The sequence below is a fragment of the Watersipora subatra genome, chromosome 9 (assembly GCF_963576615.1).
Source record: "Watersipora subatra chromosome 9, tzWatSuba1.1, whole genome shotgun sequence".
Taxonomy (NCBI): Eukaryota; Metazoa; Bryozoa; class Gymnolaemata; order Cheilostomatida; family Watersiporidae; genus Watersipora; species Watersipora subatra.
This window is the reverse complement of record NC_088716.1, coordinates 57,140,848-57,212,936: the sequence shown is the minus strand read 5'-3', so window position 1 is coordinate 57,212,936 and position 72,089 is coordinate 57,140,848. Positions and strand designations below refer to the sequence as shown.

The 72,089-nt window shown below is 36.7% G+C and overlaps 2 protein-coding genes across 2 annotated transcripts; one reads left to right on the top strand and one right to left on the bottom strand.

The window, feature by feature from the left end:
• Window positions 1-11,845: 11,845 nt before the first annotated feature.
• On the bottom strand, window positions 11,846-18,040 carry LOC137405267 (uncharacterized). The gene has a single exon (XM_068091494.1). The coding sequence runs from the start codon at window positions 18,038-18,040 to the stop codon at window positions 11,846-11,848; it is 6,195 nt and encodes a 2,064-aa protein (XP_067947595.1).
• Window positions 18,041-23,832: 5,792 nt separating this feature from the next.
• LOC137403625 (GRB10-interacting GYF protein 2-like) lies at window positions 23,833-66,909 on the top strand. Its single transcript, XM_068089602.1, has 24 exons — window positions 23,833-23,878; window positions 35,133-35,313; window positions 36,362-36,492; window positions 37,441-37,623; window positions 37,779-37,933; window positions 41,223-41,333; window positions 42,894-43,013; window positions 43,436-43,584; window positions 45,913-46,126; window positions 46,423-46,590; window positions 48,443-48,624; window positions 49,267-49,469; window positions 51,976-52,099; window positions 52,192-52,377; window positions 54,732-54,911; window positions 55,466-55,649; window positions 55,801-55,964; window positions 58,141-58,330; window positions 58,797-58,962; window positions 59,259-59,489; window positions 62,498-62,612; window positions 63,842-63,941; window positions 64,583-64,755; window positions 65,913-66,909. The coding sequence occupies exons 2-24, from the start codon at window positions 35,149-35,151 to the stop codon at window positions 66,117-66,119; spliced, it is 3,801 nt and encodes a 1,266-aa protein (XP_067945703.1). The 5' UTR covers window positions 23,833-23,878; window positions 35,133-35,148; the 3' UTR covers window positions 66,120-66,909.
• The last annotated feature ends 5,180 nt before the right edge of the window (window positions 66,910-72,089 follow it).

Below are 72,089 nucleotides of genomic sequence, written 5' to 3'. Positions count from 1 at the left end.
TCTGTTGATATTTTTTTAATATTCTCTAAGATCTTCAGCACGTAATAACACCAACACCGTGTTTATACTAAACTAGTAAAGACAAGCTTATTCTATACAGAATTTCCATAAACAATAATGTCGACTTTTTAACCATATTTATGCGAATAGCTCACACAAGAACAAACAAAGCTCTCCTCGTCACATCTAATAGTTTTCACATGAATTGTTGTGGTCCATAACATAAATAGCAGTCTGAAAGGCGGCTTGTGTTGTCGCAGAACGGCAAATACATTTCATAGAAAGACTAGAGAGAAGGAAGTAAACGCCGTGACCAGACCAGACCCGACCTACTAAATGATATTGGGTGCTGCTAAGTTCCCATGGTTTGTTATTATGGAAACGTATGGCAAATAGATCAGCGATGATGACGATAAAATCAAAGGCACAATAGACTATTACTCCAGCTAGGCTACTGGAACTTGTCAGCAGGTCTGCACACTTCCTGAAGCTCACTCTTTTGTTCTGCAAGATAATGTTATAGAAAAACGAATTTAAACTTGACATGAACTAACAAATCTTTAAAAGGGAATGTCAGAACCGTTAGTAAAAAACCTAGTCAGACGGCAAAATGATTGTGTCCACTTGCATCAGCTTCTTCGCTGGGCCAATCAGCATAAATAAGTAGAATTATGGGTAACAACTATTGGTGACCGAAGCGACTTAACACCAAGATGGCTGACTCATAATTGTATTAATGTCTGTGAGTCGAGATCGATATGCAGACACTGAGACTAGAGGGTAATTATTGGAAAGCAAATAAGTATACGATAAATATGTAAATATTACTGTTGTAGTATATTATATGAAAGTTTTTTCTTATTTTGTTGTAAAATGCGAGTCTTCAATTAGAATGTTGCGATACCCAAGAATAATACTTTATTAATATAATAAACAGTAATATCAACATTATTTGTGCTGATCAGTAAGTGGTGCATGAGCAATCATATGAGCTTACACTTACTGCAAGTAAAGAGTGCAGCAGCTTTTTAAGAGCATTGTTGCACAAAGCCCCATGAGCTTTCCTGGACATGTCTGAGTCCAGTGAAACCAGAGACCTGCTCCAGTCGCTGAGAAAGATTAAAGGTTGGATGTCATTCCTGTTGCCTGTTATGGAAATTGAACCCAACCTATTGTTTGCATGTCAGGTGTTCTAGACCACTAGACCACTAGGCCACCACGGCTGCTCTAAAAGCAGTAAGTAAATCCTGGCTAGTAGTAGAGGCTGACTAGCGACATGAACACTATGGTAGTAATTTTATTCACTATGTTTCCATGGTGCGCAGTACTGCGAAGCAGCCCCCTCCGAAGTCGAGGGGATTGTACGTTTCCATGCTGCGCAGTGGTTTTCAGCAAATACCGCAAATTAGCCAGAGAAGAGAAATTGTATAAATTGAATCGCCTGATGGAGAAATAGAATCGATCACGGATACCGAACGTTATAAACAGTCTTTTTTTATTATTCTGTCGTCATTATACTTTTATTTACAATACACATTCACAAGGTTTTACAAACCTTAACACACTTTTTACATAGTAATACATTTTTAATAAGTATTTTTAAGTAATATATTATTTAAACGTTAATTTAGGACTTGCCACCTATTTTTCGAAGTGTTGGCATCGATAACAAAGTCCAGGAAAGTAATCACCTTATCATCCTCGTGAATGCAGACTATAATTAAATTTATGTGAAAGAAGATCGGAAGAATAGTGAAAAACAAGATTAGCAGAACAACCTTTGTACTAGTTTATTGCCATCGAAAAATCTGTCTCCACGGCATGAGAGCTATGCGCAGCCACTGCGCAGTCGCTGTTTCCTTGCTGCGAATTTGCACTGGCTTCGCACTGATCAGTGCGCAGTGATTTCAGTGCGAAGACGCCGTTTCCATGATTCGGAGATAGCGCAACTCCGAAGCACTGCGCATCATGGAAACATAGTGATTATTAGGTGGTGGCTATGATATTGGTAACAACTATTATGCAACTAAAGCAATAGGTACTCAGCGCAGCCATGATGGCTAGAATGATCCATTCTATTGTGCTAATATAGAACTATTTCTTTTGTTCACAACATGCCAGAGACAGTTTGAACGATACAGTAACACCACTTTTTACTTTTTACGAAGCAATTATGCTTTGGGCTGCTTTCTTTCAATATTAATATGAAGAGGTCATCAAATATGGCCTTGATAACATACATGTATGTGAATATTAAATAATACCAAGATTATCCTCTCTCTCTCGATGGATATCAACTATGTCATTCGCGGTCTTTTTTTATGCAAAACTCATTTATTTTGACTTGGGCTTATGAAGTAAGTTTAATTAATAAGCTTGAACCCAGAGTGTCACGCTGGGTTCAGGGTTCACTGAATCCCTTGGCACCGCCAGTTTTATGACCAAGTTTACACCTCATTAACTTGACTAGAAAACCAGCTGGCTCATTCAGTCAGCAGCCCTGATTGTCAACCACTACAGTGTAACATATACTATGTTTCCATGACGCCGCATGATGCACAAGTTTGAGCCAATCCGCAAGAGATCCGCATCATGGAAATGGCAAAAATGCGCAAGTTAAGCGAGTTTTGCTCTTCGCAAATCTTTATCGAATGTTTCATGCTTGCGAATGATGGAAACGACACTAGAGGAATGATACGCATTAAAATATCGCGCAGGCTATTCCATTATAAACATTTTCACACTTCAGTCGTTCTTATTTTGATTTTAGTTCCGAATGAGCTAATGTTCGGAATACTGTTAAGCTGCTAAGCCGACAAGACTGCGTGGCTATTTATTGACTTATGGGGTCAATAATTAGTGGTGCAGTCTTGTCTTTTTAGTTTTTACCGAAGGGCTGGAGTTAAATACTCCATTGAATGTCCATTTCAATATCAATTTAAATTATCCATCTCAATATCCATTGAAACACTTGCACAGTAACTCAACTTGCCCACAACTCCCGCGCATCATACCTGTCATGGAAACATAGTGACAAATAGTGGCAGTCTTCCTCATTCTACCTCTGTCCTTCTTGCATCGCTGCCTGTGGTTACGAGTTCACGCTGTTTGAGGAAGTTGCAAAAACCCTATTAACATGCAAATGTGAAACCTGTGCCAACTGTGCTGCTCTGAATATTTGTCTACCAAGGACATATAGACATATATCAGCAATTCTCCTCTCATCACATGGCCTATGTAGTAGACAGGGATTGACATAGTTGAGAGTTGCTCAGCCCACAAAGGATAGTCAGGATTTGTCTCACCCTCATTTCCGAGGAGCATTAGGCTTCATCTCCCTGTTTTTCTGCTTCAGCAGTAAAAAGGATTTTAGGTCGAAAGACACTGAGGAAGGTATTGAACAACCAGAGGTGGTTGAAATAAGTCCAAATAAAAGCAACAATCACATCGCAATGGGTAGCAGAAGCCAAAAAGCAATGCTTTCTTTCTGTTTCTCTATTTCCTGTCTTCTCTCCTTCTGATGCGTCTGAGAGCCACCCAATTATACAAAGTGGACATAGAGCTAATCTAATTTGGCAGCTATAAAAAATATTTGATTACCGTAGTAAATTATAGTGCATAAAAATAGGATAATGGTAGAATTCAGTTTCCTGTCATTATCATTAAAATATCTTCCCATTATATCTCACTCTACAATGGCTATAAATTCTTCATCTGAAATGGTCTTTGCATTAGTAGCTACTATAACATAGAGGAACAGTTTGTAAAATTATTATCAATAGAGAGTCATTATGCACACCTGTGCGATAGAATCTATAAAAATCAGTTTTCATTTCAAGATAATGGGGGTGTAGCAAAACTTTGAAGATCTCATTATGAACAACTTCGTCGCTGGCGAGTCAGTTGGAAAATGAGTTGACGTTGAGTTGGAACTGAAGGCTTCAATACTCTGGGTTTTAGTTGTGAGCCAGTATTAGACGTACATGTAGCATTAGGATTCATGAACCCAGAGCAAATCTCAGACAAAATTTTATCCTGCGATTCACATTAACTAGTGTTCGTTATCTTAGACCAACCTAGATAATATGACCTCTATGCTATTTGTTTATCTGATAATATGTAATTTGATGGGCAGTCCAAGACGGCTAGAGACAATAGCTGACCCTTTGAGACCGTCTGCCAGTCTCTGCAAGGTTTAGATGAATCAGGTTCTTTGGATCTGTCCACATTGTAATTCATATTAATATTTATCTGGGCCAGAGAACATATTTGACAACATATTAACGTATTGAGAACATATTTGGCTACTTGAAGTGGCCCAGACCTTAAGGCTGGTTCACTCTATATTCCGTTTAAAAATGAACTCATACAGAATCTTAGTAGATTTTATCAGAAAATATCAGTATTTTTCAACCATTTGGGATTGTTTTTGATGTTTGAGGTGGTCTGACAGCCAGGATGTTTCAAGATTGAAATCCACAAAACTAAAGCATGGGTAAAAGGCTCAGATCCAACGAAAGTGTGATTATGATGCCTATAGTTGCAAAGATATCGACAGAATAGAGACGCGTAAAGCTGTAATTTGAACGCAATTGTCGATATCAATTATAGCTACTAATTGATCACAACTAGTGCTGTCATTTCACACATTCTTTTTTTTCTGAGTATTTCAAACTCGATCAGGTTTTGTCGATTTTAATTTTGACACATTTTGGCAGTCAGATCACCTCAAGCATCAAATGTGATCATAAATGATAAAAGAATACCTTTTATTAATATATTATATATTATAATAATGATAATATATTATCAAAAAATAAAGACATTTTTTGATAATTTGTGTAAGTTCATCTTTAATCACAGATTTTAAATTTAGTCATTAATCGATCATTCAATCTTTGGTGATCATCTCTGATAGCGATGTTCACACTATCACAGACTCATCCGTATTTGCATCAGCAAATAGTATGTGGCATACCGTTCTAATTATACAGCTTATACAACGCGGTCATGCAAACTGCAAAATACAAGTCCTGCAGCAACTGTAAAGAAAGAAGGTATAGGTAAAGCAGTTTGCCACAGCCAATCACTATCGCTGAAGTGGTGCACATTGAGCAGGCTGTCACCGATGCTCAGCGAACTATCAGGAAAGTTTGACAGCTGCAATGTTTATAGGCTTTTATAGGCAAACTAGGTGAATGCCTGGGTGTTGCCCAGGTAACAAAAGCTTTTGCATTGGAAATTTAATTTTCAATTGACTAAGTTTCTTTTCCCATTTAATTTGAGTAACTTAAGCTAGTCTAAAATTTTACTATAATAAGAGCCATTATTAAAACTTAAGCCAAAGCTAGGAAAAAAGATTGCGTCATGATCTCTTTCACAATCATGATCTTTAAACGTGTTAGCTGAAGTGCCACTTTAACGAATTGGCATTAAAGATTGGCAGGCATATGATGTGCACAATTATTCCATAGTAGGACCAGTTGAATGTCTAGTGTAATAGATAGTATGCCTTTCTGCAGAACTGGAGGCTCCGAGTTCATTTTTAGTGCAAAGTAGATTTTTCATTCCTTCATCGCTATAACTGGACACACGAATGACAGACAAACATTGAGATATATATATTTAGTTATGCGCAGCCATGAGCACTTTCAAAGTGATAAAAACGTTGGCTCTTCGTGTTAAGTATGGTAGTGATAACTCTGTCCCACTGTCCTTTAAGTGTTGTCCAACAATAAAATACCAGAAAAGGTTTTTTAGCCATATGAGCAGGTTTCAACTAGGTGATTTAATTTTCTGTTTTCTTCCATGGGACGTTGTATTTGTTGGGCAGTTGTTTAGGGTTTTGTGAGCACCTCCGCAAAGAAGTTTTTTATATAAGATGCGTCTCTTCCCCTACTCTACATTCCATGAAACAAGGATATATAATTACATGTATATTCCTAACTGCTTTCATCTGTTAACAAGACTATTGTTACAAAACTATTTCCACCAGACTGCAAAAGCAACTGAAAATTCTCCAGCATTTGCTGTATTTGCATAGTGAAAGCTTCACTTGCCAGCCTAGGAACACAGGCTCTATCTTAATGACAGCAGCTGATGTATTCAAAATGATATCGTCAAAGCTGATACAGTTATTCCTCGTAAAGCAAGAGATAGAAGAGCAAACATTGAGATTCATGGAAGGGGTTGTACCACCAGACCACCTTTTCATGAAAGGAGACAACTAACAGTTCCATCAAAAGGGCCCTTCTGGTTTACATAATTCATGACTGGTTTAGTTTTTCCATTTACTTAGTAAACACGTACTGTTGCTACAGGAAACTCTCAAGCAAGTGATATTAATTTCATAAAAATTACCAGCTCACTGTTGCCTGGCTTGTCAATCATGCTCTGGGCAAAAAGTGGCAACTGACTCAGTCTCGAGCTGTAGCTACACATCAGGGAAAGATTAAAATTTTTGTTTTTGGTTTTCAAATTTTTGTGTAAGTTCTCATAGTTCTCGTTGATGGTCAGTGATGAAAGTGAGTGATTATGGTCATCAGAAAAGTGTTTAATCGTAAAAAAGACGGTGGAACTATTTCAGGTGAAAATATCTAGTCTTCGAACCCACAATTCACAACCCGCAACCAGCAACCCTCAAAATTCAACCCTCAACCCGCATCCAGCAACCCTCAAAATTCAACCCTCAACCCGCATCCAGCAACCCGCAATGTATATGGTATAAGTGGCCTACAGAAGATTTCCCTAATCATTGATCAGCTGGTAGGCCAGAGCAACCGATTATACAATTGTAAGCTTTAGAAAGAAGACGGCTCTAAATGTTTCACACATAGACTCAGCTCCACATTATCCGTAGCACCCAAACATCAACAGACACAAAGGGTCAACTAAGCTACCATCAAGGAAGGCACACTTTAACAAAACATCTGGGAAGTGCACAAACCCGTCCCTCAGTCTCTTTTGTAACAACATCATGCTCTTCATGTCGGGCCGTGATATACGAGGATTACATCATCATAACTGGTACAACAAGTCGAAATAAAATTTGCCTGCCAGATGGTAGTACTTACTGATATGCTCATGCTATTAAAACTGAGCTCAGTGCGTGCCCCCTGCGTCATCGTCATCGAGGAAAGATGAAATGTGTTGCAGTCCAACGTAGTTTGTGTGGGTAGGCAATATTTACTTGAGTTATTTAAACTAAGTTTTGGGTATAGATGCTCTTAGAGCCACATATTAGGGAAGTAACGAGTGAAGCCATGAACAATCATAGTGTGGCAGTGTGAGAGTGTGCAATGAGTGACAGTAAAACCATGCTTGGCGTCGGCTGAACCGAGCTGAAGTCATCACCAGCAGCTCAGTTGAAAATTGTCCGCAAACCGGTTGAATAAAATTGACTGATTTAAAACTAACACAGTTTTTTAACTACAATTTAGATAAAAAATTTGGAAACTAAAATATTCCAGTTTTGTTTAAGCTTCAAGGCAGAATTGGATGCCAAGGTAAAATAGTTTTGCATTCTACTCTTTACTTGTGCTTTGTAGTGCTCCTCATTTTTCCTCTGCTACACTCTGGCCAGATGGTACAAAATACTGTTAAAAGTACTTCTTAAAAATCAGATTTTTTATGAATTGAAACTTCGGTTGAAGTTTCCTAATATTCTCACCAAAATTATTTTACCAATTTAGTAGGGCCACCAATTACCAGTTCAGAGTTTTCAACTCAAATTAAACATTCAAAATAAAGCAGGTTCATTCCATACTCCTCACTCATAGTGAACATTGCATGGGGGAGGGGGGGGAGAGGGGTTCTGCAATAACCAGTTTTGTTTTAGTATCATCAATTTGTACTACTGTACAAGGGGGTAAACTGGATCAATGTGGGCCTATCACTGTGGATCAATGTGGGCCTATCACTGTGGATCAATGTGGGCCTATCACTGTGGATCAATGTGGGCCTATCACTGTGGATCAATGTGGGCCTATCACTATGGATCAATGTGGGCCTATCACTGTGGATCAATGTGGGCCTATCACTGTGGATCAATGTGGGTCTATCACTGTGGATCAATGTGGGCCTATCACTATGGATCAATGTAGGCCTATCACTGTGGATCAATGTGGGCCTATCACTGTGGATCAATGTGGGCCTATCACTGTGGATTAATGTGGGCCTATCACTGTGGATCAATGTGGGCCTATCACTGTGGATCAATGTGGGCCTATCACTGTAGATCAATGTGGGCCTATCACAGTGGATCAATGTGGGTCTATCACTGTCTCTATGTCAGGGTCAATCCACAAGCTTACATCTTCTGCAAGATGGAAGCGACAAAAATCCGCAAGTCAGGTGAGTTTTGTAAATTCTTATCGAATGTTTCATGTTTGCGAAAGATGGGAATGACACTTGCGGATGATGCACAAGAAAATGCCCTGTAAACTATTCCACTTTAACCATTTTCCACACTTCAGTCGTTCATATTTTAAATGTCTACCGCTAAATGAGACAGAAGTGTGTCACTATGACCACTGGCATAGAATTCCTCATCTTTTTACACAAAGCTCCCGTGTTAATCCGGAGCATTCGAATGTCCATTGAAACACTTGTCACACTTGTCGCACTTGTCACACTTGTCACACTTGTCAAACCCCAAGTATGCACAGCTCCAAATAGGCATCATCCGCACTATAAAAACATAGTGATTGTAGACTACTTTGGTATCTTGTTACGGGCATTTATATAACTGTACTAGTTGCATGGCAGCAAATTTGGGAGGAAGGTAAAAAGAATAAAAAGAAAAGGTGTCCAATAGAGTTGGCTAAAAACACTGCTGATACACCGCTGCAGGGACAGAATAATAAAGCTAATTTATTTATAACTATTTGTTATTTCACTTTTATGTTTTATTATTATAATCAATTAAATGAAGTAGAATATTTAGCTGCTATTAAATGTCTGACGTCTGATTTGTTCAATCATTGCTGTATTCAGTGATTCTTGAGTGACTACTGTTTAATTTACGTTCAATTTAAAAATTGAAATTTTCTGAAAAGCTCAAGAGAGTAATTGCATTTTATTCATTCGGCATCTTTCTTACACGCATGCATATCATTGGTATGACATCAATTGTTTTTAAAAGCAATTTTAACCAATGGTGTTGAAATTCTCTCTCCTGCTATCTCAACAACCACAGCCCTAGTGGTCTAATCTCGATTAGCTATTCTTCGACACTCCTGCTCTCCATTGCGAACACTATAGAGAACCACCCGTTCATCTCTTGAGATATATCTATTAGGTTCAGAGGCTACATAGTAAGGTTTGTTTACACTATATCTGACTATGATGGCACTCATGGGAACCTGCCGTCTCATGTCTAATTAACTACCTTGCACTGGGTGATTCTAAACAACATTATCGAAAAATAATAATATGACTTCAGCCATGTCAAAACATGGTGTAGGAAATGCACTGAAAGATGAAAAAAAGTGACTCATCATCTCATACCTGAAATTAGGGTGAGAAATGCATATATAATTTATATGCATTTCTATATGCATTATATATAATGTATATATATAATGTATTATATATAATACATTATATATAATGTATTATATATAATACATTACATATAATATATTATATATAATACATTATATATAATATATTATATATAATACATTATAATACAATAATAATACAATAATACAATATGATAATACAATAATAATAATACAATATAATACAATTGAATTATTGAATCAGTGAATTATTGTATTTTAGAAAAAAGCCCCATTGGTCTGTGAAGTTTGGATCAGTTTGACAACTTTATTTCGGTTATTCACAAGTATTTCATTTTTCACTTTTTGCTATCATTTGTTATTCTAGATTTCTTTTCAAATTTGAAGGCATTTTCTGCTATTCCGCAATCGTGTCCATATCTTGGAGCATGTAACTTGTAACACTATCACTATTTATTTCCTCTTCCTTTACAACATCCGACAGCAGCTCTAAACACATTTTTCTAAGCTTTCCGGTGGTTATTACGAAACGCCAAGTCATTCTGTTAGCTCACAAAAGTTGTCTCTTGTCTAAAACTCATGCTTCTGGGATTTTGTTTTCAATGTAATAAGTTTCATTCAATACATGTTTACTTCAAATTTAATTGGGCGAAAGACTTACTATTTTTAAAGGTATATGAAATATATTTCGGGGAAAACTTTCTAGACCTACCAAGGAGAAGAAAAAAGCGACAGTGGCCGTTTACGGCAAAGGAAAAGACTGCTTAAAAGTATGTGTTATTCAGGTTATTGCTGTGATATTACAATCCGCTAGAAACTCTCATAAAGGAGACAGCACACATGAGTTCAATTAACAATGTTCAGGAGTATCAGAGCATCCAATGTGGATGCTGGCTGTGTAGTCATGACCATGACCAGTGTGATTAGAGTGAAGAATTACGTCATAAAATATTTAAGCGAAATGTTTGCTAATCTGCTTGAGCAAATTCCAGTTTGGATATTTAGGCATTATGCTTATTATCTCAGCATCAGCTGGCTTCTGAATAGAAATCCACAGTTTGGAATTTGACTTTTAGACGTTCCAGTCAAGTGATTTGAGTTGCTGTGACTGAATGTTCTTAATAAGCTTTCCAGCCAGAGGCACTGGCCAGTTAATGAGTAGGCTATCACTATGTTTCCATTGCGCGGGATGACGCAGATATGGAGTTGCACACATGTTTAGTTACTGCGCTATAAGCGGTTTAATGGAGATTCGCATGCTGCGGATTAACGCAGAGACTGCGTTAAAAAAGATAATGATATTTACGTCAGCGGTCATAACAGCGTACTCGTATCTTATTAAATCGAAATAAAAATGACTGAAGTGAGTAAAATGCTAAATAATGTTTAAAATAGCTTGCATGGCAATTTTTTGCGCATCATTCGAAGTGTCTTTTCCATCTTACTGTTTCCGGACCATATTTACTGGATTGTGTTGGCAACAAAGCAATTGATTGTATTTCATTGCGTATATTATTGTACCCTGTAAAATTATAAAAGCAAGATGTACTAAAAGAAATGATAGCAAAACACATAAGTGCTTGTAAATAAAATACACAAAACAATAAAACAGAGTACATTGACATGTGGTTATATGATTGATTATATAATAGGCATAAGGCTAAAAGCTACACTTCCTTCCTTGCATAATGAATGTAGTACATTGTGATACAATACAAGCATTTAATAGCAAAATATGCATTAAAACTTTAAAACAAACTCAAAAGATAATAAAATGTATGCGATAGATAGTAGATATTAACTTACAATTCCTGGTCTCTTCCAGTTTCAGTTGTCCAGAAATATAAGATATAAAGAAATAAAAGATAATATTTGTTTGCTAAATAACTGTTTCTTTAGCTTGAAGTTTATACCAACTTCTTTGCCCTAGAGGCAGCAGCTAAGTGACCTGCAGAGTGACCTGACTTTTTGGTCATGTTACCATGAATGGACAACAAAATTGTTGTTTGCCTGGTGAGGGCAATTGAGGACAAGAATGCAAAAACTATTAAAGTCTGTTGAAGCTATAACATCAATTGGCCTGATTCATCCCAATACATCGGAGGGAGGCGCTGTTGATGTGATAGCTTTTACAAAAGATTATCAAATGTTTCACTATGCAAGGAAGGAGAGAAAAAAAAATACAAAGTTAGACATGTACTCGGTCGTCGTAATGGTATGATAAACCGTATCTCTAGCGAAGCAGTTGAGTAACCACGTGATTATATATGACTAAAATATATTAATACTAAATATAACGAGAACTACTCTTCTACATAGCACTAAGCGCTGCCGCCCTGCTCCGACGCACCTGCATGGTACCCGCCGACTGGAACCAGTAAGGCCAGCCTTTGAACACTTCTAATGACTTTGGTGTCATTTGTCCCTTTGTAAATGTTGACCTTTTCATTTTGTTTGAAGTTTTTGTATGTCACTGACACACGACGGACTTTACCGTCTTTACTGGGAAAAACTTCTGAGACCCTAGCTATATGGTACTTTCCCCGAAGATGGTTTTGGTCAGCTACAGCTACGATATCTCCAGGACATAGGTCCCGGTGAGACTTGCACCACTTTAGTTGATGTACCATGGTTGGTGCGTACAACTCACACCAATACTTCCAAAATTTGTCGCTTATACCACTAATTACTGCAAGACGAGACAAGAAACTGTGGTCAGTAGACCAACCCCCTGGGTTAGGAGCTCTGGCTCGACCTAGAAGAAGACAATTGGGTGTTAAGACAGTTATCTCAGAGTCATCTGAGGGTACAACACCAATCGGTCTTTCATTAAGCATATTGGCTGTTTCTGAGCACAGTGTTAAAAATTCTGCAGAAGTCATTCTTTGTTCGCCTATTGCTAATTTGAAGCATCGTTTAGCTGACTTGATCAGTGATTCTACTGCTCCTTGGTGCCAGGGACTATCCGCTGGCCCAAAGAACCATTGTGTTCCATTATCAAGAGCTCTTTTATACAGAGAGTCATCTCTCAATCTTTTCCACACTTCCTTCAGCTCTTTTTCTGCCCCGACTAGTTGTGATCCAGGGTCAGAATATAGCTTTTCTGGCCATCCACGTACTGCTGTAAATCGTGCTAGAGCCAGAATAAAGGATTGTGTATCATAGCCAAAAGCGGCTTCTATGTGTACAGCTCTGCTGTAGAGATCTGTAAACATAATACCATAAGCTTTTCCGGTAGTTCGTTTCTGGACCTCACCTCTTATTGCAAAAGGTCCAAACAAGTCTACCATTACATGGTTGAATGGAGGGCTGGGCTTCAGCCGCTCAGCCGGTAGCGGTCCCATTACTTGTTCCAAAAGTTTGGGATCTCTAACCCTGCATTGCTGACAATCATTCTTGGCCTTCCTGGCAAGCTTAGAACCATGAGGGGTCCAATGTCTTTCCCTGAACTGGGCTAGCGTAGCATCTCTGCCCCGATGACCTGCCTCATGAGCTTCTTTCATGACTAGCATAGTGTACCAATGGTCACTAGGCAATAGGTGCTGCTGGTGTGGTAAACCAAACGGGTTATGGACTGTCCACCTCCTGCCTACCACCCATGTGCCATGGGAGTTTAGCTTAGGTTGAAGTCGTTTATACTTCCCATTAGCAGACAGTTTCAAATCATTCATTGTACTTTGAACGTTCTTGGTGATTACATCTTCAGCCTGGTGTAATATATCAGTGGTGATGTGTTGTGTCTGACCACCTTTGAAAGACTTGCTTCTCAGTGCACCAAGCACGCGAGCTAGTGTCCACACCACTTTCCTTGCTTTGCTGAATCTAGTGTATTCAATCAGCGATCTACTTTCTTTTGCTGCCTCTTTCACAGTAGCCGTTAGTACCACTCTATCACTTTGTGTACTATTAATATTTGCATATGATTGACTGGACCTTATATTCCAAGTATCTTCATCTGTGTAAAGAAAGTATGGTCCCTTCCACCATTCTGAGTTGGTGGTTAACTCTGCTAAAGACTTTGGTCTCGTGAGTATGTCAGCAGCATTTTCTTTGCCACTAACCCAGAACCAACTAGACATATTACCTTGAGTTGCTGCCTGAATTTCTCCAAGGCGAACTCCTTCGTACATTTTGAATCTTGTAGAGATTCCATTGAGCATGTGCAAGACAGTCTCAGAATCTATCAGGTGAACAACTTTCTCAAACGAGAATCGCAATTCTCTTTCCAGCAATTGTCTGGCCCTCTTTGACATCACAGCACCATTCAACTCCATTTGAGGCACAGAGAGCTTTTTCATAGGAGCTATTCTACTCTTGGAACATATAAGTCTAACAAAATATGAACCATCAGCCAATTTCCAGCGAATATAAGCTGCAAATCCATATGCGATTTCACTGCCATCTGAGAAGATTACTAAGAGAGGTTGGCCTATAGCATTACTTGGCTTGAGATATCTTTCGAATGTCATATCTGGTAGGTGAATGAGTTGTTCAAAGTAGCTTACCCAGTTTTTCCTCAGCTCATCTGGTATAGGTTCGTCCCATTTGAGACCTAGAGTCCAGGTATCTCTCAACATGCACTTTGCTTGCAGAGTGAACGGACTTACTAATCCTAGAGGATCGTATACTTTCATGACTTGCTCCAGCACTATTCTGCGCGTCAGTTTTAAGGGTATTGCTGCTGGAATTTTCTCTGCAGTGAGGTTTTCTTCTGTGTGCTTGCCCCTTTTCTTGCTAGAAAAGTTGAGATTTGAGCTGATGCTTATTTCATCTTCTTTTGGATGCCAGACCACACCTAGAACTCTGGTAGTGTGTCTTTCTCTCTCATCAGCGGGTGGTGTGTCAGCAGTAGTACGGGGAGCAGCCTCACCTGAAACCTGCCACCCTTTTACACGAAACCCCACCTTTGATAACACTTCTTCTGTATCTTTCGCCAGCCCTATCGCAGACTCCTTGCTGCTGGTTGAGTCTACAATGTCATCTACATATGTAGCATGTCTCAGGAGCTCAGCTACTTGTGGGTAATCGTTCTCAAATAGTGTAGCTGTTTTGTAGATAGCTTCACTACTAATGGCTCCAGCAGGTTTGTCTCCCATGTTTACTCTTTGAATTATGTACACATCAGGATCGCGATTGGAATCAAGGTTTCTCCAAAGGAAACGGTGGCAGTGTTGTTCTAACTCTTCTATATATATGGAGTTGAACATTTTGCGAATATCTCCTACAAAGGCTGTGTTATCCTCTCTCCACCTTAGCAAGATTCCAAGCAAACTGTTTAAGTATGCATCAGGACCTTTACCCAAGGCGGAATTGAGGGAGATTCCCTTGTAGGATTGGCTAGAATTGAACACAATTCTAACAGGAGTCGTTTCAGACTTGGGATTGTTGACAGCTAGATGGCTTATGTAGAACTTTGGGCCTGTCCAGCTATTTGCTTCCTCTTCGGTGAGTTTTCGAGCCACATTTCGTTCCACCATATCTTGTATTTGATCATTATATACCTTGGCCCACTGGCTGTCCTTGCTGAGAGTGTTCTCGCAACTTTTTAATGTTGCCAGGGCTGAAAAGTAGTTGTCTGGAAGTGTGTCAGGGTCCTTTATCCATGGATACTTTGTTATCCATCTTTTATTTTCTTCGTCATAGCAAAGGTTGGTTCGAATCAAGTCCAGCTCTTGCTGTTCTTGAAACGAATAGGTGTGCCCTATTATTGGGCACTTAGCACACTTGCATCCTCCACATTTGGGGTTTATTGCTGTGCCAAGTTGTTCTCCTTGGATGAAGGATTCTACTTCTGACATGCTTGTCTTGGTGACAGCTATGTTGCTTGTCATGTCAAAGTGACGAAGTTTTGTATTCGCAAAGTTTGTTGTAACTTTACTCACAGCACTGACATTGTAGGCATCACTACAGTTAGTTGCAACAGTTGTAGCCTCTGCTAGATGAGGGTGACTGCCCTGCAGGCAGATACCAAGCTCACCTTCCATTATGCTCAAGTGCTTTCCACTTTTGTAGAGTTCACGTTTAGGGTGCAGACCATAATAGTCATTGCCCAGTAGTATATCTACTGTCTCTGAAGCTCTAGAGAGCAGGCTAGTGTCAAGGTAAGGAAACAGGTTCCTTATGACCTCACCATTTAGCCTTGACACTGAACCTGTGATTCGGTCCATGCCGTAAGCTATGACTTTGACGGAAGACCCGTCAGGTGTGACTAGAGGTATCTCATATTGATGAGTTTCATACTTTGTAGTACATCCCCCCATAGTCACTACATCGAGAGTTACCGGACCTAAGCGCTTAGCTTTGATCAGTTTAGCAGACTGTTCTCTTATGTATGAACAGTCTGAACCACCATCGAAAAGAATAGTGGCTCTTGTTTGGGTACCAGATACTTTTGCCTGCATGATGGGCAGAAGACTGGTAGAACTACCAGCTGCGGCTTTATTAGCCGAGGCTGTCACTTGTGGTTTTTGTGATTCATTTCGCTCATTGGGTTTGTGTGATCCTGATTTTTGATCATGTTTGTAGTTGTTGGTATTTTGAGCAGTGGATCTACACATGAGGTAATGATGGTTAGTCTTGTGACATGTTCTGCATGAATCTTGTGCCTTACAATGCTCTCGTTTATGTTTACCAAAGCAACGGAAGCATAACTTTGCTTTTTTTAGAGAGTCAAGTTTATCAGACAAGGTCATTTTACAAAATTCCCTGCATTCATGGGTAGCATGTGTGACATGTGGTTGTGAGTGAATTGCACACTTAGAGTTGCTGTTGTTCTTATCTATTGTGGAAGTGGTTTCTACTTGAGCTTGTGCATGTAATGACTGTGTGTTTTTCCTACTTTGTTTGGGATTATCTTGCATTGCTTTCGGCGCACCCTTTTCAGAGGTCCTCAAGCAGTCATCTCTTTCATCTTCTAGAAATTCCATAAATGGTTGGAAAGGATGAATTTTGTTTTCTTGGGGTAGCTGTCTGTAAATCCTTCGCCAGAGCTTTCTTGCTCCAGCAGGAAGTAAGTCAGACAGGCTATCGATTTGATGTAATGTTACGGCATCTAGATGACCTATTTCTCCTAAGCTGCTATAGCACATTTCTATTTCATTAGCAAAGTTGACCACGCCATTGGAATCATTTTCAGCTATAGGTTTTAGTTTACTAAACTTTGTGAAGGTATCTTGAACAGTGTGACTTACATCACTGTATATAGAGTCTAACCTAGACCATATACGTGCATATGCATCAGGTTGAGTGGCAAATATAGCCTTGACATGTTCAGCAGCTCGGCCGTTTAGTGAGCGCTTCAAGGCCCAAGCTCGCTCTTCATCATTAGGATACTCACGCTCTCCATGTTTTCTCCATATAGCCCTAAACTCTGGCCACTCATTTCGATTACCGTTAAATGTTGGAGGCGGAGTTTTTTTGAACTTTGTGTATTTGCTGTTGCAAAATTGTTCATGTGGTGCCTGTGCATGTACTTGTTCATGTATTGACACTTGATTTTGCATTGGGGGTGCGCGTGTGGAATTATCTAGTGCATTTACTTGAGCATTGCCTGAAATGCCAAATGTTAAGGTTTGCCTACTTGCTATTGGGTGCAATGTACTAGATCTGATTGGTGAGCTATAAGCAGAAGTTACTGATGCAGCTCTATTGTAAGGTGAACTCAATGCTGGAGTTGTATGATCGGTCAAACTGTATGAACTTATAGGCCCATTGCCTATTACCTGTGCTCTGACACTACTTATGTTCTCGGGCTGGCTTGTTATGTCCGCGGATACCACAGGTGGCCGATCCACAGCGCGGTCAGACTCAGAACCACTGGTCAGAGAGGCATTACTTGAAGTTGGGCGGTGTACCGCAAGAGAAGAGTTCTCAAACGTACTTGTTCGCGTTGTTTCGCGCCCCCGCTTATGTAACAGTTGTCTAACTTTGTATGACCTAACATCTAATTCACAAACATATGAATTCATTTCATCTACTAACTCGGAAAGTGATAACACAGGTGTAATTCGAATAGAAAAACCTCTAATGCTCTCAGTAACAACACTAGTTTCATCTAAAATGCCTCTAATGCTTGCTACATTATCATCAGTAATGGCTTCAGATTTACTCAACAATTCATCTAAATCCCTCAACACAGTTTTGAATTTAGATACAATAGGTTTGCTTTCATTTGTCAAAACAGTATTGGCTAGCTTGCTTTGTAGGCTATTATACGACTGTAAAGCACTGTTATATACTTCTTCTACTGCCGTCTGGTAAGCTGCCAGGTCTAAACCACCAACTACTTTGTATGAATCATACCTTCCGTCCTCAGTTGACACAAATTCTTCATAGATTAGCTGACATACCGTGAAGTCATCATATGCATTGTGTAAGGCCTGGTGGTCAGCTTCTAACTCACTTAGGTTGCTGGTCGACTTTAGCTTTCTATTCAGACTGTTAGCAGCTGTTGTCACTTTGCTTCTGAGTTTAGATCTCTGTTCTTTCAAAGCTTTGGGGTCATTCTCTTCAGCCATTATGATAACTTGAAACCGCTAGGCCAAAGTCCTAGAATTGGTACTGTTTCCGGACCATATTTACTGGATTGTGTTGGCAACAAAGCAATTGATTGTATTTCATTGCGTATATTATTGTACCCTGTAAAATTATAAAAGCAAGATGTACTAAAAGAAATGATAGCAAAACACATAAGTGCTTGTAAATAAAATACACAAAACAATAAAACAGAGTACATTGACATGTGGTTATATGATTGATTATATAATAGGCATAAGGCTAAAAGCTACACTTCCTTCCTTGCATAATGAATGTAGTACATTGTGATACAATACAAGCATTTAATAGCAAAATATGCATTAAAACTTTAAAACAAACTCAAAAGATAATAAAATGTATGCGATAGATAGTAGATATTAACTTACAATTCCTGGTCTCTTCCAGTTTCAGTTGTCCAGAAATATAAGATATAAAGAAATAAAAGATAATATTTGTTTGCTAAATAACTGTTTCTTTAGCTTGAAGTTTATACCAACTTCTTTGCACTAGAGGCAGCAGCTAAGTGACCTGCAGAGTGACCTGACTTTTTGGTCATGTTACCATGAATGGACAACAAAATTGTTGTTTGCCTGGTGAGGGCAATTGAGGACAAGAATGCAAAAACTATTAAAGTCTGTTGAAGCTATAACATCAATTGGCCTGATTCATCCCAATACACTTACAATCGATAATCAATCAATCAATAAACAATCAATATACAATCGATAAAAATTTGCAAGTAGAAAACTCGCTTGACTTGTAGGTTTTCGTTACTTCTATCTTGCAGATGATGCAAACTTGCGGATTAACCGCGTCATAGAAACATCCCTGATAACCGAAATGCATAAATAAATGATATAAATAATAAATTACAAATGATAAAGTAAATAATAGTGTTAATAATAATAATATCTCGTTAGGAATTTTTATCATACAATATTCCTTAAAGGAATGTATCATGTTCTTTATTAGTGAGCTCAGTGGCTCGTGTTCTTTTGTTTCATGTTTTCCTAGAAATATATTAGTTTTTGTTAAGATAAACTTATATTCATAAAAGCTGAAGTTGTCTACTTTTTTTTATTTAAAACTGGCAGCTTAAAACAATTGAAGTAAATTCTACCGCTGTTAAAAGTTAAAAGTAAATGACATAAATATATGTTGTTACGCAAACTATTCTATTGTAATAATATCGCAAATTGTAAATGACACAAATAAACATCAGTAAGTTAACATAACTTATAAATATAATGTAAGTAACCTATTACAGGCTTTACAAGTTCTATGGCAAACATTACAGAGCTAAACACCCAACTAGAGTTGATGTGCGCAAATTATGTAATTATGTGCTCAAGGTCAAACCAACTCCACAACATCTTTTAAGCTATCATATCCCTACTCGTCAGTCCTCCAGGTGTCACTGTAAAAGATTGAGTGACACATTTGATACACGCTGCCACACAGCTCTGATAAGCAACTCACTATTTTATTCTTTCTTTTATGGACAGCAACCACCTTTATTATTTTACCACAATTTCTATTATCTCATTGGCTTCATGCATTGCTCGTAAATAAAGTTCATATTCATTCATATAAAACACATGACTATGTAAGTAGATGACAATAAGAACAACACAACAGCATTAAAGGTTTCACTGCAGAGATTTATTGTTAGAAATAATGATTTTTATTAACATTTAGTAAATAATAATTGTCAAGAGATATATTATTGAATATATTATAACATATAAAGTTGAAAGTACACAACAAGGCTAAAGACTATTTACAAATGTCAGAACTGACATGTACATGTAAATAGCTATTTGCTTGTTTGTCTGAGGTGAGGTGTCCACAAAGTTCTGTATTTAGTGGTAGAGTAGATGCTAACTGTGATTTATCAGTATTTGATCACAAACTCTGCCTTCACTGCTTTCATTAAAAATACCTGTGCTCATATAATATATAATATAATGATATATATACTAATATATCATAATATCATATATCATTGTTATAATAATGTAAATATTATAACAATATGTAATATTACTGAACATAGAAAGTTCATCTTAACCCTACTTTTGAGTGAGTTTTCAAATCTTCAAAGTATTGCAAACAACTATAATATGTATTCAAGCACCTTTGGAACAATATTGTTGGATATATTTCTTTCGAGAATATGCTATAAGAGAGAAGTTTTGAATCCCACTGCATAAAGTCAAGAGCAAACAATCGAGAACAGAGAGGAGGATGACAAGTTATCAACTTTCAAGAAGTTGTGTCGACACAATCTACCGCAGCCAGCCAATCAGCTTGCCTCAACCTGATAACATTATATCGTCTCCCATTGTCTCGTGGGAAAATGATCTTACGACAAAAAGCTTGCCTATAACTTTAAACATGCGGTCGACCTTGAAGCTGTTTTTTATCAAAGAAACCTTCATACAGTCTCAAAGTGTGACATTGTAACAATTTGTAAGAATTTGCGCTCATTAAGCCCTTGGCACAATTCTATTGCTTATCAGCATGTTTCAGATATAAAACACATGTTTGCAATCTGTCCCAAGTCAAAGTGCACTGTTTAGGGTATGAGAAATCAATTTTTCCCACACTTACTGCGTCTACGAGCACGCGACTTAGGGGTTCTATGTAAACACGGCTTCTCAGCTGAGGCTGGGGATTACTTGTAAGCTTCTACTGTAAATTTCTATGAATAGCTTTACTTAGCAGTCTACATGTAACTCTTTCCAAATTGAGAACAGATTACCATTTCACTGCCATTCATGTACATATTTGGCTTTCGGCCTACTGCCAGCCATTTTACAGAAAACTGCCGATTTGGCTGCATGATATGTACACAATTTCTTTCAATTTCAAACTCTATCTAGAACATTTTTGTTATATATTTTATGTTGCCAACAGGCTAACAAACAGAGCTATACAAAAATTCAATGTATCTATACTATGTGCATTGCTAAAGCTATGTAAAGCTTCAATTGCTGGAAAGCTATTGCGATACTCTACAATGTTCCTTAGTTTTACAAAACTATTACTTTCAACACCGTCAGATTCGGTGCGGTCACTTTCATTGTCTGAATATTTGTTTCATTCTTAATATAAATCGGCTATAATTTCATCAGCAAAATTAATTTTGTTTCTAACATGGGAGGTACTTGCAGAAATCATGTTACAATTAAAAAGTTTGATTATCGGAAAAAAATGTTCGTTTTGACTTGGAATTTCCAAATAAAAGAATAGAATTTGCTTCACGAATATAAATTAATTTTTCAAAACATTGTTCAGGCAACACTCTTAACGTCTTAAAGATATTAATGATCGTTAGTTGCGTATCATTAGTATTTAGTTACTATGCAACCACAGCAAATTTGACAAAAAAGCATCTACGGCAGTTGACCATAGAATTCGCATAAACTCGCATATGGCTGTGAACGAGTTAAATTGGTCAAAAAGGTTTAAAAGCACAACAAATAACACACAGCATAGCTCTATGGGCATAGTTCTATGTGCATTACTTTATGTGATAAAGTGCTGACACCCTTTACCATGTCGGGGCTATAAAATGTCCTCATTATTGCTGCTGATCCTTAATTAAGTGAATGTAAAAGTTGTCCCTCTTGCGTTTTTAACTTTATTTGCCATTGATTTCATCTCTAAGAGGAAAGACCTTTTAGAATGATCTGTTAAGAACATAGTTCATACAGAAGAAGAAAATGTGACAACAAGTTTATTTTTATAATTAATTGCTTTAATTATTATTATTCATTTTATAAAAGCAGATTATATATTTGCTCATATAAACAGAGCTAGATACCGTTTGAGATAAGCTGATATGTTGTAATTAAAATGTCTTCTAGAGCGCTTGTTGAGATCTCTTTGACGTTACTAGCTACAACTTTCCTTAAAGTTGAGTCAAATTAGACTTGGGAAAGTTAGAATGATTTGCCACATGGTGCACGACGGTGCCTCATTTGAACCAATCTAACCCAATCTAACTTTGGCTAGTTCTCGACCAATAATTAAATTCTAGTCACTCAATTTCACGTCAATGTACCCAGAGAACATTTTAACCCATAAACAAAGCAAGCTAAATGTGAACATGCACGTCAAGCTTTTCGTAGACAATTTACAGTAGTTAGAGGAGCTCGTGATCGTGAGTATTGCTAGTCAGGTGACTGAATAGCATTAGGCTTCAAACTAACAGATTTGTCATGTATGGCCTATAGAACCTGACTGGGATAGCCACAAGCTGCAAACAACTCGTGATTCTGAGTGACAACGCGGCATTATGATTGTTTGTCCAAGGAGTGTGCATTGCACCTAATCGGCTATCGCGAACAATAAGTTTATGATCAACTAACTGCACATTTGAAGTGTTAGCTGGTATTACTTCAACCTCTCCTTGCTAGCACACACGTGTAAGATGCTGGGAAAAGACTGGAGATGTTTAACTTGGAAATCTTTAATGCAATCTCTCACTTTTCTTGGTTAATCATTGCTTCCCCCAGTGAGCGAAAGAATATAATAATAAAATATTAATAAAAATAAAATAAAAATTAATAAAGTTATCTTTTATAAAGTCACTGTAAGCATTTATCTTTTTATGTAGGATCAAAGGGCATGAGTGTTTAAGAACCATGATGAAGGGTGTCACAGGTGGCACTTTGACTCTTCACAAAATGTAAGAGGAAAAAAGCGAACTGTGACAGTTTCTAGTCCAATGACTCTCGTTGATGGATCTCACTGGGTCAGAGTATGAGAAAGATTTATGAATTCTCTATATTTTGTTCATTTTTATACATTTTTGTTAATTGAAAACTTTTTTATTGAATATTTCTGCTGCACGAAGTACTGAAGTCAAAAAATATAAACCACAAATAGCAAGATATTATTGTATTCAGAATTTACAAAGTTTTTACTTATTAACTCATAATACAGCTGTGATAATAAACCAATCAGGTCGTCTACCGCATTAAAACATTTGCTTCATCAAAGTAAGCACTACTCTTTGGCAAAGACAATAAAGTTAATTCATAAATAATGCTACTGAGTAATAGCATGTTATCACCAACTCTTTAGTTTAGCAATCATGAAAATTCTCCCTACTTGTATTTTAGATCCAGTACACTGATAATCTATTAAAACAATAGTTTTCCTACCATTAGCACTAATGTTGAAGTCTATCGATCAATCGTTTAATTGCTCTCAGTATTAGTAACTGGAATGCTACGATGTCATAATTGGCAGTTGTAAAATCAGTATAACACATACCTAGCTAAAACTAAAAGAGTGTTTAGTCACATGTGAATTGGTTTTGAATATAAGTTATTTTATTCAGAATAAGAATGGATCTTTCTCACAGCTATAATTGCTATAAATAGGTTTGTTGTTCGCTTGTTATGGCTGTTAATTGGCTATTATTAGGTAAGTCTGTTTGCAAGCATCTCTCTACAGTCGTAAAAAGCTCCTTCATTTGTCCATGGGCTTTTTCTGTAAACCGACTGAAAAAGCTAAGGCTTCCATCTTGAACAAAAGACGTGTGCTAAGCATTGTATAATATTTCAGATGAGAACTTTTGCAGTTGATTTCAATTGAGACGATTTGAAATATACTAAGGAGTTACTTACTGCAGAGCAGATAACTCTTAAAACGTTAATAACATTTTTAGACTGAGTTCTTTTCTGACTGTATAGAGAACTCCCACAGTCTGAAACGCTAAATTATGATCACGTGGCATCGAAGTGGCCATATTGGGATTCACACAGCTAAGATAAAAGCGCTTTCACCTTCACGTTGTAATATTGGTATGTATTTCAGTTAACGAAATGTTTTTGCTGACGATGAAGGCCTCTCATATGTCATATTTTCAAATGGGCAGCAAAAATATTTGAAAGTGGCGTTGTTTCTTACTGTCTACAGTACATAAAAAAGAAAATATAATCGGCATCTGATCAGCTGGCGTAATTTACCTCATACATTGCTAGCGCTAGGAATTTGTTCGTGCATTGTTACTCTCACATTGTCCTTTTTAAACCACTCATGGTATTTTCTGAAAAGTAGTTTATTCATTACAATTTTACTAGCTGTTGCATTTTAACTTGCTACTACTAATCATCCTGTGAATTAAAAATATCAACGGTTCTGCAAAAACTCGAGATCTTTTGAATGATGTAAATATTGGGTCCAATATTGTAGCTTATCAATAGAAATTACACAGTAATAAATTTGCGTTTTCAATTAGCTTGAAACTCAATTGACAATTTTTCAATGAGTAATTATCTAAAAGTTATGTATTACAACAATCATGCATTATGGGTGTATATATAGACAAAATGTATTGGAAGTTGGTGTTGGTAGTAAAAGCCATAGGTCGCAATATTACATGTTAGCAATGTGTGATGATAGCAAACTTACATATTCTGCTGAACTTATCAGGTGCACAAAAGTAAGTGCATGCATGATAATGTAATTATATAAAGCAATTCAATAAAACATACCTAAAACCTCTAATTGAATGCCACCTTTATTTGAATGCCACTTTTATTTAACAGCTACTATAGGAGAAGGGTTGAAAAATAGAGCGCCGCCCTTTAATTGAGTGCCACCTCCATTTTACTGCCACTTTGACATTATATGATCTTTACAAACCCATAATAGCAAGTGATCAGTAGAAAAGTGTCCCCAAAGTCGTATTAATAATGACTTGGTTACATCAGTAACGATTAATTATTTTGTTTTTTCTGTTCATATCGAAGTCCGTTTTCCAACTCCAAAGCTTTTTGGTGATTTTCGTTAAAACTTTGAAAGCAACACCAAAGAAATAATTAACTGGATCAAGCTAATAGTAGTTCCTTGTGTGACGCGGTCCTTGATACTTCAATGTATATGCAAAGAGGTACATTTACGATGGTATATAAACGACTAGTTTTAGGCTAAAATTTGTGCTTGGCGATATGGCTAAAAGTTTATTATTTGTGCGAAATGCAATGCGTAAAGGTTTTGCTCTATTTGAGTCTATTCAAACAATTTTGGATGGTAATATCTACTAGTTCATTAGTGCAGAAGTTGAGTTGAGGTCAGAAAACATTGTGGAACGTATTGAACAACCAGAAGATGTTCGTTCCATCGAAAGCAACAATCAGAACGCAGTTGGTCGGGCAAACGGTGGAAATATTTTCGTTTCTAAAATGTTAATTTTTGTTTTTGGCTTTCTGCGTATATTTGAAGTCTGGTTTGTTTATGTCACTTATTATTGAATATATATACACATCCTTGCGGTTATCTTGACATGACTTACAATGGATCGACGCTAATAAATCCTCTATCGCATATGCATGTAAAAAGCCAGTTTTAGCTGCAAACTGTAGCAAACATATCATTGAGTGCAATGGGCTTTTATGCAACATTGGGAAATATAGTTATAGAATAAAAATATGCTTTTAAATTTAGATTAAAATGCAAAATTGAAAGCTCCCAACAAATTGCAAAGCAGGACACAGGCTATAATATCATAGCAAGCTAATTGCAAGCAATAAATATCAGCTGAGAGAGATATTTCTTGGCTTTCTGATGTATATTCATTTGTAGATCTCTGAAAAGTTAGCAGATTTATTGCATCCAAAAATGTTAATGTCACTCTGCTCGAAGGAGAGTACAAAATATAGGCGACATTCAATTCACCTGTAAAAAGGTTAAATTTATCTTCCCATAATTCTAACAAATTATTTAGAAATACAGCGCCAGCCTCTGTTTGAATGCCATCTCCATTTGACCGCCACTATAGGTAAAAGGTTAAAAAATAAAGTGCCATGGTGTTCAAATATAGGTTTTCCGGTAACTTGAGTAAGCGCAGATATCTTATACATTATTGGAAAGTACACACAGGGTGATGTGTCACTTTTACAGATCACCTCAGGACTTCGCTTTCATCATGCATTTGACTATACCTCTTACAGTTTTTTGTGCCTATACTCTTTTAAATACAGCACAAGTTACTTTTTAAAAATTACATATTGTTGGTTGTAGCATAATCAAGGGCCAGTCTAGTTTTTATACATTACAGCTTTTGTTTTCTGTAGGCTATGTTCAATTTTAATACATTATTTCCAGAAGAAATTGAAATTAAATAGAATTAAAAGCTTATACAGCGGAACCTCAACTTGCAAAGTTAATCAATTCCAATATCTGTTTTGTACATTGAAACTGTTGTATATGGAATCAAATACTGTATTTTTATAAAATATGTTGTATTTTATTCCGTTCATTGAAGAGCCTAAAGACAATCATTATTTCAATTCGTATATGAAACTCAAACAAGTGCACTACAGTGGTGTGCAAAATTATGGCAACCCCTTTGCAAATTGTTGGCCGAGAGCATCTCTTGTCTCATATCTCGTCTTAAACTAGCCTAATTCTATACATCTAAATATTATTTTGAAGCTAATTTTATGATCTTTCCATTTAATCTGGTTAAGTTATTTGTTTCATTGTTTACAAAAAAGTTAAAGAGCTTAATTTGCTTCTAGTCTCTAAACACTATACTTTTCACTCGCTTAATTACCCCAAACCGAGTCTGAAGTATTCTAATCTGCTCCATATTGTACAGAATGTTGGAGACATGTAAGAAATTTATCAACAATGCAAAACTATCTCAAAATGATCTCAAATCCATCTCAACAATGACCAGTTGGCTTTAAAATTCTGCTGGCTATGACCAGCGAATACATTTTAAAATTCTATCACAACATGAGGTTGGCCAATGAGAGGAGAGCTTTAATCATTCACCTTCCCCAGCAAGAGGAATCAAACAAGCAGATTGCTAAGGAGGTTCAATGTTCCATGAAAAGTGTTGCTGGACCTGTCAACAGATGAAAGTCGACAGGCACGACAGATGATCATAAAGGCAGAGGGAGGAAACGCAAAAGCACTACCAGAGACAACTGCAGTTTGGTACGACTTTCACTTTCTGACAGAAAGAAAACCAGCACTGACCTGCGAGGAGAATGAAGGGAGTCTACTGGAGTAAAAGCCTCATCTTCATTAGTGAGGAGAAGACTAATTAAAAATGGATTGAGAGGATGTAAAGCAAGACAAAAGCCCCTGCTTTCAGAAAAGCAGAGGAAGACACGTTTGGCATGGGCAAAGATTCATTGCTCCTGGACCGAAAAACAGTGGCATAGAGTACTTTTCAGTGTTCTATTAACCTTAATTTTACAGAATCATGCTGGAAATAATTATCTGAGGAGGAGACCAAGTGAAGAATTCAAGCTTCGGTGTATTTAGCCTACTGTGAAGCATCCCAAATCCGCAGCAGCGTGCCAAGGCAGTGTCACGCAGCCATCAGAAATAAAGGCTGGCCAACAAAGTACTAGACCTCAATTTAAAACCCAATGGCCCTTTTCAGGGCCACCATCACTTGTACCAAGAGTTTAGTTTATAAGTTTTCCTCAATTGAGCAATGTTCAATGCTAAACCAGTTCGAGCGATTTCACTATAGCGACAAGTGTTCCACCATTAGAAATATATTTTTTAGTTATGAAAAAGCAGTTGAAATGTGCTAGAATTAAAATGCATCTTTGAATTGCCCACAAATTTCTGCGCAAAATGATGTATAACATTGCCTAGTTTTATTGATTTTAAGCACAAAAAATACCAATGGAACGTGACGCTTGTCAAATTGTGCAGGGGGTTGCCATAATTTTGCACACCACTGTATATAAAACTGAAAAAAAAACACATATCCAAGTACTTAAATTGTATGTAAAAATAAAATTAATGTAGTAGTCATAAAAAGGTTTTATTGTTACTTTATCTTTCAAACATGGACATAAAGGTTTAGGCTCCGCAATGCATAGGTTCGATAATAAAGAGAGTAGTGGAAGTATATGACATAAATTACTTTAGTTTACACTAAATATAGTTTACTTCAACGTAATTTATATACGTTCTATTGTTAATTTTCACCAGTTGTGCCAATCATACGGAGTTGTGTGCCAACACAAATATTTGTGATGATTTTATGCCGCTTGTTAAAACGTTTGTGGTGGTCATAAGCTGAGGTTCATGAGCCATATATGCAGCTACTAGTAAAATGTTAGTGAAATGTGCAAACAGCTACACTTGGTTGCTAAAATGAGTCAAAATTAAAGTGCTATATCAAAGAGGTATTTTTATGATTGATAGGAAATTAGCCATCCATTTATAAAAATATTTTTCAGTCATAGTTACTAGCTAGATTCATCCCTAACAACCAAATGTTTTGTTTTTTAGCTAAGCATAGCTATACCACTACTAGTCATTCTTAGTGAATCAAAAGTAAAGTTATATCACTTTTTAGATACTACCACACAGAAATATGGTGTAACTATACTTCCTTGTTTTGGTGACGCAACTGGTAACACCAGTTTCACATTTGTTGCACAGTAACTATAGCAAATACATTCCATGAATATTGTAATGTTGTATACATTTATTGCAACAAAATTGTGTCGAGCAAAACTTTTTGGAAGATTTTCAAATTTTTTAAACAGCTCAATTTTTTAGCCAAAAACTTTCTTTGCATTAATTTTTCGCTGGTAGGTTACAGTGATATTTCAAAAATCCCTGCTTTCATTCATTTCCATATTTCATGCACGTAGTTCAACTACTATCACTTCATAATTCACCTAACACAAATTGACAACTATGACAACAAATCTTTGACATATTCCTTCATCTAATCTATTGTCACTCTGACAGTCTGACCATTTTCATTCATAATGCTGCTCAATATTGATGGCAAAACAAATTATGCTTGTTGACAAAATCGGCAGCAAGTATACATTTTTACCCTCATATGAGATAATCGAGTTCTTATAGATGTATTTTGCATCCACGTGCAAAAAAAATGTAAGTTCTTGAATGCCATGACTGTAAAATGGTACTATACAGCACTTTAAACCAGAAAAAATACCAGTGAGTTAGGAGGAGACTATGGCAGCATGTCCTGAGCAATGAGTAGTTTCATCAAGTCCACAGCAGTAATGATGCCAACAGTAACAATATAACTGACTTATATTTTGGTGCTGCACATGCAATTGGTGATGCATCCATAAACATAAATCATTCATTAGAATTATATGTTCGCTGTTACTTGTTTATTAATCTCATTTTATTAGTTTAGTTGATGGTTTTTCATCAAAAATGTAGGCATTAAAACAACCTGCTGCAACTACAAATATGTGTGCATTGGCAACTTTTTTTGTGTTAAAATCACTCCAGTACCTCTTTGATCATTGCATGTGGTTGTTTAAACTATTTATAATAGCTCTAGAATTGATTACTGGATTTTTGTGAAGCCGTCCACAGTTCTACAATAGTTTAAACAATGTTTAACCTCACCTTAAAATAGTGTGTTAGCGTACCTTTTTTGTTAAGGTGGATTTGATTCTAACATCCATAATTTACTACAATCATACAGATACTGAACTGGTCCATGATTCAAAATGGTCAACAAGTCAAAACTACAGCTGCATAATTAATCAAACATAATATTCTAAGCTGTTCTGCATATATACAGTCATACCTCGACATGTGAGCTGATTGCGTTTTGAGACTGAACTCGTATGTCAACTTTCCCGTATCGCAAAGCATTACTTCCTGCACAAAATAACTAAAGACAAATTAATGCGTTCCCATCCTTTGAAAAATCTGTTCTTATTATTCATGCAACATCAGCCATTCATATAGTAGATATATACAAATGTATATACCGTAAAACCTTTATTTGAATGCCATTGCACTCTATTTTTCAACCCTTTCCCTAGAGTGACACTTTATTAGAGGTGACATTCAAATAAGGAGTGACTTCTTTTTTAAACGCCTCATCGGAATTTTTGCAAGATAAATTTAACCCTTTCACGTGTGAAATAAATGTCGCCGATATTTTCGTCTACGCGTTCCTTCGGGCAGAACAACATTAATTATCCCTATTGGATACGAGAAATTTTGCTAACTTAGATTTCTAAATGAATACGCACGGAAAAGCTGATACATGTCTCTCTACCAGTTGATATCTATTGCTTGCAATTGACCTATGATAATCTAATAGCCTGCATTGCAATTTGTTGGAGCTTTCAAGGTTTTTATTTCATTCTTAATTTGAAGGCACATTTTTGTTTTATAACGTTATTTAACAAGGCTGCATAAAAGCTCATTACACTCATTGATATGTTTGCTGCAGTTTGCAGCCAGAACTGGATTTTTATGTGCAATAGGAGAGGAGTTATGAGCATCGATCCATTGTAAGTGGAGTTTATATAACCACAATGATGCTATCACATAATATGCTATAAACATGCAAGCTTATAGGTTTATAATAATGATGCTAACAAATGCTACAAATACAGTATATATTCAAGACCAAGTGACACAAACAAACCATATCTGTAATTAATACATTCAGAAACCAAAATTAACATTTTTTAAAACAAAAATATCAATATCATTTGCTCGGCCATTTGCATTCCGATTGTTGCTTTCATTTAAACCCTAACTGCCACGTACAGTTTTTATCGTATTTTCTAGGTAAATCAGACATGCTGATTCCGATTTTGTACTCCAAATAAAGATTGGTACACTAACTTCCAGAGTAGTAAAGGCTTTTTTATAGCGGTTTAATATCGGTCTCAAAAATTACATGATTGGCACAACAAGCTTCGCCCATAAATATGTGATATAGCCTAGTTTTTTAGGAACGGAAATTGGGGATGTTTAGTTCGATTTAGAGTGATAGAGATGGATGTCTCAAAACCCATTATTGTCTAAATTCAGCCTTCAAAATAATCTGTCTTTTCTGAAAGGTAGATAAGTTATTTAACATTGCACATTTAAAAATGAGCTCAAAAAGCGCGATAACAACGCTAGCTTATGATAAAATCGCGTTTTTTTGAGCTCATTTTTCTCGACGTTCAGCCTATTAAACATCCTGTAACAAGCTACTAGCAATTTTAAATAGTTAATCTACCTTTCAAAAGACAGATTATTTTGAAGGCTGAATTTAGATAATAATGGGTTTTAAGACACCTATCTCTATCATTTTAAACCAGACTCAGCATTCCTAACTTCCATTCCTAAAAAGCTAGGCTATGTCACATATAGGCGGAGCTTGTTGTGCCGAATGTGTTATTTTCGAGACCGATATTGAAACACTTTAAAAAAAGCCTCCATGACTTTGAAATTTAGTGGACCAAGCATTATTTGGCGTACAAAATTGAAATCAGCGTGTCTGGTTTACCTAGAAAAAATGATAAAAGTTGTACGTGGCAGTTATGGTTAAAAACTATTTCATATTCTTCTGGCTGTTCAGTACCTTCCACAATGTCTTCTGACCTCAAATCCTTTTCTGCACAGCTGAATTAGTCGATATTAGCGTCCAAACAATTGTTTAACAGAGCAAAACTTTAACGCGATGCTACTTACACTTTTCGTGCAATTCAAGAGAAACTGCATGTAATCAAAATCGTCTCAACATTTTAGCCTCAAAATACATAGTAGCACATATTCCATTATAACTGCAGCTTTGTGGACACTTTTCTACCGATCACCTGCTATTACGAGTTCATATAAATCAAAAATGCCAAATAATGAAGTTCAAGTAAAAGGGGCTTTTAATTGAAGGGTGGTGCTTCATTTTTCAACCCTTTTTCCATCGTGGCGCTCAAATAGAGGTGGCTTTCAAATAAAGGTGGTGTTCAAATAAAGGTGGCATTCAAATGCAGGTTTTATGGTGTATATATATACAGTGAAACTCGGATAACTCAAACTTCAAGGGACCGAGCAAAAGTGTTCGAATTATCAGGGTGTTCAAGTTATCAGAGCACTGTCACAAGTCCATGTATTTACTTATTTATTAGTAGATACATGAACATATACAAACTATAATATAAATCAAAAGCACAAATGGCTTGTTTCAAATTAAATGCTTCTAATGTAAAGTTTAAAACGTTTTTATCAAAAAAAGTATAGAGATTTTTCTATTACTTGAGATTGGTTTGTTGTTTGAGGTGATGTTATTGCCAGGACGTTTTTTAGATTGACATTGGCAAAACTTGATCGTTGCTGAAATGCTCAAAGAAAAGACATTTTTCTTTTGAGCGTTTTACCCACGATCAATTTTGCCGATCTTTCTTGAAGTTTATGGAAAGATTACCTTACTTTACCTGGGATTCGTTAAGAGCAACACTCCGAGGCAGTTGTTCAATCAAAAGTTTTACGAGGTTTTACGGTACATTGTATATCACTCACGCTTTTTGAATGGATACTTATTGAATGTACACACGTATTTTGTGTTAAGGTCAAACGATGAATAGTTTTTTTTAGCTAAGACAAAGTATACGTTTGACTACAACAATTTTTAAGACGTTTTAAACATTCAACATTCCGACGTTAATTCAACACGGAATCAACGTCGGAAAACTATTCATCACGGGCTAGCCGGGTCACGCACTCAAGGATTTTCGCCACGCAAATACAAAACAAAAACAACATGCTGTTTTTGTTTTGTATGTGCGTGGCGAAAATCCTTGCGCCCGTGACCCGGCTAGCCCGTGCTACTCATCGTATAGCAGTATAAATCAAGTTTCACCAAACCTTTAGAACAGTCGTTGACAAAAATATTTTGTCGATGGAGGTAATAACGACGCTTAAGAATTACGAAAAGTTGAGGTTTACCTCTATGGCTTGGAATAAAGTGATTTTCTAAAGCGATAGCAACCGTTTCGGTAGCCGTTGGGCAAAAAACAGTTCGTTATAACAGTGTTGAATTCGAGTTATATAGAGCCATTTATCATTGCGTGGGAACGGACCAAGCAAATCCAGTCGAGTTAACCATGTGTGCGCTATATCCGAGGGCGAGTTATCCATGTTTCACTGTATATACCATATATATATAGCTTGAAAGGCACCTCACAAGCGACACCACAAAGCAGATTTGTAGTGAAGACAAATTTAATTTTTCATATCAGTATTATTTATATATATATATATATACTAGGTGAATACCTGGCATCGCACGGTAACAAAATACCCAATGAATTTGAGTGACTTACATGGTAAGCTAGTAATTTAGGCTGGTCAAATTTTACTATAATAAAAGCCTTCTGAAGCCAGTTTAATAATCGTTACGTTACACGTAGTGATCAAGCGTGCTAGTAATAAGCAATATGATTTTTCCAAGCGCTCCAAGCCCGAAGATTTTAACCAATGTAATGACTATGTGCACTATTATTAATCGCTACAGTCAGTTGGACATGGTAGTCTAATGGATAGCCTGTCTGCTGACCAGGAGGTTCCGAGTTCAATCCTCTTAAGCAGATGGATTTTTTCCTGCCCAAAGTTTTATTGCTATGATTAGACACTTGCTTGACAAACACTGAGATATATACATATATATATAATATATTTATATCACTACCATGTAGTAATTGGGAAGAATATAATTCCTAATCATTCTAAGCTTAATTTCACATTGTGAGTGACGCCAAGCTATGTCTAAAACGATTGAATGGCCACACGGAATTCAGAGGCAATTTGAGGTCAAGTCATACACAATTGCACTACATTGTTGACTAGAATTCTATATTCATATGCAGTTATATTAGGCTTTCCTTGTGAAATCAATAATAGAATGGCTGATAAGAATGCTCTTGCAAATGGCATATTTAGATATTTAGAGTGGCACAAGAAGTGCTAGCAATCATAATGATGTTTCCGCTGATGGCTGACTGCTGACCATGCTGAGAATAATCAAATTGTGGTGTATGAGTAGAGCTTAGATAGTTGGCTAGTTTGTATTACTGGCATAGTTCTGCAGTTTGGTCTAAATCAGCTCAGTACTTTAAAAGGGTGTTTTAGTTTCTACAAAATCCTAAATGCCATAACAATGGAGGGCAGATTACTAAAAAACTATCTGTTCTTGATATGAAAACTTTTCTCGATATTTTAATAAAATTGCAATTTTAATAAGATTTTCTCAAACAATCCTAAGGAACTTGATGCTTGTTGAAGCTTTTCGTGTAGATACATCAAGAGGTGCATTGAAGTTCGTTTTTCTGGTGAAATTGTTAGCATTGTACGCCGTGCCCAAATATCTATACTTATTTGTAAGTGAAAGTGTGCATGTATGTGATCATAGGTTTTCACAGGTGCTCATCGATGTTCACCGTTGTTAGCAAGGATGTGTTAGTAGTAATCTGAGCTTGAAACCGCAGATAACTGAGTTTTTTAGCAAAGTTGATCAACCCTGGCACTGGCAATGACGAAGATAAATTCATCTTAAAAGGTGAAACTACATGATATGATCTATATATACTGTATGTTATAGAAGATTGCAGGCTTTTCTCACACAACCTGTAAAAAACACCAATCGTAGCACAGTTATCTCATGAAGCTTAATTCACAAATAGCTCACAGCCCAGAATAGTGTACATTACACCTTGCAGTTGTTACATCAAGAAAGCGCAGCTTGACTAGTTGCATCTAGACCTTAAAAGAAACAATTTCTACATGAAGTAAGTTCAAAAAGTAAACAAATATCTTTGTCCAAAAGATAGGCTTGTCTACTTGCAACGCTTTACATGGGAACATCAGAATTTTTCAATAGCACTACATCACATCGTATGGAAGTTAAGTCTCACTAGACTGTCATGCAATAGCAAGTGACACTTGCACATTTTACAATCCCTGCATTCATATAAATCATCACTCACACCTTTTGTACAATTTTAAGAACTTTATGTGAAATAGACAACTTTGATGTGGAAATGCTTAAAAAATTTAATTCCCGCAAATATAATTATCGTGACAGTATTGATATTTTACCCTTTTTTTCGAGTCATGGTAAGATATGTTAGCAAATCAATGACTTATGATCATATTCGGTTCAACCAGTTTTATTTTCAGATATGGAGCATGCCGAGTAGGATAGTATGAAATGGCAAGTGCTTTTTGTTATTTCATGTGTATGGTGGTATTTGATTTGAGTCAACCTGATGTTTTAAAAGTGTTCCTGGTGCGTTTCAGATCAAAAACGGCAGCAATGGCAGCCACCCTCAAGTTTGGACCTGAATGGCTGAGGCAGCTATCATCTGGAGGGAGCATGACGTCTCCGCCTCAGTCTCCTTCGTTTGGAGGCAAATATAAACTGGCTGACAATCGGTATGGCCGAGAAGAGATGCTTGCGCTGTTTACTCCAAATCCAAAAGTAATTGACATAAACTTACATATCATTTTGCTCTCATCCATGTAGAATTAAATTTTTTCTGTTTACCAACAATGCGAGTGTTTTTTTTTAATTTATGGAAGGTGTGAGAATTCTTTTTCCTTTTGCTTCCTGGAGGAATTTTCTACCTTTTATTCCACTGCCAATACAAATTAATTTTATGCTTGTGGTTAAAGTTTGTTTACATGAATACCAAGTTTTAAATTTGTGGTGCAGCATCCTAACACAATATATTTTAGCAGTAAACTCGGTCCACAATGTTAAAAAGGAAGCCAAGCACTCATGAAGTGGTAGATGAATGGCCATGATATATGTAATAACCACAGCTAAACTCATTTAAAATTTATTTTGAATAATTTCAAGATTTTTTTAACACAATCGTATTACTATTGCAGATGTTTCGATCAGGTTTTTGGCGAGAAACAGCCTGCTATAAATTTGTCACAATTTTTGTGAAACTTAATGCTGTGTATTACGCTGAGAGTAGTTTCTAGGAGTGTTAGGAAATAGACTCGATGAAACTTGTAGAGACTCATGCCATAAAGTGTAGGATCTGTTGTTTACTTCAAAAGCTGTAATTATTACCAAAACCAATTATTAAAATTTAGCTACAAATTTGATAGTTTCTGTTTTCAGAGACTGTTTACCAGTCTATTCATTAATCCAATATTGAATAAAATCTAAAAATATTCGTGGCATTCTGAAATTGATTTAACTGAAGTTTTGAAGCACTTTTTATGTTTAAGGTCCATATGAGCTTTTATTTGGCCAGTTGCTGCTGGATTACTGCTTTTCGAGTTTGGACTCAGCTATGCACAATATAATTATTATCATATGGTTATGCTCAAGGATGTGTCGTTAGTAGTCAAGTGTAAGCCTGTTCAGACCTAATTTGTCTCTTCTATCAGCAAGAGTATCTAAGCAACTACATGTTCTGTATTTCCCATCTTACGGGTGAGTAGAGTCATTGTGGTTACTGGTCATCACAGTATATATAAGGTGTGATGTAGCAGTTTCTCCCTTTCGCTAGGCACCTGATGACTTGAGGCAGTTTGCCAACATCCTGGTTGAACGGTGTCAGGATCCAATGGCTATGATAGCCCCCACAGAAGAAGAACAGCACCTTTTGGCCTCTAATGTAAACAGTACAGTCGCTCTTCGGTAGGTGTACTTTGCTCTCACCTGGAAGAGGTAGTAGCAATCCGCTATTCAGTTGACTGCTCTCACGATCGATCGCGCACTGATTGTCTGTCTTATTTTCCTAGAGACTTGTTTGAACCAATCAAGTCGAAAATATAATTAATGTGAGATGTATAGTTGGAGCACACTGAAACGTCCTCGTCTATCGAGACATGGAATTATCAACTGTTGAATCATACAATATCATCCTGCATGCCATAGCAATGTTCTAGAATTAGATTCAGTAATATAACATGGCTATTAAATTGAAGCAGTGGTAATTTATATTTTGAGACAACAATATATTAAAGCGGTTGAAAAATAATTATATTAGTCTTTGTAAGTATGGGTTACAACTACTTGGTTTTTTAGTAAAGTAGTTCACTAACCTTGATTTTGCAACATTTTTCAGCTTATTTGCATCTGTTAGAAATTTTCGGTAAAATAATTGTTCAATTGAATTGTTTTGATTATTAAAGAGGCAAAGGAACTTAATGTTTTTGTTTTTCATTTTCTATGAAGCAGATTTTTAGCTGTCACGTCATAGCTTCCTGTTTAAAATTTACATAATTTCATATAATTCATTTTGAACTTTTAGTAAAGATGTGAGTCAACAGTATTCTTTCCCAAATTGTGTTTTTGTATTTTGTGCATCAGTTCAATCTGTAGCATGAAGATTTTAAACAGAATTTGTTGCATAAGTTTTGGGTGGTACGCATTCATTTGTGAAGTTTTGCCGCCGCAATTCTGGTATTAAAATTGCCATTTTATGTATATTCTTATTGTATTATTTGGTTTCAATTGAGATAAATGAATGAATATATTAGGGCACTGTAAAATCATTAAGTGTGACGGCAGTAGCAAAATAAATTTGTGTGTTTTGGGAAGCTTCCAGGATTTAAAATGTTTATAAACAAATGTTCACTGCAGGCAGGTTGGTCGGGGTGGAACTAATGAACGTGGGCCGCCAGGCATGAGAGGAACGTCAAGAGGCAGCATCAGCAACAGGGGTCGAGGCAGGGGTCGAGGCGAGTCAGGTTTCTACCAGAGAGGAGGATTTGATGATCCAGGATTGGGGAGAGGTGAAGGTGGCAGGGGTAGAGGTAGAGAAGGGTGAGCAATTTTTTTTCTAACACAAATATTTACAGACAATATCAGAATTGAGGATATCTATGTCATGAACTCTTTCTCATTGACTTAGTAAGGGTTTAACAACTTGACCTGCAGTGTATGCGTTTTGACTGAATACAGACTTTGTGTTCTTGCAGAGGTAGCACAAAGGTGATTGAGAGAGATTCTTCTGGTTTCCTCTCAGCTAGATCATATGATGAAAGTACAGACAGACGATCCAAAGATCCCTACTCACGATCTACGGGCTCCAGCGATCGCTGGAGTGAGCTCCGGTCTGCCAGGGCTGAACCCGGTAGGTGGGATGGCTTCAAATGCGCAGCTAGTCGTAGCCATCATGCGTGCTAGCGTTCGTTTTTGCCTTGGCTGAGGGAGGAAAGGTAATAAAGTTAACAGCAAAGAAATGTGATAGTGGGTTGAGAACTTGTTTCTTCTGATACGCTTTATCGTGTAAATGACTTTTCCTAGTCCTTGTATGACTTATGTCCTCATGGTCTGAATGCATGACATTGAGCTTACTTTCTGTTTAAAGGCCTAATAATAGTAATAATAATCATGTAGCTGTTCATATATAAACATATTTATAACAATAGATTGGCTTGTTGTACCTGTATGGAAGGGAATAGCGTTCTAATGATGTGATTAAAATACATTTTTGGCTGTAGGACAAGTTTCTAATATGCGCATCACTAAAGCGCATAAATGGGCAAGAAAAATTTTAAAAACGGTTTTGATTACTTCCGTGTTTGAGTTGGTTTGAGAATGTTCTGAATGTTTGAGAAGGTTCAGAGAGAAAGTTGCAAGTATGGTTATACATATGACTATCAAAGCAAGGGTCATTACGAAGAACGCTAGGACATCGGCTTGGTAAATTATTTTTCGATTTGCCGCTTTTCTCTGATTGTCACTTGTAGAAGTACTTAATGCCTAAACCAACTTAACAATTTTTTTATTTCTTATACTTTTTTTTCAAAGACTGATCATGAGGAAATTGTCAATGTGATAAGTTTCAATAAAGGATAAAGAAATTCCCAACACCAGATAACATGATTCACTGAATTCTCATGTTTTAAAGAAAATTCTTAAATATTTGGTTGTCTTGCTGCTGGACTGGTTGAACAAACACACGAACACTTGTTCGCACACTCTTAGCTGTCGCACACTCTTAGCTGTCGCACACTCCTAGCTGTCGCACACTCTTAGCTGTCGCACACTCCTAACTGTCGCACACTCTTAGCTGTCGCACACTCTTAGCTGTCGCACACTCCTAACTGTCGCACACTCTTAGCTGTCGCACACTCTTAGCTGTCGCACACTCTTAGCTGTCGCACACTCTTAGCTGTCGCACACTCTTAGCTGTCGCACACTCTTAGCTGTCGCACACTCTTAGCTGTCGCACACTCTTAGCTGTCGCACACTCTTAGCTGTCGCACACTCTTAGCTGTCGCACACTCTTAGCTGTCGCACACTCTTAGCTGTCGCACACTCCTAGCTGTCGCACCTACTTGTGAAAGAGAGTTTGTAGCTCAAGGTGGTTTTATAAAAATTTCAAAGATGTCTGTCATTTACTTCAGCTTATCAATTCTTCCAAAACGTTTTAAAAATGGTATTTCTGGAGAATTAATTGGAAAATAAAATTAATACAATATGGAAACAATTTTTTTAAAAACTAATTCACTTTTTTCTTTAGTAGCGGTTGATTAGGTTTAAAACACTTCTATGCAACATTGCGGCATATCCTAAACCAATTTTTTCTGAAAAGATTTTGGTGCTGATGGCGTTTGAGTGTTGAATAGTTCAACAGGCAGCGTGCGGTGTTCACCATCAGATACTCGAAATTAAACTTGTGTCGTCGTTAGCCGTGGCTGAAAATGACAAATATAAATTTTGAGTCATGCACTAGCTATTCATTATTTTGTCAAACAGGGAGGATAAGTTATAGATAATGGATGCAACAGTTCTTCGTAATTGACCTACTGCTTTGGTTAGAGTTATAGATAATTGATGCAACAGTTCTTCGTAATTGACCTATTGCTTTGGTTAGAGTTATAGATAATGGATGCAACAGTTCTTCGTAATTGACCTGCTTTGGTTAGAGTTATAGATAATGGATGCAACAGTTCTTCATAATTGACCTACTGCTTTGGCTAGAGTTATAGATAATGGATGCAACAGTTCTTCGTAATTGACCTACTGCTTTGGTTAGAGTTATAGATAATGGATGCAACAGTTCTTCGTAATTGACCTACTGCTTTGGTTAGAGTTATAGATAATGGATGCAACAGTTCTTCGTAATTGACCTACTGCTTTGGTTAGAGTTATAGATAATGGATGCAACAGTTCTTCGTAATTGACCTGCTTTGGTTAGAGTTATAGATAATGGATGCAACAGTTCTTCATAATTGACCTACTGCTTTGGTTAGAGTTATAGATAATGGATGCAACAGTTCTTCGTAATTGACCTATTGCTTTGGTTAGAGTTATAGATAATGGATGCAACAGTTCTTCGTAATTGACCTGCTTTGGTTAGAGTTATAGATAATGGATGCAACAGTTCTTCATAATTGACCTACTGCTTTGGAAGGATAATTATAATAAAATGCCAAATACACTCATTTGATGTTGGAATAAGTTTTTCAAAATTGTGTATAGATATGTCAAGCATTAGGATTTTAGTTAGTGAGTTTTCATATAATGCTAACATGTTTTTAGTTAGTGAGTGTTCATATAATGCTAACATGTTTTTAGTTAGTGAGTGTTCATATAATGCTAACATGTTTTTAGTTAGTGAGTGTTCATATAATGCTAACATGTTTTTAGTTAGCGAGTGTTCATGTAATGCTAACATGTTTTTAGTTAGTGAGTGTTCATGTAATGCTAACATGTTTTTAGTTAGTGAGTTTTCATATAATGCTAACATGTTTTTAGTTAGTGAGTGTTCATGTAATGCTAACATGTTTTTAGTTAGTGAGTGTTCATGTAATGCTAACATGTTTTTAGTTAGTGAGTGTTCATATAATGCTAACATGTTTTTAGTTAGTGAGTGTTCATGTAATGCTAACATGTTTTTAGTTAGTGAGTGTTCATGTAATGCTAACATGTTTTTAGTTAGTGAGTGTTCATATAATGCTAACATGTTTTTAGTTAGTGAGTGTTCATGTAATGCTAACATGTTTTTAGTTAGTGAGTGTTCATGTAATGCTAACATGTTTTTAGTTAGTGAGTGTTCATGTAATGCTAACATGTTTTTTTAGTTGGACCCTCAATCCCTAATTGAGATACATTTGTTCCTGTTTCATTTACTTTTTGATTTGGTTGCTCGTTGCTTTTGTATGACAACGCTCGATTGTTGTCATGTTCTTTTTATCGGCATTCTAGTGTTTACAGTTTTATTTTTTGCAAAAGTGCGCTCGGTTTTTGTTTTCAGATGACCAGATATAATAATTTCAATGTCATCTATCATACGCTTGAAATGTGGAAATATCCTTTATCTTCCCAACAAACTGTTGTAATCAATTTTTGTCCCAGTTTATTACTTGCATGTTTTGTATTTCATAGATAATGTCAACTTGATATTCTCATAGGTGGAAGACAGAGTAACCCTCTGCAGGATTCTCAACCGTATGACTCTAGCAGAACTAACGATGGTGAAGAAAAAGACGATGACTGGAGACGAGCAGGCAAAGACAGACAGCGTGAGTTCTACATTAGTGTTTTTCTAAACTTAATAGCTTGTGGCTAAGTAATAGGGTCATTAAATTTACTTTGGGAGTAACAAGATGAAAATGTTTGTGCAGTTACATTTTGTTTGGCGTTCTTTTTTCTTTGAATACAGCTACAGTCCAATCTGAACTTTCGATCACTTTAGCATATGGATTTTGCAACATGCAATGTAAAATTTGAGCAAATCTTAGATTCAATATCCAAAGTACAACACTCAATGTTTCTCTTAACTGTTGTTTGATAAATCAGCACACATGTATGCAGTTCTTCTTCGTGTGATTTGATTCCGCCAAGTACAAAGGATAATTTTTTAACAACATTTCTCACCTTAATTTGTGTTTTGTTTTGAAGATGAACTTAAACAAAAGTTTTGTAGATTTTATCTAAAAGTATCGATATTTTTCTATCATTTGCAATTGTTTTTTATGTTTGAGGTGATGCGTTTGCCAGGATGTTTCAAGATTAAAATTGATAAAACTTGATCGCGATTAAAAGGCTCAGATCAATCAAAAGTGCGATCATCAAAAGGCGTATATAATTACAAAGAGACCAACAAAATAGAGACGCACAACAATTCGACGCAATGGCCGATATCAACAATCGCAACAATAACAACTAGTTGCAATCGCGATCAAGTCTCACGGATTTTCATCTAGAAACAAACATCCTGGCAATCACATCAAAAACAATCACAAATGATAAAAAAACGATACTTTGCGATGAAGTCTACAAAAAAATTGGTGTAAGTTTCTCTTTCAGCCATTGATCCTTAAAACAGAACTCTCGTGTCAGTGATAAGATTGGTAAAATAAAGGAAGAAGGCGATGCTTTCCCTAGAATTAAAACAAAAATTGAATTTATTCCAGTGAACCAGTTTTTACATACAAATAAAATTTTGGAAGAGATTAAATTTGTATGTCAAGGTTTGATTGTATTCCTGTGTAACTCATTCATTCATTCTGAATTTGATATAGAAATGGTTTAGGATTTCGAAAACGGTTTAGCATTTCGAAAATGGTTTACCATTTCTATATCAAATTTTTATAGATTGCACATCCATGATGAAACTATGGATGTGAAACTAGATTTATTGTACATCGATCTAAAACACCCTTTTTTAATTCATTACTGTTAATAAATCTGCCTTGTTCTTTGGAGCCATAATGAAGGGTGAAACATTTTTACAAAGATCAAATCGGCAGGCGCAAACCAGCAGGCAAAACTTAAGTGATGTATTACTAAAACTGAGTAAATACAATCTCCCCTGCAGGCTAAATACTAGTTTGCAATTGTTTGTGCCGCTTATGTCGCATGCTTCATGAAGACAGAACTACTTTATGTATCATTTTAAATATTTTCATGGGGTGCATTCGTTACCTTTGAATGGCATAAGTCGAGATCGTCGTAACCCGATGACTCACTCACTGTATACTGTAATCTCAATCGCATCTTGCCACTAGACAACCGGGACAGCACTCTAGTGTTACATACACCTGACAAGTGTGTATTAAGGTGCTGAAGCTGTTTTGTAGCGAGAGGCAATTGGAGGGATGCAAAGCCAAGTTTTGATGATGACTCTTCAAGGTTTACCCAAAACAAAGGGTATGGTAGACAAATTAGTTTTGAAAGGTCAAGGTCACGTCAGCAAGAAGGTTCGTTTGTTTTTTATTCTTGTTTGTTGTCAAATACATGTTGATAACCTACATTTGCAGGAAACCATTAGTGCATTAGGTTTTTATGATAAAAATTTGTAGTCCGTGAGGTTAACCCTGTTATGCCATCCTGTGAAAATGTTCTGTTTAATAGCTAATTCCATTTCATTTTGACTTATTCATTCTCCAGTGCTGAACTATGACCAAATTTCCTACAATTATTGTAACATATATTCTCAGCCAGTAATATGTAACAACAGTGTCTATTGCTTAGATGAGATGACATCCCTGACACTGATTGTGACATACATTTACAATCATGGGTAATATGTAACAACTGTGTCTATTGGTCATATAGGTCAATTTTTCATACAGATTATTTAATCTAACAATAGTTGCCCAAGTACTGTGGACTGTTACAGACGAGTTACCAGAATGGGCGACAGATGATATGGGAGCGGGAGACGAGGGTGGCACGTTTGACTCGAGTGGCGCCTTCCTTTCCAACAAGGAAGCTGATGGTGACAAATCTGTACAAAATGGTGAAATAACTAAACGTGACAGAAAGCAGGTATGTAGGTTCTTCTCACGTATGCTTTCTCTCATGAATGTCGACATTTGCAATAACTTCATGTCTTTGTATCGTCATTTTGAAAGCCAACTTCCTATCTTACACTTCTTTCCAAGTATATAGATGATTGTCTGATGCGTATACGGGCATTATGCTCTTCCTATTTATGGGTAGTTGAAGATGAGCCTATTTATGGGTAGTTGAAGATGAGCCTGCGCACAATTGTAAAAGAGTTTATCAAAAAGTATCAGTATTTTTCTATAAATTGCAACTGTTTTCAATGTTAGAGGTGATCTGACTGCCAGGATGTGTCAAGATTAAAATCTACCAACTTTATCACGGTTACAACGCTCAGATAAAGCGAAAGTTTGATTATGACACCTATAGTTGTAAAGAGACTAGCAGAATAGAGACGCGTAACACTGCAACTTTCACGCAATAGCTGATAGCAATGATAGCAACCAGCGATGTCATTTTGCATGTATTTTTTTTCTGAGCATTTTAACCGTGGTCAAGTTTTATCGGTTTTAAACTTAACTCATCCTGGCAGTCAGATCACCTCAAACATAATAAACAATCGCAAATGTTAGTTTCATCTCATTACTATTCTTAATGCTGTCAACGCTGCTTATTTAACTGTTCCTGGTTCTAATGATAACAAGATCTAGTGGCCCACTAGAATATCGCTATCATTGATATTCTCCATGCATCGATTGTCATTGTATAAAAACTGAGCATCTTGCACATACCTATAACCAGTATTAATATTTATAGTGTTTAATATATGTATGATAGCAGTGGTTAGGGAAATATTATTTTGTATTTATCTGTGGAGCATTAACTTATCACAGACCCATACTATGGTAGAAAAGTTTTGACCCTCGGCACGTCATCAACCATAAAAACATACCAAAAAATGTTTTTGTTTGCTTCTGGATATGTTGATTATTCTTCTTAAAAACACTGGTTTCATTTTCACACCATGAGCAATATTATATTCATATATATATATATATATATATATATATATATATATATATATATATATATATATATATATATATATATATATATATATATATATATATATATTGATGATAATAAATTGATGATTGATGATAATAAATAGCTATACATTTTCTTGATAGAATAGTGTTGGGTGTGTGTTGTAACAGCATAGATCAATTTGAAAAATAAATTTCTTAGCCAGCTGTAATTATAAGAGTTTGTAGTAGATTTCATATATGTCTGCATAATCTAGTCTAGCATCAATTTCGAATATCAATTCATCTATTTGTGTAATTATTCATTGATAGCTTCAATAGATGGTGTATTATTAATTACACCATCTACTATGGTGTAATTTTAATGAGGCACCTAATGGGTGGAACCTGACACTTGATTTGCATGAGGAAATAGGGTGTGCTGCAATTGCTCGATACCTATTGCTCTATCAACCTAAAAAATGCTCCCGTATTTGCGACCTTAGGCAAGCCTGCTAGTGTCCCTAGGAATGAGGTTAGCTGGTTTTCTTACAAGTAAAATTATTTAAAAACCTATTAGCTTTTGTCCTGTATGTCCACCTAGATTAAAGCATTATTTATTGAGCCACTATTATAGTCAATGATGATCATGTTTATCACTAACTTCTTTCGAAGAATTACAAATTATATTTTGGTTTATTGGTTGTTATTGTCAGCAAAACAACAAAAAGTTTATTGTGCAGCATCAAGCTGCGACGATGACACTCCAAGTTCCTCATGCCTCCGCCCTTGGCGTTACACACCCACAGCACAACATCTACAACTAACCAAATGGAAATTCGACGATCTCTACTGCCACATCAAATTGCACAAACAAATAACTGCCCAGCAGCCTCCCACAATGGTCCCTGTCAAGAGCACCAAACGCTATAGGTTACTTGAGAGCTGGTTACTTGAGAGCTGAAGAGAAGATCACGTCAACTCAGTAGCGCATTCGGAGAGCAAACTGTCTCTTTTTCTTCGGAAACACGCTATTCCTTACGCATGCGTGACTCACATCATAAGCGTTATAAATGCCACAGGAAGTAATAATAGTCCTTATGCTCTCATTGACTTCTCCAGATCCTTGACCTTGCTTGCGTACACAGGTTGCACACTGCATGTCACCACTAACCTCGGATATTCACATAATATCCTACAGTTATTCCAAGTAAAAAAGATGTTCTTATTAGAGGAAATCATTTCTGTGTTTGCATAGAGGATTTCCTTTATTCAGTAGGTCTGCCTTAAGAGCTGACAGCTCATGTTGTAAAATATAGAGTGATTTAGCTGTCGGGTTTTGTAGGAAATAGACAAAGCCAAAAAATCTCTTCCTCCCCTGAAGATCTCCAAAGAGAAGCCATCGAATTCAGCCCGTGAATCTCCTGCAATTACAGAGGAGTCAGTTCCACCACTCCCTATCACACAGATATCTACCACTGCTGCCAATACTGATAGCAAATCCATGTCCACTAATACTCCGTCCAATCACAGTACACCTCGCAAGGATGACCTCTCCTGTAATCCTATGCTTTGTATTACTAAAATGGATAGGCTTTTCTTACATACTTCTATATAGGCTTCTACTTCTTAATGTCGCTTTGCTTGCAAATTTAAGATAGTTTTTTGCTCGCACTTAGCCTGCAAACCTTGACTAAGATGGTGCAGCTAAGGTACACCGACGTAAAACATAGAAATTAAACAAATCACGGCACCCCTTCTGAATTAAATTCACTATTCAGTTAGGTGGCTATAGGTTCGTCTGGCACTACTTGGTACCATAAAATGTCTAGTAGTCTCATGATTGTATTTATAGCGGTGTCGCAGTCAGATAGTAACGGTCAAAAACCTGGTATTACTGAGGTGCAAGAAAAGCCGCAGGAGAGTGTCGAGCCAGAGGCCGACTTTGAACACCTTACAGAGGCAGCCGAACAGATGATGGCTACTTGGGCTGCGGAAGATGATGAGCATCCACCAGGTCAAGGTTAGTCTTATTTTTGCTGCCCAGTGGCCGTCTCTTAAAGATTTGGGCATTACATTTAAAGGTGGCTCAATCATTTTCAATGTCTACCCCGTCAATTCCAGATGATTGATTTTTAGCCAAACTCAAGTCCATTAGAACTATATTGTGGATGAGCTGCAAAAACAACTTCAAAACACCTTTTCACATTTTAACGCTGACGGTCAGCCTGCTTTTAATTTGAAACCTATTGTTCATTGGTGACAATGATACAATAAGTTACAATCTCAATACTTTGAGATAGGAGTGTCTTGACATAAAAGAAGTTTGAGATACAAGGAAAAGTCTGAGCGAAATTTTGAGGTATGAGACAACAAAAGCTAATGTTATGTTACGTAGTGTCACAAAAGTGTAGTGTACTGAACATGTTGTTGTGAAGTCTCTCTCACATCGCCGTTAGTCGCTATGATCTGTCTCAAAGGTAAGAATGCCATACAGTACTGTACATAATTTTACATTTTATTGCAGATAATAACCACTAGATAGGTATTTGTTACTTTATGAGCGTAGGTGCTAAATTAGAATAATTAAAAACATGTTTTTATTATGGTATGTTTTTATATTTGCTTTGTTTTTCTTTTTTTCAGAGATTGAGAACAAATAAATTTGCATGTAGTTATTGTTATAGGAAAAATTGATTTGCGCTACGAATGAACTCACACATGAGCTCGGTCCCAACACACACTAAGCTTGTATTTCAAGGTCTTACTGTATGTGTATTCATATAACACTGATTACATGAAAACTAGATCTAGTACTCACATTGGTAAAACACGTGTCATCAATATGTCTCCAAACTGGAGTTACCCTTTCAATTTTTTCATCAGCAAGTTATGCTAAACATGTGGAAATATAGAGTGTTGTACAAACAATCTCAAAATGCCCATGCTTATCTTCTTTACTAGAAACAGTCATTGGCTGATATGATTAGGGACCGTCAAGTTGACTGATTACTATATAGGGAAGGAGGGGAGGTTAAATTTTTCATCCTGAGTCCCGAGCGTCTAACATTTTCTTGTCTCGTTTTAAAATGTCTTTGTTGTGACATTTACCATCTACACAATCTTCGAAAGAAAGATAGGCTTTCGTGTTCCACCTCTTATCTTGTGTTTACGGTTTCACAATAACCAATCAAAGATGTTCACAACTTTCTGTCTGAAGTAGTCTCAATCACTTTATGAAACTACCCAGGGCTGTTATGTACAAGCTACAGCATCATCATTTTTCAACACTTGTCAATTAAATATGCATAAACCAAACCTCAAAATTTAAAATGGCGATCATACAAAGTGAGCGAACCAGTCACCATGAGAATCGTATAAAGACACTGACTTACACAAGCTTTCGCAGCATATGTAGAAGATATATGCATGCGATTGTTAGTCACACTCAAATACTGAGCAAGTTAAATATTTCCATCGCCTATATTTATGTTCTGCTATGTTGGTGTTTTTAAGAAAGTGGCACAAGGCCTAATACAAAAGTTAATGATGTTTGTCTACTTAGTAATAGTTATATTGCAATAATTGCTTGTTTTATCACAATTTTATTATTTCCCAGTGACTTTCCCAAACATTTCAGCATTGAATAATATAGAAAAAACTAACATGCAAAGTTGTCTTCTTTTTAAGAAGGTTATACTTTGCTTTAACCACAACTAGCCCAGTTTGTGATACACCGAGTCAGTTGATAGCAGCTCCTCCATGAATCTGATTCCGTAAAAAGACATGGATTTTTTGCTTTATCAAAGCTGATCTTTACGTTGTTTTGTATTCAATCGGATTGACTGGCTATCTTCATGTTGGATGTGTTGTAGAGCCTACATTCCCGCCTGTCGCAGATCCGAATACAATAGCACACGCCAATGATTGGTTCTATAAGGATCCGCAGGGCACACTTCAGGGGCCATTTAAAGCGCAGGAAATGTTAGAATGGTATGGGGCTGGCTACTTTACCATGAGTCTGCTAGTGAAAAAAGGATCGGATCGAGATTTTCAGGTGTGTTCATGTTTACAACTCATCGCATAAAAAGGTCTCACTCTAAATTCTATGTTCGTGTTTGATAATTTGCTGCCTTTGTTCGTACCGGTGTAAAAAGCTTGAAGATGAACCTACACAAAGTGTAAGTAGGTTTTATCGGAAAGTATCGGTATTTCTCATCATTTGCGATTGTTTTTAAGGTGATGTAACTGCCAGGATGTTTAAGGATTAAAATCAACAAAATTTGGTTCTGGTAAAATGCTTAAAAGAAAAAAATGTGCCGATATAATGTCACTAGTATCGCGGCTGTTTATTATTCTGATTGATATTGGCTATTGCGTTCAAATTGCAGCGTTACGTGTCTCTATTCTGTTGGTCTCTCTGCAACTATAGACGTCATAATCCCACTTTCGCTCGAATCTGAGCATCCTGGCAGTCAGATCACCTCAAGCTTCAAAACCAATCACTGACGATAGAGAAATACAAATACTTTCTGATAAAACCTAATAAATCTTTTTGTGTAAGTTCATCTTTGAACCATAGAACAAGCAGGCCCTCATTCGAAGGCTGAGACATAACCTTAGGCAGACAGGAAATCAAATAAATTCTAGGTAAATGTCATTATACAGATGTTGGACGCTTTGTCTACTGCTCTTGTAGCCTCTAGGAGAGTTACTGAAGAGAGGTAATGCCCAACCATTCGTTCCATCCACACCTAACGTCATTTTACCTAATGCCATACCAGCTGATCCCGCAATAGTCTCAGCCCACTCGGTGCCAGATCCCCGGCTACAGCAGCAGGTGTTCCTCATTCAGCAACAGCAGCTACTCCTCCAACAGCAGCACCAGCTCACCCTTCTCAGGTAGGCTCTTTCTCGCCACTCTCAGCACTCTCATGTCTCCTCCGTACAAATACTTCAATAATAAATTGTTGATTATTGATTGTTGATCAGCAACCGCAAGTTCATCAAAACTATCGAGATGAGAATGTGGAAGCTCAATACTTTGGATAAACAATAAATATAGAGCGAGGTCTTCAAGGCATCCCTGGCTGGTCCCGTGTTTAATCACAGCGGGAAAATAATTGATCAATAATCAACTAGTGTTTTGACAAGACATTCCTTGTTTTGTTGATTACAGGCAGATATAAGCAGAAATAAACGTGTAGATTAGTTTGGTTTGGGCTGTTCAAAGAGGCGTGTCTCAATTATGGCTGTCGTTATATTATCTGCTGTCGTTTGCGATATATTACATACAGGCTTCAGCTTTACTAGTACTTACAAAGTAACTTTTATGATGTAGATTGTAGTGGATAGAAAACAATTTAGAGTTATCTACTTTTTAGTTACGGTCGATAGATGTGTAAGAAAGAAAAGTAAGATGTAGAAAGAAAGGATTCCAGACATCAGAATTTATTATTTGTATAAATAGTTGTCATGATAGTGATTTAGGCTCACCTGCACGCAGTTCCTCTGAAACTCACAAACAATTGTTAATCCAGTAGCAGAGACCTGTATAAATCAGTTGACCAAAGCGATTGAGCATAAGTCCAACTTATTGTTATTTTTACTGTTGGTAGACATTAGGAGTCTGAACAGCTTTTTTTAATCAAAAAGGTTATATGAAATTAACCCAAATTTCCATAAGCGCTTGTCCATATATTGCTGTTCGATTGAGAGTTATTTTCTCTCGTTCCAAAAGTTGTGGAACCAAATTCCTGCTTGTGCTTTCTATCATGCATATCACATTGCAAAGTGCTGAGTTTTTGTTAATATTTTACAAGTATCAAGATATCAAAATGTATTGGATAGATATTGAGCAGTTAATTACGTTGGAGTTCAATAAATCATATTATATGAGCTGAATAAACTATGTTATATATAAAATTAACATCTATACTGTCAAACTTTTACACAGGAAGCTAGTTTGTTGTTATAACCATTATATGTTAGAGTCAGTATTTTCATAAGAATATAGATAAAAAGGCCCATGATAAGGCTTTAATAAGTGCTGCAGATAATTAGACATATAAAGTTATGTACAAACTACGTATGTACAAACTAACAAAGTAAACATCAATTAAAATGTTTATATTGTTACTTGACCTTTAAGACAGATAGGCAGAAATGTTGGGTTGGCGGTTCAGAGGTGGCAATAGACATGCTCTATAGCTTACTCTGACCTAGACTAGGTAAAGTCTAAACTAACTCAGTTTATATAGTTTTTATTATTTCGATATTTTTGTAAATTTCAATTTTTATACGTCAACTTAACATTCATTTACCAAACTGCAATGATGTTTCAAGGAACTTCGAATTTCAATATTTGCTCAAACTGGGCATTGTATGTTGGAAAATTCATATGTTAAGGTGATTGCAAGTAGAGATTGCAATCACCTCCACTGATGGTGGTAGAGATGATCAGGTCATAAAAAATAAGAGTTGGCAACAAAATCATATTGGGCATGTGAAGTAAAGCTACAAAGTGATAGCAACACACTGATATTTACATAAAAATGTTGTAATGCTCACCAGTTTGTAAAAAGTATTTATCTTACTCATTCACAAATTGTTATTCTATTGTATTGTGTGGAAATTAGAGATTCGGTGGTATAGTTCAACTATGGAATGCGCCATAAAATACAGAATTCACTGTTTTTTTAAAGCTATATCTATCTCATTCAATAGACGTGTTTAAGGCTTTGTTTTCTCAGATTCCCTGAACCACAAGGTATGTGACGCATTCTTGGGTCTTAAAAGATGAGTCATTTCACTCGTTATTATTCGGTGAATATTTTTCTTGCATCACAAATTAATCGTTCATTTGATGAAAGCAATGAACTGCTGGTTACACGAGTATGTCTTATTTCAAGGAATGTTGATATTTGTCTTTTTAACCAGCAACATTTTTATGATTTGTTGGCTTTCAAATTTACGGATCATGGATTTCGGCTGTCAGAAAATTGGAAAAATCAGTAAACTTGTTGCTGCACTACTTAAAGAGTATTTCAAGTGTCGAAAGACCAATGTTGAGCACGCATATTCAACTTCCACCAGCCTTCAAATTGTTTTCCTATTTGATAGCTTGTGTACAATTTTTTAAGCTCAATTTGTCTTCTTTATGAATGTCCATGCAAAAAAGCTTGGGAAATTTCGAGTCACCTTTTTACATGCAGTGTTTTTAAGGTTTTTAAAAAATTAACAGCGCTGAAATCTCGGCTCAACACTCACTCTCAAAAATTAAAAGCCTTTATAACCCCGACGTTATAAACACTGATTTTATAATGGTTGTCTGATCAATAACGTTTATCAGTTACAATAGAAATGTTGGAAAATCTGCACCTTATAGATTTGTCTTCTCTCGCTATAGGCAGCAACAACAACTTCAGCAATTAGCAGAAAGGATGGGGGCCTCAGAAGAGTTTGCTAACTACAGCAGTCAGGAGCTACAGCAAATGGCCTTGCAACTCATGCTCAAGGAGCAGAAGCATCAGGTGTGCACTCTTTTTTATCATTTGTCATATTAAGTGCCAGGTGCCTTTGTATACATATTTTGCAAATGGTCATGAGTGTACATTCTCTCTAGGGTCTGCTGTTACCACAAGCACCTGTTACCCCCGCCACTCATGGTGCTATACCTGGTCATCCTCAAACTAGTCCGCCGCAGCAATCTGTTCTTCCAGGAGTCAAACTCCTTTCTGGTCCGGCGTCCGCTCCCGCATTAGCATCTGATGATGACAACCTCTGGGGAGCGGCTTGGTCTCAGCAAATGGTGCGTGAGCGTTTGACTATTATTACTGTGGCCAAAGGCTAAGGCTTGATCAAGAAACATTTAGTCTAGTGTCAGTATTAATAGCCTTTCTACCCATAGACAAGCATATGCAAACGCATGTACAAACCCTACCAAATGTGTTGCCGTGGTGAAACAGGGGATGGTGTCATGATAACTTATCCCTAACATAGGTTTGTTGATTATTTACGATGTTTTGTTTTTTGTGTGCAATTTTCGGTATATCTTATGGATTATTGTTGATTTTCTCTCTTTTAAAGAAGGCTGCTCTGGTAAACAATGTGTTAGTGAATACTTAATATCGAGGTTAACTCATGAACCATTTGTACTTATGTTATCCTTGCAGATAACAAAGCACTAAGTAATAAACATATGGTACATTTAGAAAGATGAAGTTGGCAAGATAATGCTCGAGTATATTTATGCTGTAAGTTTGCCAGATGAATCTTTGTTGGCATGAAAAAGGTTTTCACCTCTAGGATTTGGTATATAGCATAAAAATTTATCGCTGTTAGGAGATATGTTGTGCACATTCTGCAAGTATTTCGCTAGAAATGCTTTTCATTGTTAAAATGCCGACTTATGATCATCTCAACGTGAAATCTTTCAATTCAAAATTGGAACCAATTTCTGTCTCAGCATACAAAGCAAATTTCAACATACCATGTCTGAAGTTTCTCACTGTGTCCAATAAATCGGTAAATATGTATGCAGCTCTTCACACCAGGGGTGTTCAAACTTTTTGCAAAGGGGGCCAGATTTGGTGTGTTAAAAATTACCTCCGCGTCTGTACTTCCGCGCATGTACCTCCGCGTCTGTACCTTCGTGCATTTACCTCCACTTTGTGACACCTGTCTCCTGAATTGCAAGGCTCCACCTCAACCCACCTTTTTTAGTTTAAGGAAGTAAAAATGAGAAAAATACTCTATCGCTTAATCCTTATTTAGTTTCCCACCTATAGTTTTGTTTTTGTAGTTTTATTTAATGCATTTGTTTTATTATTACATATAATTACCAGAAGTATTGATCAAAGTTAAAGTTTTTTGGACTGTGGAATGATTCAATGAAATTTAATGTATACTCATAAAATTACTTGCTTCAAAATACAATGATTTCAACTTTTGAGGCGAATATCAGAACACATTAAATTAGTATGTTATAGTTGACTGCATCTCAAAAATTGCTTTTAAAAGCACATCATTTCTGTGCATATGTATCAGGTTCAATGCAAACTTTATTTATCAGTTTTCCATGCTGACACCTAAACTTCTCTCGCGCGCTTTTTCACCATCCATATTTGGGCAAGTTGTTGCAACCTACCGTAAATACCTGCGTATAGGACGATACCATGTATAGGACGCAGTGGATATTTGGCCCACAAAAACTATGGGAAAACTGTGTATAGGACGCATCCTAATTTTAGTCCTAAATTTCTATTAATTTTTATAGAAACAGTGATGTTTCATATAAATTTTCGTCAAATCATTCGTCATGTCGAATATCATGTCGTCATATTCGTCATGTCGAATACAACCTACAATATTAAATCAAAATTGAAGCGGCACAATACAGACCTTGTCGTCACCTCCGGAGGCATGACCAGTATTCTACAACCAATAGATGTCATTATGAATAAGCCATTCAAAGCAGCATTAAAGCAGAAATGGGCTGAATGGATGGTTAATGGTGAGTATACTTTCACCAAGGGTGGCAACATGAGGAAAGTCAACATGCCTAATGGTAACCACGAGGATAAATATTATAAGATTGAAATTTTTATAATAAATTTTTGATATTACGATAAATGCATAATTTTTATAATATAAGTATCCATGGATAAGACGCACCTGGGTTTTTAGGTCAACTTCTTGAGAAAAAAGAGCGCCTTATACGCGGGTATTTACGGTAATCTAGGTGTTATAGTCAATTGGCTGAAGTGTCTGTTTCTGCAGTAAGACACTCATCTTATTCCTTTAACCCAGCTGATAGTTCAGGCATGGTAAGCGCTATCAGCTGGGTGTTTTGCTGTGACACCGTTTGTTTATTCTTATTTTTCTAACTCACACGTAAACCCTACAAATTCTGTAATCATCTGAGATTGTTAGTCCTGTTTCTGCAACTCGGTGGAGAAGACTTTCTTTGATATCTTGTGCTATTTCCTTTCTAATTTACTGGTGTACAATGGTGCACCCAAACTCGGAGCGCCAAACAGATATCTGCGTTATACTCGTTTTCAGCTGGATATCTAGATCTAGTCCCTCATGTTAATATTTGGTGGTAACATGAATGCTGGGCTGCTGTCGCCTGCCTATAATGGCTGTAATTGTTTTTTACAGAGGGAGAAAAAAGCTATAGATGAAATCGCTCAAAAGGAGGCATCACGTCAGCAAGAGCAACAGCGTCTCGAGGCGGAGAGGGAGGCAGCAAGGCAGCTAGAGCAAAAAAGGATAGAAAAGCAGAGGGAGCTTATTGAACATCAGCGGCAGCGTATGTTAGATGTAGAGCGACAGCGTAAGGTAGAGTGGTCACAGCTGTGTGCAAAGAGTTTGAGTTGTACTAGTTCGAGCTTTACAACTTCCAAAAATCACCAGACGATTCGCAAATTTGGAATATCGTAACACGATATTTTTATGTAAAAAAACTTGTAAAATTTTGTTAATATTTATTTGTATATTTTAATTTGAAAAAAACTGTTTTCCGGTTGTAATAATTAAAAACATTTATTTCATGAACACCCGTGTGAGTGGAAGGCCTTGCAAATTAGCTTATTATAGGACTAAAAGGCCCGTGAGTTTTAGTTGCAGCATCGCTCACTTTGGAAATTATCAGGTGTAAGATAAATCACCATTACACACGATTATATCTTTTATATGATAAACGATATCTCTCTAAATGGTTTCAATTTTCAAATCATCCACCTTAAAAATCCCTGTTGGAAACAATTAAATCGCCATATCGTAAAGCTTTACCTATTCTATGAATGGTCTCATGCCAATAAGGGATTCTGTTTAAAATTTTGGAGCTTTGTATTGCTAATAGAAGCTTGATGATTAGGCATATGTGTGGACAGGTTATGGAAGAGCAAAGACGTATTCAGGAGGAACAGAGGTTGCTCCAGGAGCAAATGCTGCTCCAGGAGCAGAGGCGAGTTCAGGAAGAAAAAGCGAAAGCAGAGATCAGGTTGCAGCGGGATGAGATGGAGCGGCAGCAGAGAGAGCTTGACGAGAAAAAGAGGAAAGAGATAGAGAGACAGGGTAATGACTGTCTTTACAAAATCTTTTTAGCTTCAGCTCAGTCAGTACTTGCCACTTGATAACGACCTAGCTGTTGCCTCATCGTGTGAGAATCCTAACCGAGTACACAGCGTGAATATTTTAATATTAAAGTGTTTATCGCTTACCGCAGACTTAGAGAAGAAAAAGCAGAAAGAGAAGCAGCTGGAGATAGAACGACAAAGGGAGGTGGAGAGGCAGAAACAGTTAGAGAGGGAGAGGCAGCAGGAAGTCGAGCGCAAGATTGAGATGGAAGCTGCACGCAAGGCTGAACTGAAGCGAAAAAAAGAGGAGGAGGTAAGATTGCATTGATTGGAGCTGAGGCTATATATTTGATAAAAAGATTAATGGTTGTTTGGTTTGATTATTGGTTTCTACTAAAACATACCTGATACTGTGGGTGGGATTTTACTAGCTAATGTCTTTTACTATAACATTCTGCTGTTACAACTGTATCACTGTTTTGTGTACTCCCTGTTTATGCAATTGCACTAGACAGATTTGCCTTACGCAAGTTATTATTTTTGTTTTTGCGATATTTAGTATTATCATTTGTTAGAATATCTATTGAAAATTATCTAAAATTTTTGTGTGTTGACTTGAGATAATAAAAGTCATTTTTGTATTCCTGAAAACAAATAAAACAATGATTCATTCTTTCCATTATCAAGAACCTCTATCATCAATCCCCCGCTACTGTAAAATGCATGCAGTCATCTATTCAAAAATGTAATACACGGACATGGCAACCTGATAAAAGCTCTTTCAGGTGATTGCCAATTGTTAGCCTAAAGTTAGCATGAAAATTTCATCTTCAATTCATTAGCATGTAAATATGATGAGGTTGGGGGAGTTTTGTCTTTTGGGCCTTTTGAAATGACTCTTAGTCATACATAGCAAACAGGTCATGCATAACAGCAAGACTGAGTCATAATGACTCAAACTATGTTATTTTTTATTTTGCAATGTTTTAAGTTCTTTAGTTAAGAGTTGTTTGAATCTGCTAATTACTGCTGCCCCTGAGTAGCCTCTCATTTCCTGACTGCCCCAGCATACTATGCTGACTGACATTTCTACCAACCCGTGTCAGATATTCGGTCGTATCTATAGATCCTCTCCACCGTAACTCATTGGACCGGACATGGTAGTCAAAGACATCAACTTGATTCTACTGACTGCATGACCAGCGATAACCAGGGATCGCTAAACATGTTATGGAAATGTTTACTTTTCCATATCCATAAACATAAATATTTCCACAATTTTATGGAAATTGGTATGGAAGTTTTATTTTAGAAATATGGAAATGGACATAATATGGAAATGAGTTGTGGAAATGGAAATAATATGGAAATGTTATGGAAATGGAAATGAATTATGAAAATGAATTATGGAAAGTTATGGAAATAGAAATAATATGGAAATGAATTAGGGAAATGGTATGAAAATGGAAATAAATTATGGAAATTATATGGGAATGAATTATGGAAATGAAATATGGAAATTGTAATATACACGTAATCCAAGATATAAACAGAGGCAAGTTATACTGGCTAATACGTCTATATAGGTGTATATTTAAATGAAAGAATATTTAAAGTGCTAAGTGTATACATAACAAAGATCGCTAAACGTATTATGGAAATGTTTCCTATTTTATTTCCATAAACATAAATATTTCCATAATTTTATGGAAATGGATATGGAAATTTTATTTTAGAAATATGGAAATGTTATGGAAATGAAAATAATATGGAAATGAATTATGGAAATGGAAATAATATGGAAATTAATTATGGATTTGGTATGGAAATGAAATAGGGAAATGAAATGGGGAAATGTTATGGAAATGGAAATAATATGGAAATGGAAATTGTGACATACACGCAATCCCTGGCGGTAATCAGATGAATTTTAAAAAGATTGCACCAACGGTCATATACATGGCTACTACTTTTGATTTGCTCACAGTTGAGCATGTTTCCTCAGTTGTATGCTAATATCTCAGGCAGAAGAGTGTGTGGTAGCTACCTACGTGCCATTAAACATAGATGGTTCATAGCGATATGGTCAAACATTTGATCTCTAATAATCTAACCAAAAACAAGAATAAACACTGGCAATAAAGGAATTAATTGTGTGGCATTTGCAGCTTGTACTGTTATCATATTTGCAGCGTTTACTGTCATCATATTTGCAGTGTGTACTGTTATCACAAAAATAGTGTATTTAGAAAGACAGTAACTTATGAAAAGACTAATTACGTTTTCTTTCATAAAAAATAATTAAAAACATTCATAGAAGTTCTGGGATTGTTTGTTTAAATGATAAAATATGTAATAGTATGTAATACAACAATAAATAGTGCTGTTGTCTTGTCTTTGCTTTCCTAGCCTTGCGTCTATTTATCTGTATCAAAATGCTTATCCTAACCTATGTTTTTTTGTGAAATGTATCTCTACATGTGTTACAGGAACGACTGCAGGCCGAGGCCATGGAGGCTGAGGCAGCAAGGAGGGCGGAGCAGCAGCGATTTGAACAGGAAAAAGCAGATAGAGAATTAGCTCGACAGCAAGCGGAGAAAGAGCGAGAGAGAGAACGACTGGAGGCTTTGCAACTCCCTTCTACAGCTCAATGGGCATCCTCACCCAGTTCCAACATGAGTAAGATATCGGTCACTCACCTGTGTGCGACCTAGTTTTATAAGGTCGCATATCGGCGAGTTCTGAAATGCATTTTATGAAGACAACAAGATTTCATGGTTTAATTAAGCAGAGTTAGTTACCACGTGTAACACATAAAATAAATCTGTGTTGATTTACTATTCGCAAGAGTAAACATAGTAATAGCCTTATACAGAAGAAATATTTGTGTTTTATAACAGCAAAAATTGTTTATTCGGGGCATGATATTGTTTCTTGTTGCGATTCCATTTAGATACAGTGAAGTTCTTTGCTAGCACCAAGTTTGTGAATTTAAACATGCCTTTCTTTGGCCTGATCAGTTGTATTGAAGATGATGAAAAGAGAAAGCGGCCTTGAGCAGATTATTTTATTTCCTGGTAAGGTACTGTTCCAGTTTTAGCATTGTTGCCTAATGTGAAAACAGGGCTACATTTTTCTTACACAGCCGTGGCATTTGACCGACAACAGTCTTTGCAAGAAATCCAACGGAAAGAGAAAGAGCAAGCCGTTAAAGATCAAGCAGCAAAAGCTGCTGCCGAAAAGCAGCGACAGCTTGAGCAACAGGAACTGAACAGTCAGCAAACGCAGCTAAAGTGGGCTTCCAATAATAAGTGAGTTTTCTTGCACCCTTACTTTGCATTCACAAACTGCTTCATCTACAGGTAGTCCTCTTTATTCCAGTCGTTTTTGTTAGTTTTTCTTCAGCTCTTTATATCATTCATCTCTGTGAGTTGTGTTACTTTTTTTCCCATAGTTTATCTCTCCGATTCTGCCATATGGCAAACAGTTTACCTGTGACAAACCCTTGGGGCAAATATTTATGTTATACATCAATTACACTAAGGTGCGTGTGATACAAAGGTCTGTGAGGTTGATGGCTCATAATTTCTTCTTTCTATATGAGAAGGCCACTCATGAACTCGGGCAAATCTCTCAGGCAAATTCAGGAGGAAGAAGCTCTTCGGTTAGAAAAGGAAAGAAAAGAACAGCTCAAGGCAGCTCCAGTCACTAACTCTAGTTCTTCGTGGGCTGGTAAGTCTGTGCCAACCGGCTGGGCAAGCGAGGGTGCCTGGGGCAATGCTGTCAGGAAAGGAACCTGGGAGCAGCCTAGCACCAAACCCGTAAAGGCGTCCAACAGGTAAATTTGCATTAGACTAGAAGGCAACGCTCTGACGTAAACAAATCATAGTTTCCTGATGTTTAATCGCTTTCTCACCGGCAGCCCGTTTATGCAGGTATATTATCGGTGAGGTTAAGCAGGCGAAATATTTAACAGCGTACAAACAGTTGTATGCGAACCTGCAATAAAGTTATTTGCCATATTTATTTTCCGGGTTGCGAATTGTTAAAGCATTAAGGCATTAGGATTTAGCCGAAAAGACTTGCAGCATTATGGAGCATTATGGCGAAAAGAGGTTGTTTCTGTGGCAACTGGAGCGATGACACGAGAAACATAAGTTCATTTTGGTAACTGATGAAAAGCATCTTGAAACTAGCTAGTCGAGTTCTTCGACATAATCATGTATTATAAATTAACAACACAGCCTTTTAACATCAATAGACGAAGTGGTGCAAACAGCAAAGGGATTTTTAAATTCCTCATTTGGTTTTTTCGTTGAACTGTAATTGACTTGCATCAGATTTGCTATATTTTATTACTATTTCCTGCTGTTAAACTGAAGTATCTCAGTTTTAAATTGATTGGTGTTGCTTGATCAAATCTGTCATTTTTTATATTCACTTATGTATTTACAAACCAGAAAAGAGTTTTGTTTAGGGCTACCTCAAATATTCATAAAGTATATGTTGTATAGATTGAGTTAGAGTTTTTGACACTACAGCTCGATGGTAGCGACTGATTATTGTTGGAATAAATGAACGTAAATAATAGTCATACCATTAATTGCATATTTTCACTTTGTACAATATAGTATGCGGAGGTGGAGAGGTATTAGCAAAGTACAGTGAAACCTCGGTCCTCGAACGCTTCGGTTCTCGACCAACTTGGTTTCGACCAGCTCGGTTTTCGAACAAAGATTTTGATATTTGTTCGTCTCCAATCTCAGAACAGAAATTCCGTTTTCGACTAAACCAGAGTATGCGCATTAGACTTAGAACAGCTCCGCAAACAACATGGAAACATCCGTTAACAAACGCTTCATAAATTCTTTACAAAAAGGAAGGAACCATCTGGGACGACGTCTCCTCTACCAAAGAGATTTGCGAGGAAGATAACCCCTCCAGTCGAGTTACCCTAAATTGTTTTGGAACACGATTCTCTTTCAAAGATGTGAAGTAAACGTGCCATTGCTGTGTATATTTTTTCCTATGATTTTTCACGCAGCGGATCTGTTGCATTTTTGCTGTTTCATTATCAATTTCTGCAATTTTTGCTACTAGGTACTTTGGTATTGTATCTTTCAAGAGCAAAACATACGAAATGTTTACTTTTGCCTTTTACTTTTTCCATCATCATAAATAAAAAGCCTTTTATTAAAATTAAACACGATTTATATCTACCCATTTTTATTTATAGTGTGCAGTATACAGTACGGTTTATGGTGCAAAATGTTGAAAAAATATGTTATTGAAGTTGTTTTCTCGCCTTGGAACGGATTAAAATTTACATGCATTTATTCTAATGGGAAAAATTGTTTCCAATCTCGACAACTCGGTTTTTGACTTTTCGAACAACGTTTTGGAATGGATTATGCTCGAGAAATGAGGTTCCACTGTATAGGGATAGTCATAAGCGGCGTGTCGTCAAGGTATTGGTGCATTTTATTTTAGTTTTGCCAACTGAAAGGTTAACATTTTAACAGTTGGCGCATTTGCACATGCTTCCAATTAAGTGATGAATCGTTTTAGGGTTCAAGGTGATTGTGTTTGTTGAGACAGAAGTTAATGTACTGCGGTTATTTTTATTGTATTTTAATCTATTCCAGTAAAAAATATATTTCAGAGCACTTATTGTATCAAACTCACCTTTGGTAGCATGTGAGAATTTTTTTTATCAAACGATTATAAAAAGTGGTGTGTGATTAGATGTTTGCCAAGTTTGTGCTGTTGCGTTTGTATTTCTTATGGAGAATTTTAAATGAGTCACAGCATAAGTACATTTTTAATTCTTATAACACTTAAACAATGATTTTAAAAATATCATTGCCAGCTGCTTTAACAATCTTGCACCTAATATCCAATCTCTTAGCGGAGAAAGGTATTTTAAACACTGTTTGTCAAACCATTTATTCGATTTTAATGATTAACTGTTGCACTTTTTACTTTTTTTGTTTTATTATTTTTGTATGGCATTATTTGAAAAACATTAATGTATAAATTATACACATATGTATAAAAGCATATATGTATATATAGTAGATGCTCCTATGACGTATACCTCATAAATCATAAATTCCTGATAATGTAAAGAATTTATGTGAATTTTCTGCTTCGTATTACATAAAAAATTCCATATAACGTAAAGTGTCAAGTTCGGGCGAGTTCTCTAATGCGTTTTGGATGCGAGAGAAAAATTGATGTACATACAGATTTATATCTGTTATACATACAACTTGACATTCTAGCTCATCGTGTTAGATCGTCAGATGTGTCGACAAAACAGAATATGTAGCCGCGCAATTGGTCATAAATACACACATACTTGAAGGCGATCGATTGGCGCTGGTATTACAGCGTCGGTTTACCAATCTGAATGTCACTAGTTGGAATATCGTTAAAATTTATTTTCTATCCTAACCTTGGCCCGTGGATACAGACAAACGACGAACAGGTAGAACCGCTCTTTTTGTAGTAAAAATAGTTTTTATGTTTTATTGTAGGTGTAAAAAAGTTTATTGTTAATTTTACTTTGCAGAATAGACTTCTGTTTAGAAAAAATGAATCATTGTAAATGAACGTCAAAGGTGGGCGCTCCCCATCAACTTATCGTAAAATTACCGCAATCATGGTCTATAAAACCAATGAAATTGAACAGAAAAAGGAAAAAAGTTGTTATACATTGGCTCATTCCCTCAAAATACATCAATATATCTTTTCCAGTAAGCAGGCAGTGACCATAATAATTTTGCTTTAAGAATGATAGCAGATCCGTACTCTCTTTTGTCAACTGTGATTGTATGCTTGTAGCGAGGTGTTTCCCAGCCTAGCAGTTAGCTCTAAGGCTTCACAATCTACTGCCAATGCTCAACAGAAGAAGAAACAGACATATTCTGCTCAGAGTGCAAAGAAAAATGCTCAAAATGTATGCACTACATTTGTTATCTTTGCATGGCTCTAATGGTCTATTCTTCTACATTTAAAGGTAGTCTGTGAAGATAGCATATAAGTACTATGGAAAGTGGAATATTCTTTTAAAATTTTGCACCTGTTATGCAGATTAAAAAGCTATAGAGGTTTTGTCATAGTGCAGTCGCGGAGGTTGCAAGGCATGTTAATATCGAGGCTCATTTTGATGCCCGTTCACTGTAACGATCTAATGGCCTACCAACAAGCCATAGATAGTCTTTAATGACCGCTCACTGTAACTAAACACAACTTAATGTTGCATTTACATATGACGGAAAAAATATTCTTACTGCTGTTGATCAATACATTGTATTTTGGACTCATCATTGTAGTTGTCTCATCATGCTGTACTGGTGTTAATCTTTGTAATATTCCCAGTCTTAAAAAATTCTGCTAGGTCAACTGGTCTGCAATTAGTTATGCAAAAAACACTGTAAAGGTCAATACAGTCCAGCATCACCTTAGAAGTTGATCTGTTCGATCTTTGCATCTTTGTCGAAATCATCATATTTTGGAGAAAAGATTATTATAAGTATACAATGTATTTGGTTTTGTGTTAAATGTTTACATTTAGAATGTTGCATTTACAAATTCTGTAAAATTTTCAATTAAATGTAAAAATTATAAAGTAATAATAATCAGTAAAAGAGGTTCTTATTGTTGCCTCACCTTGGAAACATGTAGTGGTATAGTGAGTAATAAAAATATTCAGCATACGTTATTCTAATTTACACCAGTTGTAGTTTTAATTAATTTAATTAATGTGGTTTTTTTTGTATCACTTTTGCATTTTAATTTTTATCACCTTTCTAACTTTTAATTACAAAACTGAAAAAAACTCAGACGTCATCTTTTAGATTTTACATGTAGATGTAATGGCTGTGATGCTTGTTGCCCCGCGAATGATCCTGTTTCTTTTATGATCGTGTTTCTCGGCTGTAACTCAGTGTGCGTTACCTCAATGTTAGTCAGCTCATAATAACATATCGAATGTAATTTCATGCTAAGAGCACCTTTTGCCAGGCTAATATTCTTATAAATTTACTTTCAAATTAGAAAACTCTTGTGTCTATCAAAAACTACCAGATCAATGTTTGTTTCCTTCACAAATCACTGTACGGCGTGTGACAACAGTGGTCGTTTGCTTTGCAATATCGTGTTACATCAACCTAACTTTGTTGCTAGGATTGTGTGCAGAAGATATTCCAAGGAAATACAAACAGTGATGACCGATTCACTGATTGGTGTAAAAAATCTCTAAAAGGTCTGGAATGCCCTCTTGATGGTAGGTAGTGAACCTTTATGTGAGTTGTTGCCGTAGCTTTATCTACCCATAACAATACTGTGTCTTGCGCTTCTTATATAGTTATATAGTTATGGTCGATTTGTAGGGAGTATGGAATATGTAGTTGTTTGTACTGACCGATCAAACCCTCCATCGATCGGAAAAGAGGCTTCGGTTTAAATGGTTTTAATCACTGCATCGGTAGTCCATTATGTTGCATGAATTTATTGTTATTGCTGTTTGTATATGGAAGTTAGGAGCTCATTGTCTTGAACTGACATATTATTGGGATAAAATATAAACAAAGATTTGCCAATGCATTTCTGGATCTGCCAACATAAAGTTTGCTAAATCCACCAGACTCCATCCAAATATTGATCGCACTGGTTGAACGCTTTTCACCATCATGACATTAAATTCACCAACCAGCAGCTGGTTTTATCAAGAAATGTTAATAGGGTATGCACGTTACCTGCAGGATATTTATATGGTAATCTCATACGGTAATCTCACATACAGTAATCTCGCATACGGTAATCTCACATACGATAATCTCACCTCTTGAATGTGTTGTTCTCGGTGGTTACCAACATTTTAACTGTTCAACATGTAGCTTCACAATATTACATTTTTTGTTGTAGTAGAAACTTTTATCGGCTTCCTCGTTGAGCAAGAAAATCCGAATGAGGTAAAAGATTATATCTCGGAATATCTCGGACAAACACCCAAGTCAGCCCAGTTTGCCAAAGACTTTCTTGAACGCAGGTCTCAAGATCGAAAGCAAAAGAAACAGGCAGAAAGACTGGATGATGAGGTTTTCATACATACTTTCCGCTTACTGTATTTTTCGCGCCAAAAGGCGCACCTAAAGCCTAAATTTTTTTGTGCAGTTTGTAATACAGTGAACCCTGGGTGTGAACCGGGTTCTAAAACCTGTTGCGTGTTCTAAAATCTGTTCTGAAATCTAAAATTCTCGCTAAGTACACCGCAAAGGTGTGCTGCTAACTGCTACTGGTAAGTGAGAAACCCCTTATAATGGCATTCGTAAAGCCACATGCTTATGGAGCTCAGTTTAATCTGGGAGGCAGCGGCAGGCAAGTTATACCACCATATGTCCTCGGAATGTGGTCGAATGGGCTAACCTAAAGCCAGCATCCATTGTCCGAGCTTTCATAAAAGCCGGCCAGCAAGTCTGACTCAGACAGCGATGAGGAGGAACCCCGAATGTCGGAACTTGGAAGAAGTGTGAATATTTTATCCAATAAAGTTGACAAAGTTGACCGTTTTGCCTTTATCATTGTTTTTTTACATATGATTTAAAGTGTGTCTTCTAATATGGTGCGTCTTATATATTGGTTAAGTATAGAAATGACCACGGAATTGAGACCGCGCTCTATAATACGGTGCGCCTTATGGTGCAGAAAAAACCATAGTTATCTTTGACCTTTCCATCGTTGTATTACTCTCGTTTATTTTTTCTTGATTCTAACAATCATTCCTTCTTCATCGTGGTTGACGGGCTGGAAAATACGCCTGATGAAACAGCTAAAACCAAACAAGTTTCCATAATTAGCCATATATCTCTTTTGAAATTGTATGAAATTTGTAGAATTTTAAACCTTCCACAGAAACTCCTATTTGAAGCTTAGAACTTTGAACTAAACATTGACTTTGTTTGTTTCAGCTTGGCTATTTCGAGAATTAGTGACGAAATGCTTTTTTTTGTTATGTTTATTTATGACACTTTTATGTGAAATGGTTGGCATTAGTATGTAATTTTCGGTGACTAAATGAACAGCTATACAATTTCACCATGGTACTATGGCTGTTACGAGCTCCTATTTAGTAAGAGTCCTGTCACAGTGACAGTCACTCTATACCAAAAAACTTGGAGGATGTTCTGGTTGACTGGTCCCCACACAAATAGTACTGGTGCTCTTGGAGATGAAACTTAACAATGTGTGCTTTTAGGAAAGCTTATGGGGTCCGGCTCCCGCTATGAACCCATTTGCGCAGAGGTCATCTGCTCCTGAAATGACGAACACGACTCTGGAAAAGAAAAAGAAGACTGCAAAGAAGACCAAGGGACAAAAGACAGATGCATCATCATTGCTGGGTTTCACAGTAGGTGCCAGCAGCCATAGACTTAACATTGGTGAAATAGAGAAGGCGGAATAACAACTATATATTGCTGATGAAGACATCGCTTACTTGTTGAGGTATTATAAACAGCGTGCAGACTATGCAACTGCCGAGTTCTGCCTCCCTGTCTTATATGAGCAGCACGCTTCACGCCGCCTACTCTCACGACGGATGAAGGGTAGAGATGCCTAGTGACCTAGTCTTTTCTCGTATCTGTTTTTGTCTTCGCTTTTCATTGGCCTTCACTTGATACCCAACCCCCTGCTCAAACTGTATATACTGTAAATACCATTTTGATATTATTTTTAAGTTATTTCTCAAATGAGTGGTATTTTGAGTGGAGAGAATCATTCTGTGTTATACATTTCCTTGCAATTTTCAATTGCTACTTTGCCCAGGGATATCTTTCCCATACCCTAATTGTTACCTTAGTGTCTTGTTGACAAGTTCCTTGATGAGAACTTGTACTGTTTTGGCCAGCCAACTTAGTCTCGCGCATACCACGGTCGTTGTGAAGGTGTTGCAAGCGATTTTTTAATTGTGTCAGCGTAATCGCTATGAAGCGTTGACTTTTTTGTTGAAGTCTTCTAGTTAAACCTGAGCGATAGTTGAGGTAGTTGTTTGATACGTGTTGATGGCATGTACAGGAAACTGTGAAAACTTTCACAGCTCCCGATCAACCTATTGTTAGCGGGTCGGTAAGTCTATTGGTGCTCTCTCTATAATGTTGTAGCTTGTTACAGATTTGTAATCAATCATGACTGTAATTCTGTTTCACCAGTTTACGTTCATAAATTTTTTGCAATACAGAATGTATTTGTTGATAGACTTGTTTTTGATTGTAGTCATTGTAGTCACTGGGCTCATTGGCCATATCATTCACACACTCCTAAGTGTACAACTAGCGTGCACTGCATCAACTATAAATTCTCCTCTTTCATAAGCGAATGGTCAGATCAATAGTGCAGCTGGTATTCTCAACGAGGGAATCTGCAGTTCATGGGAGATTCTGCAGATCTTTTTTGCAATCTATCAATAGTCTATTTGATTTAGTCGAGTTGTCAATAAGCCACTGTCTATGACACAAATTTGACCTACAAATGGTTAATACGAAAAGATCGATAAAAATATAGCCCTGATACTTTTGATTGATACATTTCTGGATTCATACAAGTTGAAAGATCAATCCTGTTGAACAATAGCTCAATGGAAGAACATCATCAAAAGTATGATTATCGTCGCAAAGTAATAGATATGACAGACATTTTGCAAATGTGTCACTATGTTTCCATGAAGCAGATTTGGGGTTGTGCGCATGTTACTTGTGATAAAGGGTTTCAAACTTTCAAAGGACTTTCGCATTTCGGATTAACACGGATGCTTTGTTAAAAAATATAATGATTTTTGTGCCTGAGGTCGTAGTGGCGCATTCAGAACTGCTCAAATCGAAATGAGAACAACTGAAGTGTGAAAATGTTTGAAATGGAATAACTTTTGTGGTATTTTCTTGCGCATCATTCCTCTAGTGCCGTTTCCATCTTTTGCAAGCATGAAACATTTATTAAAAATTTTCGAGTAACATGACTCACTTCAAGTGTGGATTTGTCCTGTTTCTGTGACGACAAACTTGCGGATTAACTGCGTCATAGAAACAGTGAATGTTGCGTCCACACCTTAACGCATCATTTGTGCTACAGCTATTGGTTTGATATTCCTCGATGATTGGATGAGATGCTATGAATTGCTTTGAAAAGCCTGATTTTGTCAAGTGTCATGGACCAACTGACAGACTGGCAAATTTTAGAAGAATTGTTTAAAACTTGGCCTTGGCCGGTAATAAATTGCATCGCTAACTTATACTATTAGGTGTTAGTCAGCTCATTTCGCTGCTTCAGTTGGAATTCGTGGTGAGGTATACCTGAACGTTATAGCGGGTGCTTATATAAGGTTGTATAAGAGCTCATGTAAGGAGATAGTTAATGGTGTTATGGTTTCTTATAATAGCATGGCTTAGCTGGTTCTCCGACAATACACCCATTTGTGTTGTAAGCTCCATTACTATTTCGCATACACTCATTTCTATATCTTAAGTTGTCTTCCATTGTCTTTATTATTAATGCTATGAATATTATAAACAAAGAAATAATAATAATTGATCGGAATGATTACCGTACATACAAAGATTTGAAGTTAAACATAAATGTACCAAGTTTACCTTATTTATATTAGACGTAGAGTGGTTTATGATTCATTATCCATCTAGCAAGAAAAGGAAATGCATTAGATTCTAAAAGCTGTTTGCTGTATGCAGCGTTTGTAATTTTATTTCAACTCCGACTCTACAGCCAACTTGGCTTACTCGGGTCTAGCAATCAATAGGTATGCTTTTAATCCATATAATGGTAGTCACATTTCCCTTGATGCAAACTATTTTGGCTCTTGAGAGCAAATGTTTGGCATTTTTGAGCACTTGTACTCGGCATTCGTGAATGATCACCAAGTAACAAATTGATTAACATGTCTACTCATTCAGTGCAATATAAATAATTCATGTAAAAACAAATCATAATATTTACAACACAGTTGTTGGATAAGTCCACATTTCCTATCCAGCATAAAGATACGTAAAATACTACATGAATTTGACTCCGAACTGTAAATTACAGAGTTCATAGACTTCTAAGTTATACTTATACAAGGGAGTTATTATAATCGTATGCTGTCTGTCGCATCCAATGATGAAAGTTTCATTCGATTATGTTCAATCCAGGTATGTTGTTTGTCGATACTACATCATCTTTTAGGTGAGTTGGCTCTATTTTACATACACTACATTTTCATCTGTAGAAAGTCATTACCATTAAACAGCCTTTTTTGAATTTGTGCCCTGGACCACTGTGGATTAATGCCTATAGGTAAATGATTTCTTTATATAGGTTTTAATAATACAACTGAAGCTTGTCTCTTGAGTGTATCTGGAGAATTAGCGGCTATTGTACCATAATGTTATTATATGCTTATATTCTGACATGAAACAGGTATTACTTGTAATAGTAAGCGTATAATCTGAATGCTTAATCCGGTTCTAAATGCATTCATCAATTGCTGAGCTAAGCAATGACTTGCTGCTGTCGTATAAACGTATTATTTTGGTGCAACTACATGCAGTTATTTCCTTGTAGGTCCGTGTATGGCAGTTTAATCAAACTGTCATTTGGTGACTTAGATTTGAGCTCATTCATTGGCTAGTTAGCGGGTAACAGCTAAACGATTGCTGTTTTTAACGAGAAAGAATAAAGGACTAGTTGCTCACAATGGAGCATGCTTTTCATGATCTCAGTTCTCAAAAATGGCTGCCCGTATCAAGAGATTTTTTGGGGTGGAATCTTTTGACAATTATATCCGCGAGTTTTTTATCAACTACGTTTACAAGGAGAAAGAAATTGATTTGGAGAAATTTGAAAGATTTATCTGTAATGTGAAGTCTTCTCAAGTTGAACGCATGGTTTATGACATTACCGCAGAAGATGGACAGAACATTTTTCACATCGCTTGCTTACGAGGCAATACAAAGCTTGTGATACTCACTCTGAATGTTGTGGACTCGGATGAAAGGCAAACTCTTATGTCTATCCAGGATCGACTTGGAAACACCGCCATCTCTTTAGCCTCAAGTGGTGATCATGCTGAAACTGTAGAGCAAATTTTACTGTCTTTGAATGATAGGGCCAAAAATTTTGAAATTCTGATGATAGAAAACGAAGAAGGAGACACGCCCTTGTCGCGCTTGGCATTTCACGGCCATACCACGACAATGAAGAAAATGCTTTTCAACAAAATTTCTCGGGTAAATAGGTACCAGATGCTGCAGCAAGCGAACAAGGTGGGTAACACCCCACTTCATCAGTCAGCGTGTAGGGGACAAGTAACAGCGGTTCAGTTGCTGCTCACAGGTCTACAAAGAGAGCAGAAATTTCAGCTCGTAAAGAAGTGTAATCGCGCAGGCGAAAGTGTGGTGTTCATAGCTGCTTTTGGAAATCACCTCAATACAGTTGATGCTCTGCTAAATTACTTCACGACATGCGAATTGAATGAGATTTTAAAAATACAAAACATACAAAACCAAACTGTGGTTTATCGGACTGCAATGGATGGTAAGACAGATGTGTTGCGAAGACTACTGCAACCATTTCGTGATGTCTACCTTATAAAAAAGTTGTTGATGCTAGACAGTCTGCAGATAGATTCAATTCTGTTTTCGTTAGTAGCTAGTGAACATGTTGAGACCATGAGGTATGTACTGGAATCATTTGGCTTATCAAGACGATTTGAGATACTGCTGTCACAAAATATCTCGGGTCACACTGTGGCTCACATTGCCGCTGGTAAAGGGCATTTAGAGACTCTGCGATCCATAGTAGAGTCGCTTTCGCCAGATCAAACATTTCAGCTGCTTCGAAAATCAAACCATTCAAACCACAATGTTATAGCATGGGCGTCAAAAAAAAACCAAGTTGCTTGTGTAAAGTATATGCTAGATGCCTTGGGCTCCACGAATTGCAAAAAGGTTCTGTTGGAAAAAGATTTTAATGGTCATACTATTCTACAAAAAGCAATAGAAAGTGGACATATTGAGTGTTTTCAGTCGATGATTTCTACACTCGATACAGACACATCTCACAGCTTTCTGCGAGGGCAACATACTGAAAATGAAACCCCTTTTCATTGGGCTGCAATCAACAAGGATGCATTGGTAGTAAAACGTCTACTATCCTTATATAGTGACTTTACACCAGAGGAAATGTATCAAATTTTATTAATGCAGAATCTCGCTGGTAGCACAGCTCTGTCAAAGGCTGCATCACAGGGTCGTACCGAAGCTCTTCATTTTTTGGTAACCAGCGTGGATAGCAGCAGACGATGCGAGCTACTAACCATCCCTAACATTAAAGGGCAAAGTGTTTTACGTCTAGCAAATGCTGGTGGCCATGAGCGCACGTTTCAGGCAATGCTTGCAATGCTGACGCCTGAGGAGAAGCAAAGCGCTGCTGACAGCATCTTTATGCAGAAATTACCCAGCGCAAGTGACGGTAAGCACTAATCCACTATTGCCTCATTCGTTTTCAGGCTAATAGGCTTATGATTCTGATTCTGATTCTAAATGCCTTTGAAAGCTTCACAACAATTTTTCAAGCCTCACTGAGTTGTCGTCTTATCAATGATCTTCAAAAGCTGTAAAATCATGAAAATTCTTTGGAGATAATTGCTGTTCAAGGTTTTTTAAAAGGACTTGATTGATTATTTGAAAGCAGTTTTGTCTTTTCATAGGAAATTCATTCACAGATAACTAGAGTACATATTTATTGCGCTCATGTGAGGTACTGCTTAGTGAGCTGAAGTGATATCACTCAGCTAAGGACCATGTTTATAAGCGAAAAATGTAAGTGATGTAAAGAGCAATGCTCTTCAGTAATGCGAAAAACCTTGCTCTGAGAAATCAGAATGGTGAATATTGAATACAAAATACCAACTCATGAAAACTTCAGAAATTATGTTTAGAAACGCCAATAGTTTCGAATGCAATTATTACTTTGTTAGAGTTTCCTTGTTATAAGAGACTTAAATGTCACTACAGAAATATATATTGATAAGTCATGTTCATGTTACTTGCTTGAATCAACTTTTTACAATCGATTCAAGCCAATTTTTATACAGTTTACTAGATCGTGTATTACAGCGTGTATTACGCTATGTACTACGCCGTGTATTACCCCGTGTATTACGCCGCGTACTACAATTTACTTGAGAATCATATCAAAGAAACAAATGCTCGATGGGCTCCGTTACATTGTGCCTCCTGGTCACTCCAACCTGCTGTGTTAGCTTATAGTTTGTTTGATATGATACAAATACAATACAAATACTTTTATTATGATTAATACTATTTTTCACTTCCACCAAAGTTTGAAAATGCTTTGTTTAATCTTAACCAAACAGAGCGATGCA

Bases quoted from the DNA above. Each gene is read 5' to 3' on its own strand.
- LOC137405267 (XM_068091494.1), bottom strand. From the start codon at position 18,040: ATGGCTGAAGAGAATGACCCCAAAGCTTTGAAAGAACAGAGATCTAAA.
- LOC137403625 (XM_068089602.1), top strand. From the start codon at position 35,149: ATGGCAGCCACCCTCAAGTTTGGACCTGAATGGCTGAGGCAGCTATCA. The intron at 52,378-54,731 runs GTGCGTGAGCGT...TGTTTTTTACAG, and splicing joins CGGCTTGGTCTCAGCAAATG to AGGGAGAAAAAAGCTATAGA. The intron at 54,912-55,465 runs GTAGAGTGGTCA...ATGTGTGGACAG, and splicing joins ATGTAGAGCGACAGCGTAAG to GTTATGGAAGAGCAAAGACG.